Below are 72089 nucleotides of genomic sequence, written 5' to 3' on the forward strand. Positions count from 1 at the left end.
ATGGTTGAATGAATTGAGTATCATAAATCTGAATTTATATATGTTACATATACTTATACCATGGAGAGTAATGAATTCACACATAATAAGTATATGTGGTAAATTTATTGAAAGTTAGCAAATGCAGTATTGGTCACTTGAACAATTCATGGAAGAATATTGAAGGAAGAGAAATTTCACATATAAATGTACTATCTTGGGCATCTTTTGTAATTGTGAGAACTCATTAAAATATGACCTGCTAAAAAGTTGATGTTGGACAAGGAAGACAACTTAATGGGTTATGTTTTCTTATATCTGAGTAGAAGTTATATTGTCTTGTATCATCCAACATGTTGAGCTTGCCTTTCCCTCTCATGCTAACCAAATTCTTTGCATCAAGTAGAAATACTACTTGTGCTTCCAAACATCCCTTAAACCAGTTTTGCCATGAGAGTCCACCATACCTACCTTTGGATTGAGTAAGATCCTTCAAGTGAGTTGTCATCGGTGCAAGCAATAAAAATTGCTCTCTAAATATGTATGATCTATTAGTGTGAAGAAAATAAGCTTTATACGAGCTTGTGATATGGAAGAAATAAAAGCGACAGACTGCATAATAAAGGTCTTTATCACAAGCAGCAATATAAAGTGACGTTCTTTTGCATTAAGATTTTGTGCATCCAACCATAAAAGCACATGACAACCTCTGCTTCCCTATGCGAAGGGCCAATCTTTTACTTTTATCTTCTACCCTTATACAAGAGTCTTGGTGATCATCACCTTTCCTTTTTACACTTGTTCCTTTGGCAAGCACTTTGTGTTGGAGCGATCCGGATATATATATCCACTTGGATATAGGTTTTCATAAAGTATTATTGTTGACATTGCCCTTGAGGTAAAAGGTTGGGAGGCAAAACTATAAGCCCCTATCTTTCTCTGTGTCCGATTAAAACTTTGAAACCATAAATATCACGTGAGTGTTAGCAATTGTGAAAGATTAAATGATAGTTGAGTATGTGGAGTTTGCTAAATCAAAGCTCTTACATAGACCCTTCCTGAAAATAAGATGAATTGCAATTGTTTGATGTCTAAGATCATGGTTTGTTAGTTTTCAAGAAAGCTTATGATCAATACTTTATCATGTGAATAGTTTGTTACTTGATCATGAGGAGTTCTATAAGTTGAGCTACTGCTATGATATATAATGATGCTAGTAAAGGTGATTGAATTATCATTGATCAAACTTGTGCACTTGCTAGCATTCACACTTCAGAAATTATTTCTTTTATCATTTACCTACTCGAGGACGAGCAGGAATTAAGCTTGGGGATGCTGATACGTCTCCAACGTATCTATAATTTATGAAGTATTTTTACATGATTTTGGTATGATTTGATTAGAACTAACCTGGACTGACGCTGTTTTCAGCAGAACTACCGTGGTGTTGTTTTGCGTAGAAACAAAAGTTCTTGGAATGCGCTGAAAATCAACGGAGAATAATTTTAGAAAATATAAAAAATATTGGAATGAAAAGCTACCGGAGGGGAGTCCCGAGGCCACCACAAGGGTGGAGGGCGCCCCCTATCTCGTAGACTCCCCGTGGGCCCCCTTGACGTGAAACCGATGCCAACCCTTCCTATAAATCCTAAAAAAACCAGAACAGAAGGGAGATCGGAAGTTCCGCCTCAGCAAGCCTCCAGAACCATGAGAGATCAATCTAGGCCTTCTCCGGCACCCTGCCGAAGGGGGCCATCATCACCAGAGGCCATGGAGGAGGATCTCAGAGGGGCCATCATCGCCCTGAAGGCCAAGGACCATAGGAAGAACATCTCCCCAACCAGGGGGAGGCCATGGAGGAAGAAGCACAAGGGGGAGAACCTCTCCTCCTCTCCCTCGATGGCGCCGGAGTGCCATCGGGAGGGGAATCATCGCCGCAGTGATCGTCTTCATCAACATCACCTTCATCATCATCATCCTCATCTCTTTTCAGCGGTCCACTCTCCTGCACCCTGCTGTAATCACCTACTTGAACATGGTGCTTTATGCCACATATTATGATCCAATGATGTGTTGCCATCCTATGATGTTTTGAGTACATTTCCTTTGCCTTTGGGTTGATTGATGATCTAGATTTGTTTGAGTTGCATGTTTTATTATTGGTGTTGTCCTATGGTGCCCTCTGTGTCGCGCAAGCATGAGGGATTCCCGGTGTAGGGTGTTGCAATACGTTCATGATTCGCTTATAGTGGGTTGCTTGAGTGACAGAAGCATAAACCCGAGTAAGGGGGTTATTGCGTATGAGATAAAGGGGATTTGATGCTTTAATGCTATGGTTGGGTTTTTACCTTAATGATCTTTAGTAGTTGCGGATGCTTGCTAGAGTTCCAATCACTGTAAGGTGTTGCAATACATTCATGATTCGCTTACAGTGGGTTGCTTGAGTGACAGAAGCATAAACCCGAGTAAGGGGGTTGTTGCGTATGGGATAAAGGGGACTTGATGCTTTAATGCTATGGTTGGGTTTAACCTTAATGATCTTTAGTAGTTGCGGATGCTTGCTAGAGTTCCAATCATAAGTGCATATGATCCAAGTAGAGAAAGTATGTTAGCTTATGCCTCTCCCTCATATGAAATTGCAATGACGACTACCGATCTTGTTAACAATTGCCTAGGACAATTCCGCACACCGACCCATCATTATTCCACACTCGCTATTTATAATACTTAAGTAATATATTCTAACTTTATGATAACATCACCTACTTTTATATTTTAGCTCTCCTATATCATGCAAAGTTATCCTCTTCATACATACAACATAGTTTTATTTCTCGTTTCTAGTTGGAAGCAAATGTTCAGTGTACGTAGAGTCGTATTACTGGAAGATAGGTCTCGAGAGAATATTAATCTAACCTTTAGCTCCTTGTGGGTTCGACACTCCATGCTTATGACTTCCACCCTTTGGAAATTGCTATGATGGTTCCCTGCACTTGGGGATTATCAAATGTTTATTTAAGTGGGAGTTCATTAGTAATTTGATTAACTAAACTTAATTTATCATGAACTTAGTCCTCATAGTATTTGTAAATCTATGTTGTAGATTAGAAGCTCGTGATGTAGCTCCCCTATTTTTTTGATATGTTCCTAGAGAAAAATAAGTTGAAAGATAGTAACAATGATGCGGACTGGGTCCATGATCTGAGAATTATCCTCATTGCTGCACAGAAGAATTATGTCCTAGATGCACCTCTAGGTGACAGACCTATTGCAGGAGCAATGCAGATGTTATGAATGTTTAGCAAGCTCAGTATGATGACTACTTGATAGTTTAGTGTGCCATGCTTTACAGCTTAGAATCGGGGCTCCAAAGACATTTTGAAGGCCATGGAACATATAAGATGTTCCAAGAGCTGAAATTGGTATTTCAGGCTCCTGCCCGTGTTGAGAGGTATGAGACCTTAGACAAGTACTTTGCCTACAAGATGGGGGAGAGTAGCTCAGCCAGTGAGCACGTGCTCAGAATGTCTGGGTACTACAATCGCTTGAATAAAGTGGGAGTTAATCTTCCGGATAAGATAGTGATTGCACTACTGCAGGATGCTGCTAACGCGACACTATGATCAGAGACCCTTCGATGAAATTGTGTGCGATGCAATAATCGCAAATGGTGTTGTAAAAAACCCGTCAAAAATGTGCAAAACATTTGCAATGATGGATCCATCAAACACGGTTCAGATTTTTGTTGCGTGTGCGATTCAGGGCATAGGGTTCAGTTCAATTAACTATTTGCGATGATGCGGAACAAAAGAAACGGGCTGCCAGATGAAGGCGTGTGTGATGTAGAGCATACGGTTCACTCAGATGAACTATTTGTGATGAGGTGGAACAACAGAATCGGGCAGCCAGATGAAGGTGTGTGTGATATACGGTATACAGTTCACTCGAATGAACTGTTTGCGTTGAGCCAAGAGAACATAAACGGTTCAACTTAACAAGATGTGTGTGATACGCGGCAAACAAGTCTCTAATCAGAAATATGTGGGAAGACTGATAACAACACAGATGATTTCTGTTAACAAGGCGTGTGTGTTGTGAGCAAACGATTGCTGGTATACAATTGTCAGTGATTGATGAAATCATCACCGAGGGGTTCCCTTGTTTAGTCCATGTGCGATGTGATTTGCTCTGTCTACAGAGCATCAACATATATACTTCAAAAGACGGCATTGCACAACCAAATTAAGCATACAATTACACAAGTGACTACACACATAACATTCTCACACACCAAAGTAAGCAATTGCATGCATACTAAACTAGGAGAAATGAGGATCTAATCATCTACTTCTTGTTGCGATGATGCTTGCCATTTCTCTGCTTCCGGCTAGATCCCTGGCTGTTTTGGGGAAGGACGCACTTCCTCATGTCAATGATCCGCATGTACATGTTGTAGCACGTGTATGCCTCCTTGGCCGCTTACACGACGTGAGCTTTGTCAAGTTTCTCCATCCAGGTCGAGTGCCAGGCACGCTTGTCGTTGTTGCAGGAATCCTTCATGTCTCTGTAGTAGGGGTCGATGATGGGCTCGGCAAGGTGAACCAGTGAGTCCTTCTCATGCTCCTTGCTGCCCCAGATCTTGTATTGGCCCTAGATGTAGACAAGATTCTGGCAGGCGATGCCCAAATTCTTGAGCACCTTGACATCGTTGGTGATGTCCACCAAAGCGAACATGTAGTGGGGGCTGTTGACAAACCTGGCGAAATGCTCGCAAGGCCTTGTGGCCAGGTAGTAGTGGCAGACGAGGATGTGGTGGCGCACGCACATATGGGCAACGATGACCTTGGGACGAGACTCGGCACGAGCTCAGGTGTGCTCGAGGTCGAACCCAACCACCTTGTACTTCTCGTCGGCAAGCAACAGCTCCATGATGCGGATGGAGTGCTCCACCCAGACATGGTTGTTGGTGTACACTACCAAGAGCTCCGTGAACCTTTGGTGGGTGTCCACCATGGCATGCATGGTGAACTGCTGCTCGTCGTCGTTAGCCGCTTGGAGCACCATTGGAGCTGTGCAGGATACTCTCTAAGAATTTGTTGTGGTGGGTGTACTTCTTGCAACGGTGGGGCGCGATCGAAAGGTTGAGGAAGCACAAGGGTGAAATAGCCGTTGTAACAAATGGGGGCCAGCCAGACTGTAATCATCACATCTTGTCATGACGTTCATAGCGGAGGATTCCAGTGCACGCTTCACAACACTGCACCACAGTGAGGATTCCAGTGCACGCTTGACAACACCGCACCGCAGTTTGACCATGCGTGGTCTCAAAGAGGTGCCAAATGTATCGTCGGTAAGCCTGTTCCCGCGCCACCGTGCAGTTTACCACGCAAGCTTCCCGCTCGGCTTGTTTTGCCATGCATCGGCTAGAAGAGGGACAAATCATGGGCATTTATTGGCAAAAAGCTTTGTAAAAATGAAGTGTGTGGAATGACTTTGGTTGTAAGTTTACCCGTGGGTGATGAGGTCAAAGTTACACAGAAGGGTGATGAAGGACACTCGAATTTTGTGCTCTACAGGGCACATGGTGGAAGAAATGCAATAATGTCCAAGATCGCAGTCAAGTTAGCTATACAGATCGTGTGCTGTGAGATTGACAAGGTAAACAGATTCGAGAATGGTTAATAAAATCAAATCTAAGACCATAAGGTCAAAATAGTGCTACCAATATACGAGTCTCATACGATGCCATTTCAATGATTGTACCACAAAGGCTCAAAATATTACAAGGTTCAAATTCCAGAGTTATATGGCTCAAATTCGAAGATTACAAGGTTCAAACTGATATTAGAAATGAAATTCAGCTCATCAGCTGCAAACGCTCGCGCTGACCCGCTGAACATGGATATTAGAGAGGTTCAAACTAATATTACCACTTCTAAGTCTGGTTTCGAAACCTCACAACTTTTGCAAAGGGGTCGGCCACTGAGAAGTCATGTATGGGGTTGACACGATGAGTTCCGATTACTCTGTCATCTGAAGTTCCAAAATGAAATTCAACATTTTTGGAGCCTATTCCATTCCGCCGCAGGCGCCGGTGCTGATCAACAAACCATTCATTTTTCTGAAATAAATGTAGGGCAAACCTCATTACCTTCAGCACCCTTGCTCTGACAACAAAGAACTTGGCGAATATAATCTCCGGTAAGGTCCCTTGGTAGGAGTTCAAAGTAATTTCTGAGAGATGCAGATCCAGGCATTCGACGTGATTGTTATATTGTATTACATTATCCACCACGAGGCCTAATCTTATCTGCAAAAGAAGAAAATATGTTAGTGTCTAGATGCAGTTTTGAACACTACTACATGCCTATTTGGTTTGCGGGATTTGTAAAATGCACTAACAGGCCATCTTCGATCTGACATGATTAACATGGGCATTAACATGCCATCTTCGATCTTCACAAGATGTTGGAGTGGATGAAAAGTTCCCTAAGAAAACTAGTAGAGATGAATCCAAAGGAGAAATGCATATGGATTGTAACCATATGGATCAAGCATGTCATTGTAAACTTGGAAAAGGAGACATGTATGTACTAAAATCCTCCAAAAGAATCCTTCAGAAATCATAGTACATTGTCATTGTAAACTTGGAAAAAGGTGTCACAAATTGAACTCCCTTATGGTTAACATTTAACAGGAAAGGAACATCACCTCGATATATAGCTTCTCCAAGCACGGAAAGCATCTTAGGAAAGCGACAACTTGCTCCAGGTTGGGGCCGATAGATTCTAGTGCCAAGACCTTCACTGTGCATAGTTTTGCGGTCAGGTTTATCGGAATCATTTTCTGAATGACATACAAACAAATATCTTCAAAATTAGAAATAATGTTAATTTATAGAAGGAGAGGTAGAAGATGGTTGTTGTACCTGGATGGGTGTGGATCCAATAACAAGTTCGGAGTATTTGTCAGACGAGTAGCCCAGCACTGTCAATTTCGGTGCAGAAATGACATTGATTCTTGTTGGACCTACTTTATCAAGTACACGTAATCTCTCAAGTGCAGGTGTGTCCTCACTGACCATACCGTGGTACACATCTTGTGATGTCTTCCTGCCAAACTAGCAACACACATAAATAGTCCGGAGAGTCATGGAGGTGATGTGGAATGTACACCGGGTTTGGACATGGACACAAATTTTCACCCATGGTTTTTTCATGGGCGGGCAAACACTATCTTCGTGGATATGGATATGGATTTAGTATTGTTCAACCCGGTCCAAACCCGACCCATTGCCATCCTTACTCGGTATCGATGGATCTAGAGGTGAAGGACTCGGATCCACTGCCCGCCATTGCCGGAGACGGATGAACAATGCCGGAGACGAGCTTCGGTGACAGAGGGGTGTGGAGTGAATGGCTAGGGTTTGGTCTGGCAAACGGACGGGAAGAAATATATGTGGGGCCAGGTGGGCAGCATGGGCCGGGTGCGACGTGGCGGGCGCGCTCGGGTGCCCCCATATCCATCCCATATTTGGGCTGGATATGAGGGGTGTCGGTCAGCCCGGACGTTTGAGGCCCATTTGAGAGGGTCGTTGTGACGCCCCGAGACCAACGCCCCAGAAGACTTCCAGCTATTCCATGTTTCTCATTGTCGCCGTGTGTTTTGTTTTGTTTGTTGCATTCATCATTGCATCATGTCATCATGCAACCCTTTTTAAACCTCAGCTAAATAAATTGCATAGATCGTTGATCTATTTAAATTGAGGGAATTCACATGGTGATTTCTCTTTATAACATATCCTCCCAATATTTTGGGAGCTACTATTAAATATTCCATTAACTTTGGAATCACGATAACACAGTTACATTTTAATTTTCATGCCTTCCCTACTTCAAGTTTGGTCCCCAAACTTTGTCGATAATTCTTTTGTCTCACATCCAAGCTCCACCAAAAATCTGAACATTTTTGGACCTTCCAAACTCCCACTTCCTATTTAAACTCTTTTGAATGTAATTCAAATGAGGTTGTATTCAAACCCTTTTCAACACGTGTCTTTGCAATTTTTCTAGATCAAGACCATTTCGGTGAGCCCAGGAAAATTAACTCCATTCCCAAATTGCTTCTCTAACATCTTATTTTCTCTCCTTTTCTTTCCTTCTATTTTTTCCATCTGTTTTTGGAAGAGAGAGCAACCCACCAACTCTAGCCCGCAGCACAGACCGGCCCAATTCCCCTTAAGCCCACTTAAACCACTGTTAACCCTAGCCCCGACCTATCCCAGCCCCCACGCATCTCTCTCCCTCGTCGCCTCCCTCGTCGCCGTGACCCCTAGTTTGATCCCCTCCTCTCGTCGATCCCCATCTTCCTCCTCGCAGTGCCGCCATCTGTCCCTCTCCGTCGCGAGCCCCCTCGACCCCTTCCTCCTGATCCCGCGCAACCCCCTCGCCGGCCAACTCCACCCTCGCCAGCCAGCCACCAGCGAGGCCCCTCACCAGCACCCGCCTCCCTTCCTCTCGTGACACAGCACTCGGCCTCCTCCCCGAGCTCCTGCTCCCTTCGTTCATGGCGCTGCTGCCTCGCCCGAGCCCTCTGCTCGACCAGGAGCTCGTCAACTCCGGCGCATCTGCATCATCCAGCTGAATGCCCGTCTCCCTCGCCGCGTTCATTCCTCTGCCAAGGACTCTGTCTGCTGTATAGTTCGGCTCCGGCCATCTTCCCTGCCTTCCCTATGCCGATGACCCCCTGCATCACCTCCTGTCCCCACCTCGTTCATATCCACCAAGGTCAGTTTGGCCTTGCTTGTTGTTTTGCTCGGTCGCATCAGCCGCAGCCGCCTCCATGTTTTGTTCCTTGCGGGCAGAAGACCCATGCCCTTCGACCGCAGCATGCCTTCTTTGGGTTGTCTCTGCAAGGCCCCTTTTCAAATCACTGCCAAGGCCAAGACCATCTCCGGGCACGAAGCCTATAGTCCGAGGACTGTCGCGTCCGGGTTACTCGCCAAGTACACCTTTGTCAAGACCGTTGCCTGAACCAGCACCCTTCGCGTGGATTGCGTCAAAGTACCAGTACTCTCGACCGTCGAGGAAATCGGATTTGGCAAGTTTCTCTTCAAAACATGAACCACCACTTCCACGACGACGTGTGTACCGACCTCGAAGACCCCGTGGGCGTCAAGTTCCTTGCCGCGACCCTGAACATCTACGAAACATGAACGACTGCTTCCTCTTCGACTCGTGAAGCACTACTTCCACTACCATCACGAGAACGTCTACTTCGCTCAACGAACTCGAACCGCTCTGAAAACGCACGCTTCAAAGGTATAACCGCCGAGATGATCTTTCAAGAATGAATGCATGTTGTATGAGATGCTCATGTTCGAACCGTGTCTGAGTTGTCTTTGCACGTTCCTCCTCGGTTGCCATGCCGCCGACATGTGGGAACCCAGTAACCGGGATCACCCCACCATCTTTTGCATGTTCCGCACATCCACATCTTCGTTTGCACCGGTTGCTCAACGAGTTATCGGAACCGGAATGTTGCCATGGCATCGTTTCTGTTTTCGTCACCGTGGCACCCAATTCTTTCCGCCATGGTGACCAAGTGCTCCTTATCATCTTCATGTCCACATTTTCATAAAAATTGCATAAAACTTGTACATATCATCTGCATCATGATAACAACATTTAAAATGTTTAAAATTGTTGTTTGCATTAAATTCAAAATATGCATATGGGGGTTTTCCGAAATTGTTGTTTGTGTTCCGGCCTCATTTAAACTTGCCTAAGCATGTAGTTTTATTATGCTTCACCTCTTGCCATGTTTACAACATTTAATATTGTTGGGTACATAAACGAGAGAGAACTAAATAATTGAATGTGGCATTCCGTCAATATGCAACTCGTTGCATATTGAGCTCCACTTAAATTGTAGGGTTGTTTGTTTCACTCTGCCATGCTATGCACATTTAAACCGGACATGCATCATACTTATTTGTGCATCATGTCATGTTTATGCTTGTGTGTTTACCTTGTTGTTTGCTTCTTTCCGGTTGTGCTTCTTCTCGATAGGTCATGATTTGTTGCGATCGTGAGGATTCGTTCATCTACGCTTGGTTCGCCTTCGTCCGTTCGTCTTCGTCATGGACTCGTTCTTCTTCCTAGCGGGATTTCAGGCAAGATGACCGTCACTTTGGATCTCACTACTATCATTGCTATGCTAGTTGCTTTGTTCTATCGCTATGTTGCGCTACCTACCACTTGTTTATCAAGCCTCCCAAAGTGCCATGTCAGCCTCTAACCTTTTCACCTTCCTAGCAAACCGTTGTTTGGCTATGTTACCGCTTTTGCTTAGCCCCTCTTATATCATTGTTAGTTGCAGGTGAAGTTGAAGATTGCTCCATGTTGGAACATGATTATTTTGGGATATCACAATATCTCTTATTTAATTAATGCATCTATATACTTGGTAAAGGGTGGAAGGCTCGGCCTTATGCCTGGTTTTTTTGTTCCACTCTTGCCGCCCTAGTTTCCCTCATATCGTTGTTATGTTCCTTGATTTTGCGTCCCTAACATTGTGTGGGTTTATGGGCCCCTCTTGACAGTTCGCTTTGAATAAAACTCTTCCAGCAAGGCCCAACATTGGTTTTAACAATTTCCATAACAATACTTAACTAAATAATTAATTGGCATAGGGCATCCTGAACCCGAGGATTTTTTTTCTACATAGCAGGGAGGGGCCAGCGCTGATGGTGTTGGTCCCAAATAGGCAGACTACGGGGCCACCACGGGGAAACCCGAGGATCTGGTTTTACTCGTAGGCTGACCTATCCGGACGTGGCTTGAGACGAGATACGCGTGGCTACTATCAGGGTGTCGACACGCCGAGAGGCTTTGCTAGATTAGATTTACCATTGTCAAAATGTCTTGTGCACCGGGACCCCGAGTCTGATTGGATGTCCCGCGATGGAGGATTGTCTCTGTGGATCATGAGCTTATAATGGGCTAAGTTGGGACACCCCTGCAGGGTTTAAACTTTCGAAAGCCGTGCTCGCGGTTATATGGTAGATGGGAATTTGTTAATATCCGGTTGTAGAGAACTTGACACCAGATTCAAACTAAAATAAACAACCGCGTGTGTAACCGTGATGGTCTCTTTTCGAGTGGGTCGAGAAGAGAACACGGTGGGGTTATGTTTGAACGTAAGTAGTTCAAGATCACTTCTTGATCATTACTAGTTTGCGAATGTTTGCGTAGCTTCTCATCTTATTCTTATACTTGTGAGTTAGCCACCATATCATGCTTAGTCGCTTGCTGCAGCCTCACCACTTATCCATTCCTTACCCATTAAGCTTTGCTAGTCTTAATACCCATGGTAGTGGGATTGCTAGTCTCAAGCTCACAGATTACTACAACAACAATTGCAGGTAGAGGTAATGCGATGATCATGACGCGTGAGTGATGCTTGCTTGCTTTGAGTTCTTCTTCTACTTCGTCGATCAGGGGATAGGTTCCAGGTCGGTAGCCTGGGTTAGCATGGTGGATGTCAGTTGAGTTTCTGTTTGTGTTTCATCCGTAGTCGGATGTTGCTCTCATGTATGTTGTTGTATTCATGTGGCATTGTATGCCTTTTGTATGTATCCCCAACTATTATGTAATGGTACGATGTAATGATATCCACCTTGCAAAAGCGTCTCCAATATGCGCTTCTATCCCTGGTGGGACCTTCGAGTCCCTTTAGGATAGGGTCGCATATTGGGCGTGACAAGTTGGTAACAGAGCCTCGACCGACCCTAGGAGCCTCCTTGATTGATCGTGTAGTTTGGCCGATGTTGAGTCTAGAAGAAAACTGTTTTGAGTCTTAGGATTATATATATCAGAGAGTTGGATTCTGTTTACTCCTCAGGCCCCTTCGTCACTCTGGTGAGGACTCCTGACGTAGATGTTTTGACTTTACTCTCCTCATTTTCACTAAAAAATTTAGGATCACGCGGGTATCTTGGGATCGTTCCGATATTGTTGTGACGAGAACATTGTTCTTGGTGCCTCCTGAAATTTAGGGGTTGTGGCAGTGTCCGGGGGAGTTGAGCTCCGAGGTGTTGTCGTCACAATTTTATCGTTGCAGTTCCGGTATACCTGAGCTTGCCGACATCGAAAATCTCTTATATGCAGTTAGTGGTGAGATAACCTCGACGCCACCCAGTACTAGGGAGGGAGTTCGGGAGTATTGCCACAGCTCGTATATCGGATGCTTTTCGAAGGTCGAGGTACACAATTTCCGGAGTTTTCTTGGTTATGTGTCGACGGATGGATACAGTTGGAGCGTAGGGCTTGTTAGTTGTGTGATATATATTGTGCCTCCCTATATCCCCAACACCAGATTGCATAACCAGAGAATTTCGGGAGTTCATAGGTGGGAATTCAAGTATCTCCTAGGATATCTTTCTGACAGATGCATGATGTGAGATTGGGGTCCAACGTCTAGCGATTCGCTTTTCACGGTCGATTTACAGTGGTCGCGAGGCGTCTTAAAGAATCCTTGGCTATGCTGATTCGGGGATGTCTCGTTTGTCATTCATGATGTCCGTTGTACGTCGTGCCCGTGGGGCCTCATCACGAACACTTTGGGCGAAATCTCTATCATATGTTTGTTTTCGGCTTATTCTGCAAGCCAAATCCTTTGTTTTTGTTTTGAGTTGTGGTATTCGAGTTGCTTCAATGCCAAATGTTGATTCCATATACCTTTTCTAAGCAGTGTTCTCATATTTCTATGTGAATAACAATCCTTCTTGATCATTGAGATTGTCATCCCAATTCTATTTCCAACCGGTGCGCTTCTATTTGAGATGATCACATCATTCTCCCCATCCGCAAGATCAATTCTAAGTTTGCTCAATGGTGTTTGTTCCATCTGTCCCAAGTTGCCTTTGTTTTTACCTCCCTTCCACCCTTTTCTTCAAGGACTCATATATCCTTAATCAAGTATCCATTTTATTGAGTGAAGTCTCTTCATTCTTTTCCTTTAATGTTTTTACCCGATGTTTCTTATGAAGATGCTAAGGGAGCTTCAAGTTTGTCATTCTTCGCTCGTTTTCTTCTACAGTGGATTAATTTCAAGCTCTCGGTGTTCATCATATCTCTTTCCTCCTTTCAAAATGCTTTCTCATGCCGGTGGACTTCTTAGTCGTTCACCTTTGTCTATTCATGTCCGGAGTGCTGAATATAACTTAGAAGATTCATGTTTCCATTCTTAATCCGTTCAAGCTATTTGGAGATTATTATCTCATTCAAGTCATTTAATTCAACTGGTGCAATCTCTCTTCAAAATTGTTTCAACGGTGTTTCTTTTGAGTGGGCCTTAACCCACGGGTCTTTTCCCAGGATCTTACTTGACTCTTCTAAATATTTTTCCGGAGCTATTCTCAAAATCTATTCAAAGTTTGAGTAAGCATAGATTCCATCAGTCATATGCCTTCTCCAAGATCACATTCAAATTCTTTTCACCTTTGAATCAACCACTCTATTCTTCATTGTTCCGGAGTGTCTCAACAATTTTGGTGGTTCATCATCGTCATTTTCAGCTTTGAAGACCGAAGAAGAGTTTCTCTAAATCTCGGCCCGTTCTCTTGAAGATTCATGGTTCTAGCTTTATGCCATCCTCTCATAATTGTTTTCGATTGTGAGAATTCTTCTCACCCATCCGGAGCAATTCAGGAGTCTTTTCAGTTTGATTCTCCGGATCCCATCATCTCAGAATTATTCATTCTCATATTTCATCTCTCGTTCTCCAAATCTTACCGGTGCATCGCTTAATTATGCTCTAGTCAGCTCGTGATCTCTTCTTTCTCTTATATCTAAATTTCCCCAAGGATCTTTCTTTGTTTTCTAGTTCTTCCCGGTGATTCGTCCCTTTGCTACGTTCATTTTCAATTCCTACCGGTGGTTCGCTGAAGAACTTATTCAAACTTGCCTATATCTCTCTTAATCCTTTCAACGAGAATAAGTAGCATGCCTATCCATTGCCTGTCATCAATTTAAGATGGCGAAGGGTAAGCATGACATAATCCTTATTCTTGTTTTCCCTCGAGATGATTTAATTCCTTCCTCTAGAGTTCATTCGTGGTATCAATTCTCGATTCAAGTTGCTCACCTTTCTTTTCCAGAGTTCCAAGTTTTCTTGGATGTATCATCACGAAGCTCTATCTAAATCATTGCAAGGCTTCAATCTTGTTCGCTTCAACCTTCAATTATTTTATGTTATCATTTCCTGTCCGGAGTTCTTCATGGAGGCTCGACATGGTGGTTCATCAAGGATTTAATTCATTCTTGAAGTGTTCTTCAAGATTCTTGTTGGAGGAGTTCAAGCATCCTTCATCGTGCATTCCGAAGTGCAATTCCTTCTATCTTATCTTTTGAGATGGTGTTATGTCATCCTTGACAATTTCTCTTCATGTTTCATGATTCACAAGTTGTCAAGAATGAGATAATTTAAAACCATCATTTTCTCTTCGATCATGAGTTGTTTCAACCCATCATAATTTCTTCGTTGGAGTATCTTCATATAGATTTCACCTAAAAGCCTTCCATTGGGAATGTTGCTATTTGTGGTGCTTATCAATGATCCAAGTTATCTCTTTATCATCTTGGTGGAAGAAGTGTTCATCTCTTCGTCGATCTAAAGCAAGCAATTGTTTCCTTTAGTGGTCGGTCATCACCTCATAATGTTGAGATGTTTCCATAAGCCCACTACAAACTTATTCTTTTCGTTGTTGGTCTTCCAACAACTCTGCTCTAACCTTTTTGCAAGGATGCTTTCCAAATTCAGTTGTGGTAGGAGTTGTCATTTCCTTCTCTGTTCCCTTTATCCCAACGATCTAGCTTCTATTCTTTTGTTTCGGAGTCATTGTGATGCTGCGCTCTTCAGCCATCACCTCATTTTGTCAAGATCATGTTATTTTCTTGCTTATCCATTTAACCGGAGTGTTGTGTTCTCATTCAAGTTCTTTCAGCTTATCAAGTTTTGCCTCTCTTTTCAATCGGAGTGTTGTCTGAAATCCTTCTTACCCCTTGTGCCATTCTTTCAATAGTTCCGGAGGCAGTGTGTTGTTGATTTCATCAAGTATCATTCCATCTTGTCACGTTCTTGTTCAATTCCTTCGCTTTTCAGTCGGAGTGTTGTCTGAATTCTTTTGTTCTTATTCCTTCTATATCTCGTTGTAACCGGAGTGGGTTCAAAGTCTATATTGTTCCTTGAGCTCTTTGTTCTCGTCGTATTCCTTGTTGCTCTTGTCGAACGGAGTGTTGGCAGTCTCGTTCATCTCTGTTGTGTTCTTTCTTTCAAGTTTTCAACCCTTCAAGGTTCATTGGTTTCACTCGTTTGTCAAAGAAGCAACTTTGTTTTACCTTTTCCTCTTCAGTTTCTCCCCGGTGCCATCCTTAGATCTCGGGTCGAGATCTCTTGTAAGTGGAGGAGAGTTGTGACGCCCCGAGACCGACGCTCCAGAAGACTTCCAGCTATTCCATGTTTCTCGTTGTCGTCGTGTGTTTTGTTTTGTTTGTTGCATCCATCATTGCATCATGTCATCATACAGCCCTTTTTAAACCTCAGCTAAATAAATTTCATATATCGTTGATCTATTTAAATTGAGGGAATTCACATGGTGATTTCTCTTCATAACATATCCTCCCAATATTTTGGGAGCTACTATTAAATATTCCATTAACTTTGGAATCACGATAACACACTTACATTTTAAATCTCATGCCTTCCCTACTTCAAGTTTGGTCCCCAAACTTTGTCGATAATTATTTTGTCTCACATCCACGCTCCACCAAAAATCTGAACATTTTTTGACCTTCCAAACTCCCACTTCCTATTTAAACTATTTTGAATGTAATTCAAATGAGGTTGTATTCAAACCCTTCAACACGTATCTTTGCAATTTTTCTGGATCAAGACCATTTCCGTGAGCCCAGGAAAATTAACTCCATTCCCAAATTGCCTCTCTAACATCTTGTTTTCTCTCCTTTTCTTTCCTTCTATTTTCCCCTTCTGTTTTTGGAAGAGAGAGCAACCCACCAACTCTAGCCCGCAGCCCAGACTGGCCCAATTCCCCTTAAGCCCACCTAAACCACTGTTAACCCTAGCCCCGACCAATCCCAGCCCCCACGCATCTCTCTCCCCCGTCACCTCCCTCGCGCCGCCACCCCTAGTTCGATCCCCTCCTCTCGTCGATCCCCATCTTCCTCCTCGTAGCGGTGCCATCTCTCCGTCCCGCTGCTTCGACCCGATCCCCTCGTCCTTCTCCTTCGTCGCGAGCCGCCTCGACCCCTTCCTCCTGATCCCGCGCAACCCCCTCGTCGGCCAACTCCAGCCTCGCCAGCTGGCCACCAGCGAGGCCCCTCACCAGCGCCCGCCTCCCTTCCTCTCGTGACACAGCGCTTGGCCTCCTCCCTGAGCTCCTGCTCCCTTCGTTCATGGCGATGCTACCTCTTGACCACTGCGTTGGTTTTCCCCGAAGAGGAGAGGATGATGCAGTAAAGTAGCTAAGTATTTCCCTCGGTTTTTGAGAACCAAGGTATCAATCCATTAGGAGACCATGCACAAGTCCCTCGTACCTACACAAAACGATAGCTACTCGCAACCAACGCGATTAGGGGTTGGCAATCCCTTCACGGTTACTTACGAGGGTGATATCTGATAGAGATGATAAATAATATTTTTGGTATTTTTGATATATAGATGCAAAGTGAAAAGTAAAAGGCAAAGTAAAAACAAAGCAAATAATAAAGTGATAGAGATTGATATGATGAGAATAGACCCGGGGGCCATAAGTTTCACTAGTGGCTTCTCTCAAGAGCATAAGTATTCTATGGTGGGTGAACAAATTACTGTTGAGCAATTGACAGAATTGAGCATAATTATGAGTATATCTAGGTATGATCATGTATATAGGCATCACGTCCGAGACAAGTAGATCGAAACGATTCTGCATCTACTACTATTACTCCACTCATCGACCGCTATCCAGCATGCATCTAGAGTATTAAGTTAAAACAGAGTAACGCCTTAAGCAAGATGACATGATGTAGAGGGATAAATTCATGCAATATGATTAAAAAAACATCTTTTTATCCTCGATGGCAACAATACAATACGTGCCTTGCTGCCCCTACTGTCACTGGGAAAGGACACCGCAAGATTGAACCCAAAGCTAAACACTTGTCCCATTGCAAGAACTACCAATCTAGTTGGCCAAACCAAACGTTAATTCGAAGAGACTTGCAAAGATAACTCAATCATACATAAAAGAATTCAGAGAAGATTCAAATATTATTCATAGATAACCTGGATCATAAACCCACAATTCATCGGTCTCAACAAACACACCGCAAAAAAGAAGATTACATCGAATAGATCTCTACAAGAGAGGGGGAGAACATTGTATTGAGATCCAAAAAGAGAGAAGAAGCCATCTAGCTACTAGCAATGGACCCGAAGGTCTGAAGTAAACTACTCACACTTCATCGGAGAGGCTATGGTGTTGATGTAGAAGCCCTCCGTGGTAGATGCCCCCTCCGGCGGAGCTCCGGAACAGGCCCCAAGATGGGATCTTGTGGATACAGAAAGTTGCGGCGGTGGAATTAGGTTTTTGGCTCCGTATTTGATCTATCGGGGGTACGTAGGTATATGTAGGTGGAAGGAGTACGTCGGTGGAGCAATAGGGGGCCCACGAGGTAGGGGGCGCGCCCTAGGGGGGCGCCCCCCACCCTCGTGACCTCCTCGGTTACTTCTTGGAGTAGGGTCCAAGTCTCCTGGATCACGTTCGGTGAGAAAATCACGTTCTCGAAGGTTTCATTCCGTTTGGACTCCGTTTGATATTCCATTTCTTCGAAACACTGAAATAGGCAAAAACAACAATTCTGGGCTGGGCCTCCGGTTAATAGGTTAGTCCCAAAAATAATACAAAAGTGGAAAATAAAGCCCAATATAGTCCAAAATAGTAGATAAAGTAGCATGGAGCAATCAAAAATTATAGATACATTGGAGACGTATCAAGCATCCCCAAGCTTAATTCCTGCTCGTCCTCGAGTAGGTAAATGATAAAAAAGAATTTTTGATGCGGAGTGATACTTTGGCATAATTTCAATGTAAATCTTCTTAATTGTGGCATGAATATTCAGATCCGAAAGATTCAAGACAAAATTTCATATTGACATAAAAGTAATAATACTTCAAGCATACTAATCAAAGCAATCATGTCTTCTCAAAATAACATGGCTAAAGAAAGTTATCCCTGCAAAATCATATAGTCTGGCTGTTGCTCTATCTTCATCACACAAAGTATTTAATCATGCACAACCCCGATGACAAGCCAAGCAATTGTTTCATACTTTAGCAATCTCAAACTCTTTCAGCTTTCACGCAATACATGAGCGTGAGCCATGGACATAGCACTATAGGTGGAATAGAATGGTGGTTGTGGAGAAGACAAAAAGGAGAAGATAGTCTCACATCAACTAGGCGTATAAACGAGCTATGGAGATGCCCATCAATAGATATCAATGTGAGTGAGTAGGGATTGCCATGCAACGGATGCACTAGAGCTATAAGTATATGAAAGCTCAACAAAATAAACTAAGTGGGTGTGCATCCAACTTGCTTGCTCACGAAGACCTAGGGCACTTTTGAGGAAGCCCATCGTTGGAATATACAAGCCAAGTTCTATAATGAAAAATTTCCACTAGTATATGAAAGTGACAACATATGAGACTCTCTTATTATGAAGATGATGGTGCTACTTTGAAGCACAAGTGTGGTAAAAGGATAGTAGCATTGTCCCTTCTCTCTTTTCTCTCATTTTTTTGTTTGGGCCTTTTCTCTTTTTTATGGCCTTCTTTTTTTCGTCCGGAGTCTCATCCCGACTTATGGGGGAATCATAGTCTCCATCATCCTTTCCTCACTGGGACAATGCTCTAATAATGATGATCATCACACTTTTATTTTTCTTACAACTCAACAATTACAACTCGATACTTAGAACAAAATATGACTCTATATGAATGCCTCCGGCGGTGTATCGGGATGTGCAATGAATCAAGAGTGACATGTATGAAAATTATGAAGGTGGCCTTGCCACAAATTCAATGTCAACTACATGTTCATGCAAAAAGCAATATGACAATGATGGAGCGTGTCATAATAAACGGAACGGTGGAAAGTTGCATGGCAATATATCTCGGAATGGCTATGGAAATGCCATAATAGGTAGGTATGGTGGCTGTTTTAAGTAATGTATATGGTGGGTGTATGATACTGGTGAAAAGTGCGCGGTATTAGAGAGGCTAGCAAAGGCGGAAAGGTGAGAGTACGTATAATCCATGGACTCAACATTAATCATAAGAACTCATGCACTTGTTGCAAAAATTTAGAAGTCATCAAAAACCAAAGCACTACGCGCATGCTCCTAGGGGGATAGATTGGCAGGAAAAGACCATCGCTCGTCCCCGACCGCCACTCATAAGGAAGACAATCAATAAATAAAATTGTGCTCCAACTTCATCACAAAGCGGTTCACCATACGTGCATGCTACGGGAATCACAAACTTCAACACAAGCATTCTTTAAATTCATAATCACCCAACTAGCATTACTTTGATATTATCACCTTCACATCTCAAAACAATTATCAAGCATCAAACTTATCTGAGTATTCAACGCACTCAAAAGAAAGTTTCACATATCTTGAATACCAAGTATATTATCATTAAGCAAATTACCATGCTAATAACGACTCTCAAAATGATCTAAGTGAAGCATGAGAGATCAATAGTTGCTTTAAAACAAATCCACCACCGTGCTCTAAAAGATCTAAGTGAAGTACTAGAGCAAAAATTATCACGCTCAAAAGATATAAGTGAAGCACTATGAGCAAAACTATCAAGCTCAAAAGATATAAGTGAAGCACATAGAGTATTCTAGCAAATTCCAATTCATGTATGGCTCTCTCAAAAGGTGTGTACAGCAAGGATGATTGTGGTAAACTAACAAGCAAAGACACAAATGATACAAGACGCTCCAAGCAAAACACATAACATGTGGTGAATAAAAATATAGCTCCAAGTAAATTACCGATGGAAGTAGAAGAAAGAGGGGATGCCTTCCGGGGCATCCCCAAGCTTTGACTTTTTGGTGTCCTTGGATTATCTTGGGGGTGCCATGGGCATCCCCAAGCTTAGGCTCTTGCCACTCCTTGTTCCATAATCCATCAAAAGAATTCACCCAAAACTTGAAAACTTCACAACACAAAACTCAATAGAAATCTCGTGAGCTCCGTTAGTGAAAGAAAACAAAAGACTACTTCAAGGTACTGTAATGAACTCATTATTTATTTATATTGGTGTTAAACCTACTGTATTCCAACTTCTCTATGGATTATAAACTATTTTACTAGCCATAGATTCATCAAAATAAGCAAACAACACACGCAAAACAGAATCTGTCAAAAACAGAACAGTCTGTAGCAATCTGTAACTAACGCAAACTTATGGAACTCTAAAAATTCTACCAAAATAGGAAGTCCTGGAAAATTTATCTATTGAACATAAGCAAAAAGAATCAACGCAAAATCACGTTCCTGTGATTTAACAAAATTATATTCGTGCGTGCAAAGTTTCTGTTTTTCAGCAGAATCAAATCAACTATCATCGTAGGTTATCCTATAGGTTCTACTTGGCACAAACACTAATTAAAACATAAAACCACATCCAAACAGAGGCTATATGTATTATTTATTCATAAACAGAAACAAAAACAAAAAATAAAAATAAAATTGGGTTGCCTCCCAACAAGCGCTATCGTTTAACGCCCCTAGCTAGGCATAAAAGCAAGGATAGATCTAGGTTTTGCCATCTTTGGTAGGCAATCCATAAGTGGCTCTCATGATAGATTCATATGGTAATTTTATTTTCTTTCTAGGGAAGTGTTCCATGCCCTTCTTTATGGAAAATTGGAATCTAATATTCCCTTCCTTCATATCAATAATTGCAATAATCGTTCTAAGGAACGGTCCACCAAGAATAATGGGACATGAAGGATTGCAATCTATATCGAGAACGATAAAATCTACGGGCACATAATTCCTATTTGCAACAATAATTACATCATTAATTCTTCCCATAGGCTTTTTAATAGTAGAATCCGCAAGATGCAAGTTTAGAGAGCAATCATCAAAGTCACGGAAATCTAGCAAATCACACAAAGTTTTGGGAATAGTAGAAACACTAGCACCCAAATCGCACAAAGCATGAAACTCATAATCTTTAATTTTAATTTTAATAGTAGGTTCCCACTCATCATAGAGTTTTCTAGGGATAGAAACTTTCAACTCAAGTTTTTCTTCATAAGATTGCATCAAGGCATCAACAATGTGTTCGGTAAAGGCCTTATTTTGATATAAGCATGAGGAGAATCTAGCACGGATTGCAACAAGGAAATACAACCAATCAAAGAGCAATTTTCATAATTAAATTCCTTGAGATCCAAAATAGTGGGTTTAGCAACATCTAGGTTTTTATTTCTTTCAATCCCACTTTCATCAATTTCATCATCAAGATCTAGAAACTCCGAATTCTTAGAACACCTTCTAGGTAAAGGAAGATCATATTCAGTTTCATCAAGATTCATATTGCAAAACAAAGATTTAATAGGGGACACATCAATAACTTTTAGATCTTCATCTTGATTTTCATAGGAATTGGAAGAACACGCTTTAATAAAGGCATCTTTGGAAGCACGCATCCTAGCGGTTCTTTCCTTGCACTCATCAATGGAAATTCTCATAGCTTTGAGGGACTCATTGATACCGTGCTTAGGAGGAATAGATCTATGCTTTAAAGAATCAATTTCAAGAGAAATTCTATCAACGTTCCTAGCGAAATCATCAACTTTAAGCAATTTCTCTTCAAGCAAAGCATTAAAATTCTTTTGTGAATTCATAAACTCTTTAACACTACTCTCAAATTCAGAGGGCATCTTATTAAAATTTCCATAAGAGTTGTTGTAGGAATTTCCATAATTATTAGAAGGATTACTAGGATAAGGCTTAGGATTAAAATTCCCTCTATGCGCGTTGTTTCCAAAACTATTCCTACCAACAAAATTCACATCCATAGATTCATTATTATTCTCAATCAAAGTAGACAAAGGCATATCATTGGGATCAAGAGAAGTATTTTTAGTAGCAAACATCTTCATAAGTTCATCCATCTTTTCACTCAAAACATTGATTTCTTCTATAGCATGCACTTTTTTACTAGAAGATCTTTCGGTGTGCCATTGAGAATAATTGGCCATAATATTATCAAGCAATTTTGTAGCATCTCCTAACGTAATTTCCATAAACGTGCCTCCCGCGGCCGAATCTAAAAGATTTCTAGAAGCAAAATTCAATCCGGCATAAAATTTTGTATGATCATCCATAAATTCAAACCATGAGTAGGGCAATTGCGAAGCATCAATTTCATTCTTTCCCAAGATTGGGCAACATGCTCATGATCAAGTTGTTTAAAATTCATAATATCGTTCCTAAGAGTGATGATCTTAGCGGGAGGAAAATACTTAGAGATAAAAGCATCTTTGCACTTGTTCCAAGAATCAATACTATTTTTAGGCAAAGACGAAAACCAAATTTTAGCACGATATCTAAGAGAAAACGGAAATAACTTCAATTTGACAATATTGTTATCCGTATCTTTCTTCTTTTGCATATCACACAAATCAACAAAATTGTTTAGATGAGTAGCGGCATCTTCACTAGGAAGGCCGGCGAATTGATCTTTCATAACAAGATTCAGCAAAGCGGTATTGATTTCACAAGACTCATCATTATTAAGAGGAGCAATCGGAGTACTAAGGAAATCATTATTATTGGTATTCGAGAAGTCACACAATTTGGTATTATCTTGTGCCATGGCAACAAGTAATTCAACACACAAGCAAACAAAAAGGCAAAGGGGAAAAGGCAAATGGGAAAGAGAGGAGGAGATTGGGAAAGAGAGGGTGAATAAAACGGCAAGGGTGAAGTGGGGGAGAGGAAAACGAGAGGCAAATAATGTAATGCGAGAGATAGGGATTGTGATGGGTACTTGGTATGGTTGACTTGCTTGCATGAGCCTCCTCGGCAACGGCGCCAGAAATTCTTCTTGCTACCTCTTGAGCACTGCGTTGGTTTTCCCCGAAGAGGAGAGGATGATGCAGTAAAGTAGCGTAAGTATTTCCCTCAGTTTTTGAGAACCAAGGTATCAATCCAGTAGGAGACCACGCACAAGTCCCTCGTACCTACACAAAACGATAGCTACTCGCAACCAACGCGATTAGGGGTTGTCAATGCCTTCACGGTCACTTACGAGGGTGAGATCTGATAGAGATGATAAATAATATTTTTGGTATTTTTGATATATAGATGCAAAGTGAAAAGTAAAAGGCAAAGTAAAAACAAAGAAAATAATAAAGTGATAGAGATTGATACGATGAGAATAGACCCGGGGGCCATAGGTTTCACTAGTGGCTTCTCTCAAGAGCATAAGTATTCTACGGTGGGTGAACAAATTACTGTTGAGCAATTGACAGAATTGAGCATAATTATGAGTATATCTAGGTATGATCATGTATATAGGCATCACGTCCGAGACAAGTAGATCGAAACGATTCTGCATCTACTACTATTACTCCACTCATCGACCGCTATCCAACATGCATCTAGAGTATTAAGTTAAAACAGAGTAACGCCTTAAGCAAGATGACATGATGTAGAGGGATAAATTCATGCAATATGATAAAAACCCCATCTTGTTATCCTCGATGGCAACAGTACAATACGTGCCTTGCTTCCCCTGCTGTCACTGGGAAAGGACACCGCAAGATTGAACCCAAAGCTAAACACTTCTCCCATTGCAAGAACTACCAATCTAGTTGGCCAAACCAAACGGATAATTCGAAGAGACTTGCAAATATAACTCAATCATACATAAAAGAATTCAAAGAAGATTCAAATATTATTCATAGATAATCTGGATCATAAACCCACAATTCATCGGTCTCAACAAACACACCGCAAAAAGAAGATTACATCGAATAGATCTCCACAAGAGAGGGGGAGAACATTGTATTGAGATCCAAAAAGAGAGAAGAAGCCATCTAGCTACTAGCTATGGACCCGAAGGTCTGAAGTAAACTACTCACACTTCATCGGAGAGGCTATGGTGTTGATGTAGAAGCCCTCCGTGGTAGATGCCCCCTCCGGCGGAGCTCCGGAACAGGCCCCAAGATAGGATCTCGTGGATACAGAAAGTTGCGGCGGTGGAATTAGGTTTTTGGCTCCGTATTTGATCTGTCGGGGGTACGTATATATATATAGGAGGAAGGAGTACATCGGTGGAGCAACAGGGGGCCCACGAGGTAGGGGGCGCGCCCTAGGGGGGGCGCCCCCACCCTCATGACCTCCTCGGTTACTTCTTGGAGTAGGGTCCAAGTCTCCTGGATCACGTTCGGTGAGAAAATCACGTTCCCGAAGGTTTCATTCCGTTTGGACTCTGTTTGATATTCCGTTTCTGCAAAACACTAAAATAGGCAAAAAACAGCAATTCTGGGCTGGGCCTCCGGTTAATAGGTTAGTCCCAAAAATAATATAAAAGTGGAAAATAAAGCCCAATATAGTCCAAAACAGTAGATAAAGTAGCATGGAGCAATCAAAAATTATAGATACGTTGGAGACGTATCAGGCGCCGTTGCCTTGCCCGAGCCCTCTGCTCGACCAGGAGCTCGTCAACTCCGGCGCCTCTGCATCTTCCAGCCGAATGCCCGTCTCCCTCACCGCGTTCGCTCCTCCGCCATGGACTCTGTCCGCTGTATAGTTCGGCTCGGCCATCTTCCCCGCCTTTCCTATGCCGATGACCCCCCGCATCACCTCCTGGCCCCACCTCATTCATATCCACCATGGTCACTTTGGCCTTGCTCGTTGTTTTGCTCGGTCGCATTAGCCGCAGCCGCCTCCATGTTTTGTTCCTTGCGGGCACAAGACCAATGGCCCTTCGACCGCAGCATGCCTTCGTTGGGTTGTCTCCACAAGGCCCCTTTTCGAATCACTGCCAAGGCCAAGACCATTTCCGGGCACGAAGCCTCAAGTCCGAGGACTATCGCGTCCGGGTTACTCGCCAAGTACACCTTCGTCAAGACCGTTGCCCGAACCAGCACCCTTCGCGTGGATTGCGTCAAGTACCAGTACTCTCGACCGTTGAGGAAATCGGATTCGTCAAGTTTCTCTTCAAAACGTGAACCACCACTTCCACGACGATGTGTGTACCACTACCGTCGACCTAGAAGACCCCATGGACGTAAAGTTCCTTGCCGCGACCCCGAACATCTACGGAACATGAACGACTACTTCCTATTCGACTCGTGAACCACTACTTCCACTGCCGTCGCGAGAACGTCTACTTCCCTCAATGAACTCGAACCGCTCCGAAAAAGCACGCTTCAAAGGTATAACCTCTGAGACGACCTTCCGAGAATGAATGCATGTTGTATGAGATGCTCATGTTTGAACCGTGTCCGAGTTGTCTTTGCACATTCCTCCTCGGTTGCCATGCCGCCGACACGTGGGAACCCGGTAACCGGGATCACCCCACCATCTTTTGCATGTTCCGCACATCCACATCTTCGTTTGCACCGGTCGCTCAACGAGTTATCGGAACCGGAATGTTGCATGGCATCGTTTCTGTTTTCGTCACCGTGGCACCCAATTCTTTCCGCCATGGTGACCAAGTGCTCCTTATCATCTTCATGTCCACATTTTCATAAAAAATGCATAAAACTTGTATATATCATCCGCATCATGATAACAACATTTAAAATGTTTAAAATTGTTGTTTGCATTAAATTCAAAATATGCATATGGGGGTTTTCTGGAATTGTTGTTTGTGTTCCGGCCTCATTTAAACTTGCCTAAGCATGTAGTTTTATTATGCTTCACCTCTTGCCATGTTTACAACATTTAATATTGTTGGGGTACATAAACAAGAGAGAAATAAATAATTGAATGTGGCGTTCCGTCAATATGCAACTCGTTGCATATTGAGCTCCACTTAAGTTGTAGGGTTGTTTGTTTCACTTTGCCATGCTATGCACATTTAAACCGGACATGCATCATACTTATTTGTGCATCATGTCATGTTTATGCTTGTGTGTTTACCTTGTTGTTTGCTTCTTTCCGGTTGTGCTTCTTCTCGATAGTTCATGTTTCGTTGCGATCGTGAGGATTCGTTCGTCTACGCTTGGTTCGCCTTCGCCCGTTCGTCTTCGTCATGGACTCGTTCTTCTTTCTAGTGGGATTTCAGGCAAGATGACCGTCACTTTGGATATCACTACTATCGCTATGCTAGTTGCTTCGTTCTATCGCTATGTTGCGCTACCTACCACTTGTTTATCAATCCTCCCAAATTGTCATGTCAGCATCTAACATTTTCACCCTTCCTAGCAAACCGTTGGTTGGCTATGTTACCGCTTTTGCTCAGCCCCTCTTATATCATTGTTAGTTGCAGGTGAAGTTGAAGATTCCTCCATGTTGGAACATGATTATTTTGGGATATCACAATATCTCTTATTTAATTAATGCATCTATATACTTGGTAAAGGGTGGAAGGCTCGGCCTTATGCCTGGTGTTTTTGTTCTACTCTTGCCGTCCTAGTTTCTGTCATACCGGTGTTATGTTTCTTGATTTTGCGTCCCTAACATTGTGTGGGTTTATGGGCCCCTCTTGACAGTTCGCTTTGAATAAAACTCTTCCAGCAAGGCCGAACATTAGTTTTAACATTTGCCATAACAATACTTAACTAAATAATTAATTGGCATAGGGCGTCATGAACCCGAGGATTTTTTTTCTACATAGCAGGGAGGGGCCAGCGCTGATGGTGTTGGTTCCAAACAGGTAGACTGCGGGGCCACCACGGGGCAACTCAAGGATCTGATTTTACTCGCAGGCTGACCTATCCAGACGTGGCCTGAGACGAGATATGCGCGGCCACTATCAGGGTGTCGACACGCCGGGAGGCTTTGCTGGATTAGTTTTACCATTGTCGAAATGTCTTGTGCACCGGGACCCTGAGTCTGATCGGATGTCCCGCGATGGAGGATTGTCTCCGCGGATCGTGAGCTTATAATGGGCTAAGTTGGGACACCCCTGCAGGGTTTAAACTTTCGAAAGCCGTGCCCGCGGTTATGTGGCAGATGGGAATTTGTTAATATGGGTTGTAGAGAACTTGACACCAGATTCAAACTAAAATACCCAACCGCATGTGTAACCGTGATGGTCTCTTTTCGAGTGGGTCGAGAAAAGAACACGGTGGGGTTATGTTTGAACGTAAGTAGTTCAGGATCACTTCTTGATCATTACTAGTTAGCGAACGTTTGCGTAGCTTCTCATCTTATTCTTGTACTCGTGAGTTAGTCACCATATCATGCTTAGTCGCTTGCTGCAGCCTCACCACTTATCCATTCCTTACCCATTAAGCTTTGCTAGTCTTGATACCCATGGTAGTGGGATTGCTGAGTCCTCGTGACTCATAGATTACTACAACAACAGTTGCAGGTACAGGTAATGCGATGATCATGACGCGAGAGCGATGCTTGATTGCTTTGAGTTCTTCTTCTGCTTCGTCGATCAGGGGATAGGTTCCAGGTCGGCAGCCTGGGTTAGCAGGGTGGATGTCGGTTGAGTTTCTGTTTGTGTTTCATCCGTAGTCGGATGTTGCTCTCATGTATGTTGCTTTATTCATGTGGCATTGTATGCATTTTGTGTGTATCCCCAACTATTATGCAATGGTACGATGTAATGATATCCACCTTGCAAAAGCGTCTCCAATATGCGTTTCTATCTTTGGTGGGACCTTCGAGTTTCTTTAGGATAAGGTCGCATATTGGGCATGACAGTTGTCTGAGTCGAATTTGGGTTTGGGTGCCTGTCTGTAGATGCTCTAATCTAATCGAATTTAAGACATTGTTGTACTAGACTTAATTTGCATGCTATGTATGAATGATTTGTGCTATTTTCTATCCGAACTCTGATGAATAAAAGCCGGTTTGTATGAGTTTCATCTTGTTAGTTCAAATGCAAATTGAGATGTATGCGGCCAGAATTTGATAGTGGTCTCTTGTATTCGTGTCTGCGGCCTGGTCTCAAAATTTGTGAGTCGTAGTTGAAGATGTCCTAACAGAGCGGGCGAACCAGGCAATGCGGAAAATTCCAAGAACAACTTGTTGCGCACCGACGATGACTTGATTGCCGTGATCAGTTTTGAGGTTCAACGATGATCACCTGAAAGAGGGCCTACTCGTTTATAATGGTTATGATGTAGTACTAATGTTTGGCTTTGTGACCACTCAGCTGATTTTGATAATGTGCGTTCTATCTATTTATAATGCGCAGCATGTTTTATTTGATTATTTTTACGTGTAATTAGAATTTTCCTTTCTTTACATGTACATGTTATTTTCCGAAATGACTTGAATGAATATCTTTGCTCCAAAAACTTGCAGTTCTCATTGTGAATCCTTCATGACCTAAACGATTCACTTTTCTCCCATGAATAGTTTGAATTTTAATTGAAGAATTGTGATTGGCCTGCAAAAAAAAGAACCTGTTCTTGAGAAAATGATTTTTTCATTGAAGAGAAGCAAATAAAACACTCGTAATAAAATTGGTTTTAGGTATCTAGGCCCAACCCATTGGTCACCAGCGAGCCTCTTGACTCCAGCTGTGTTAATATCTTCGTATTACCTGTGGTCTCCCTGCGGACGTCCACCCTCAAAGAGACTTCATCCGCTGCCCCAATTTTGTTAGGTCCAGGTGTTTTTCTTCTAATACGCAAAGCTCTAAAAATATTGACATATATTTTTATTTTTACCGATAAAAAGATACAAAAAGTCGACAGAGCGAAACGACCGGAAAAAGAAGTGGAGTTAAAAACGGAAATTCAATTCGCCTCCCAGGCCAAAAAGATGTCAAAAAAATCAAGACAAAATTTTATGTGTTCGTAGTCACATCCAGACGCTACCTGCAAATTTTGAGCACAACGGTCAAGCATTTTGGCCTTTGCAAAAAAAACAATTGAACCCCAAATGTCACCCACATTTTGTTTTCTTACCAACAAAACACTGCTTCTCCGATTCGCATGAAAATTGTCATGCATGCTTGCGACACTAACACGAGCATCCACAAAATTTCAGAATTTTTTGAAAACATTTTTTTTATTATTTTTCGTGTTACTGTTCACTCGAGACCATGTGCTCCCCGGAGCCAAAAATGCCCCTCCCAATTGAAAGCCGTATGGTGGTAACTGGGATTCATTTGATCAAAACTTGAGATACTGTGTCTGTGCCAAAAAAATGGGACCACTTTTCCTTTGTCAAAACGCAAACATGAACTTAAAGCATCCAATATAACACATTCACGTCTCATTTATGCTATGAAAATTAACAAGAGATATCTGCAAGAATAATGAGCGAGTGTAGTATGAATCCTTGCAGCTCAAATAGACCTAACTTGAATTCTATGAATATCTAGCTAATGGCAACTAAAACAGGAAAACTACGTGATGCATTGTATCTGGATTTCCAGGGTAAGCAGAGATTTGAGAGCATTATTAAAGTATGCACGCGATTTGAACTAATACACACATAATGGAAAGAGCTGGGAAATTAGATACTTGCAGAATTTTGTACCAGCCTGGCTAACTCTGAGGATGGAGTGCCGTCAGGGTACACTCAAGGACTTCTGTTGGGACTCTCCATCTTCTCTTCACTACTATTAATCATAATCATAATCATAATCATAATTACTACTATTAAACAATCAAACAAAAACTTTCTTACATGCATCCGCAAAACGTCCACAGCCACGTCACCCAAATCACCACCACAGGATGAAGCCCGCACAACCCCATCTAACAGCCATCATTAATTTATTCGAGATCTGGTGTGCGCTTAGCAGTTTACATAGACTGACCGTACTCCACCAGATGAAAATATGAAACTCCCCGTCCCACCTCTGCAGCCCCTCAAATCACGTTAATCTAACCATCTAACCAACTCGCAAAAAAGGAAACTCAACCTAATTGTGTCCCTCGCCCCTCTCCCTGCCTTTCATCGCCAGCCCTGCACTGCATCGACGCCTCCCTGCACGGCGACCTTGATCCCTGCATCGGATCGTCGCCGCCCTGCCCTGCATCGACGCCTCCCTGCCAGGCTCCCTCGTCGCCCTGATCAGCACCGTCGAGTGGGCGGCCGCCCCTCCTTCACCTACAATCAAATATTCACAGATCGGCCAGGCTTAATCACTACTATTAAACAATCAAACAAAAACTTTCTTACATGCACCCGCAAAACGTCCACAGCCACGTCACCCAAATCACCACCACAGGATGAAGCCCGCACAACCCCATCTAACAGCCATCATTAATTTATTCGAGATCTGGTGTGCGCTTAGCAGTTTACATAGACTGACCGTACTCCACCAGATGAAAATATGAAACTCCCCGTCCCACCTCTGCAGCCCCTCAAATCACGTTAATCTAACCATCTAACCAACTCGCAAAAAAGGAAACTCAACCTAATTGTGTCCCTCGCCCCTCTCCCTGCCTTTCATCGCCAGCCCTGCACTGCATCGACGCCTCCCTGCACGGCGACCTTGATCCCTGCATCGGATCGTCGCCGCCCTGCCCTGCATCGGATCGTCGCCGCCCTGCACTGCATCGACGCCTCCCTGCCAGGCTCCCTCGTCGCCCTGATCAGCACCGTCGAGTGGGCGGCCGCCCCTCCTTCACCTACAATCAAATATTCACAGATCGGCCAGGCTACAACAAGACTATTATGCAGCAATCTGCTCGAGTTTTGAAGCTGCAGGCAGCCCCATCAGATCGGCCAGGTATGATTTCCGCGGCCAATGGAAACCCAACTAACAAGATACAACCTCACCTTCTCTTTTTTACCAGCAAAAAGACTCAATTTTTTTTCTACTATCCGTCCGCGAGATCGCCACTGCCCAGGAGCCTGCCCCGGCACACGAGCCGCCACGCCCACCCTGAACTTCCCCTGAACCAGCCGGCCACACACAGCTGTAATTCTTCCCTGCACTTCTTCAGGTTAGACTTCCTTTGACATGTTGCAACATTACTCAGGATTAGAATTTTGAGAACAGAGTTTCTAAAAAATAAACAGTTGCACAACAGAATGCTATAAGCCGTGTATTTTACATCTCTAATTAATGGTTTTCTATGTTGAAAAATGGTGAATGCTGGGCCTAACATCCAAATTTCTAGGGTTAAGATACCCCAACTCAGCAGAATACGTGATCCATATTGCACAAACGAAGATGCTGGTTAGTTCTCTTCGAAGTTTCTTTTGGATACGTGATCCAGATTGCCGGCCGTTTTTTACTCTTTTTCTGTTCTCTTCGAAGTTTATTTTGGAAAAATACCTCTAGATCTGATTCAAAGAGGAAAAAAAATATGAATATCCTGGTTTTTTCCCTTAAGTTTCCTATAGCTGAAGTGCAACCACGCACTAACCAATTTCCCCTGTGTCATTTGTCGCGAGGCCAGCGAGTCGCATTCAGAGGACTAGAGCAGACACCAGTGACCAGTGCCAAGTGCCAGTGTTGGTTGGTGCTTTCCCTCGTGCGTGTAGGTCCCACACAACTTGGTTTGTACTCCTTATGTCTCAAAACTGTCAAAAATGCCTTATATTTTGAGACAGAGGGAGTATTTATTATGGCTTCTCTTTGCTCCCAGTTCCAATTAGGGCCCGAAATCTCTCTCGGGTTTAAGATATAAACTTCGCTCTTTTCCCCTTCGAGGTAAAAAAAGAGTTAATTTTCTTCTTCTGTGCTTGATGGTTAGTTAGTGTATGTTTCTTCGCTTGGGGTTCGGTCCAATTTCCGTTTAGTCCAATTGATGACCCCCCCCCCCCCCCCATGGAGAGATGAGTCCTTGATTGAGCTAGCTAGATATGAGCACTTGGAAAAAAAGAAAGAGAGATCTCTTCTCTTGTAATTTCTATTCCTGTTCCTTAAGTTATTACAAGTACACTTGTAACTTCTATTTTTATTTACCTTTCTATTTGTGGAGACACGTCTGTTGCAAGTTTTGATTCGCTGAAAAAGACAGTTAGTGACGAACTTCTCCTTTGAGCAGGGAGGAGTTATCCTAAGGTAGGTAAAGAAGAAAATGTCTGACACTGAAGCTGGCTAGCGAGCCACTGGTTCTGACACTGCAACGCTGATCCCAAACACAAACAGTGGAAGCTTAGAAGGTTCAAGCAACAATAGGCCACAAAGACCACCTGGTTCAGAGACAACACGAGGTTGTCGAGATCACGCTCGATGTACAACGTGATTCAGTGTCGGTCCAAGGCATCAGGCCAGTGCCTGCGGAAGCTGTGTGGCTGACACGAGGAAGAGATACGACAGAAGTAAGAGTACCGCTGCAGTGGCACTTAAGGGCTTGCAGTTTGTGACTGCCAAAGTTGCCGCTGATGGTGCGGCTGCTGTGGAGAAATCATTCAATCACCTACACGTTGATGGTGTCCTGCTCCGTTCCAGGTTTGGGAAATGCATTGGTAGGTAACTTGAACAGTTTCAGTGAGTATTCCTTGGATATAATTTGTAGTATAGTTCAAGTAGTGATTACTTTTGATTGTGTGTGCAGGGATGAGGGATGGAAGGGCCCGACGAGTTTGCAGTGCAGATGTTCGATTCACTGGCAAGGAAGAGAGGGACAGTGAAGTGCTGACCAAGGCGGAGCTGAAAGAGCTCTGGGAGCAACTCAGTCACCAGGGTTTCGACAATCGTCACCAAACATGCATCGACATGTTAGTAGTTCACTCCTGCTAAATGTTTTTTCATGGTTTCCTTCACTCTTGATATATAGGTGCACTTTGTTCAGGGTTGACAAAATGCTGACGGAAGAATCACATCCGAGGATGTTAAGGAGGACAGTCACAAGAACCCAAACTGAAAATATAGTCTTAGTGTGTAAATGTGAAGCATATATTCCGCTATTAATTAAGCTAATGATGACATGCTTTCACAGATTATCGCCCTTAGTGCATCAGCAAACAAACTTTCCAAGATCAAGGAGCGAGCGGATTAGTACACAGTGCTCATCATGGAAGAATTTGACCCTAACAATTTGGGCTACATAGAGGTATGTGTATGTCCAAGAGAAGCCTCGCCATCTCGACGGACGATGTCTCACCAGTAAGTAATAACTTGTACCATCGACCATGTATCCACTAAAAGTATCGATTTAGATATACTGTATTTGTGTTTCATTTATACAGTATTAAAGAATGCACTGGATAGAAAAATATGAACGGAAGTCAACGGAAAAGCATCGGATACCAACCCGCGTAGTGACTGCGTAGTCCCTCTTGCCTTCCACAAGCCGGCGCGCCGGTAGCGGTCAGCCTGCGTGGTCTTCCTTGGCACGGAGATGGCGAGGCCGGCGACGTCGTCGGTGAGGAAGTTGGGGGTGTTGGTGACGCGGATCCGGTGCTCCCGGCACTTGGGAGGTCAACGCGGTCGGTCCCCACAGAGAAGGACGGCGGCGCATCGATGCGGCATCGGCGTTGCCAACGACGGCACCGATGGCGGAGGCGTTGGCGCGAAGGAACTCGGCGCGCCCGTCGGGAGGGGATTCCCTGGAGCGGAAGAGGCGGAAGCGAAGGTCGAGTTCCTGCTCCAGGTAAGCGTTCCTCCGGAGCAGCAGCTGCAGCACGCCCGGGGTCGCCTTCGCCAACCGCCGGGAGCACCGAGGACGGCAGCGGCTGGCTGTTGTGTGGTAGGTGGTGGCGCTCCGCGCCGGCGCCGGCCTTTTGCTAGCGTTTTATTTTTCTTTTGCTTTTCCAAGAGCGGTGGGGAGACAGTGGAAGGATAAGATTTGGTGATGTGTGAGGTGCAAGAGGGAGGCACGAGGCAAAGAGCGTCGGGCATGTCCAGTTCTTTCTCTTTTTTCTTTCTTTCTTTATCGATGGCTCTTTAATCAAGTAATAATTAAGTAATACTAATATATAGCGTCGGGCGTTGTTCATTCTTTTTTCTAATTATCATCACTAGACTTTTTGTCATTTGATTCATATTAGCATCGGACTTTTTTTAATTCCTTTTTTATCGGGCGTGTTAGGTTCGGCTGTATGGTGCGATTTTTTTTATACTGTCACAATGGTTTAAATAAATATTTAGTCATTATTATTTTGATAGTTTTATAAAAAGAATTAAAAGATAATAGTTTTATAAAACTATTAACACTGTTGTCATACAAGTTATCTTGTGGTCTTCTGGATGTTAAATTTATGAAGTACTTCACGAGGAGATATTTTGTCCAACAATCCTGAGTGGTATATTTTGCATCCTGTCATCATACTAATTTTTTTTGGTGAATAATCGTCGTACTAACTATTTTATGGTGTGTGTATTTTGGATCCGACACCCCCAATCAGGTATATTTTGTATCGTATCATAATACTAATTATTTTATGGTGTGTCATTATTTTGGATCCTTCAACACCGCTTATATTGTTGGGAATGAGGCATTTAAATGATTCGGTAAAAAATGATTAAAAAGGGAAATAAGCATCAAATACAGAATGTTTTCATTATAGATTAAGATACGTGCGTTGCACGTACAAGATTACTAGTGATAGTAGAAAACAAGGAAAAAAATCCCATCCTACAAAACTAAACCACGATCATTATAAAGATGCATACAAGGATAGATCTAATCATTACCAACTCTGAGTTGCAACGAAAGAAAAGTTGATGAAGATTTTTCTTGAAGTCCCTCAAACCGCCCCATGAACAGTTCCCTCGAACGAAGATCATTTACAATCTCTCTACGGATTGCACGCGTACGACACCAGTGATCCGACAGCGCTACACCATCCAGATCTTGATGATGCCGGAGTAGAAGAGGAGGGAGGAGTAGCCCTTCGGGAGGGATCAATCTATGGTGGAGAATGAGAGGGGGGCGATCCTTTAAGCAGAAAGTTGTGTGCAAAAGAGGGGGCGCCCCCTCAAGTATATATAGGCGCCTTGGGAGGGGGTTGCCTTGGAGGAGGGGCTCCCTCCTAGGGGGTGAGAACCAAAGGGGTTGCCCCCCCCCCCCCCCCCCCCCAAAAAAAAAAACTAGCCGCACCAAGCCTAGGGGTGCCGCCCTCCTAATGGGCCTCATAGCTCCATTTAACCACCACCTACAGGCCTTGCCTATTGTGGCTGGCCCAGGGCGCCCCTACACCTCTGGGACGTTCCGAAAATTACGGAACCCTCCCACACATATATTTATGCCCCCGGGAACTTTTCTGGTCTTTCGGTTTTATCCGATTTTCCTTCAAACTCTTGTGTTCTCTTCTAAACGCTTCTGATTCTCTCTCATTATTATTTCCACCATCTCCGAGACCTTTTGGTGATATTTCCTAAAGCTCCTAACTCATCTTGTACTTATAAGAGATTAAAGGTTCTTAAGCGTGTGACTCTGTAGGTTTGGTGAAATATAGAGATGACCGAAACACATTTTTTAACCCAAAAGAACATGTTTTCAGGGGTTTTTCTCACTTTTCCTTTCTTTGTTTACTAGTTTTATTTACATTTCTGAGATGGGAAAAATATATTTAAATTTAAAATACGTTCATTAGGTGTTAAAAAATGTTCATATAGTATTTTAAAAAATGCTGATAGCAATTAAAAATGTTTGTGAGAATTTAAAAAAATCATGTGTTTACAAAAATGTACTTGACATTTAAAAATGTTTATACAATGTAAAAAGAGTTTGTGTAAAAAGCATTTAGTACCATTCAAAAAAGTGTGCGCTGCATTTAAAAAGATGTTCATGAGTTTTAAAAATATGTTTATGGCATTTTAGAAAATGTTTATACAATGTAAATAATGTTTGCGCAGTTAAAAAAGTATTTTTTGTATTACTCACAAAAATGTTTCAACATGTATTTGAATTTTTTTTAACATGTGTTCAAAAACGTGTGTTTCAAAAAATGTTTTAGATGTGCACAAAAATTGAAAATGTGTTTGAAAAAAAGACATCAAAACATATGTTTGAAAAGTATATTAATCATGTATTTGAAAAATATTAAACGTGTAAAAAATGTTCGTGATGTATACAAAAAATGTACAATGTGTATGCAAAATGCAGACATGTGTTGAAAGAGGAAGATAAACTAAAGAAATCCAAAGAAAAAAGGAAAAATTATAAAAAGAAGCAAAACCGGAGAGAACCGATGCAAACTGAAAACCACAATGAGAAACCACACACGGAGAGAGAAAAAACTCACGCACAGCTACAATACTGGGCCGGCCCAGTAGCCCCGCGCCAGAGGCGGGCTGGAACAAGTGAAACAATAGCTCCCGCACAGTCAAGTAGCCCGTGGAATTCACATGGCCCATGTAGCTGGGTCAAATCTGTGGTTGGGCCTCCTCTTGTTTATGGGCCTTGATGGGCCGTTTTCAAGTACCAGGGCCATGATATAGGGCTTGGGCAGTTACCACAGAAATTTTACGGTGTCTCATCTCTAAAAGTACTTGCAAAGCACATTGATAACTTACATTTCGGACGGTCCGGCATGCACCTTAGTCGCCTCCAAGATTTCAACAAACTCGAGTCTACAAATGTTTTAGGACTGCCCAAACCAAGGAGTTTCAAAGGTGGGAATGTATCTTGTGCACGGGGCAATTGGTGCTACCGGTGCACCGGTCCCCGGTTGCACATTGTAAAATGTTCAAAAAAATATATAAAAAAGTTAGTGCATTGACACAACATTAATGTATGTCGTCACAAAATTTCAAATCGAAATTCATAACATTGCTCGAGATACAAAAATGACAAATTTGACACTGAATAGTACATAACACAAGTTGGGCTTTAGTTTTGGCCCATTAGCACACTGATGTCAAATTTGTCATTTTTGTATCTCGAGCAATGTTTCGAATTTTGATGTGAATTTTTGTGACAACTTACAATGATGTTGCGTCAATGCATTAATTTTTTTTCTAGATTTTTTTTGAACTTTTTTAATGTGCAACAGGGTTCGGTGCACCGGTAGCACCTGCACTAGATACGTTCCCTTGAAAGGTGAGGTCAGGACTCAGGAACCGAGAAATCTCTCAAGGTTCCTACCTCAGCACAAACTCTCCACTAAGACAGTCCAACATCACTGCTAGGCGATCAACGCTGTTGAATCAAATCAATATGAGAACGCACAAAAAGTTACAGGTTTAAGGACCTCCACTGCTTTACATGAAGACTTTTTTCTTGAACTTTTACATAAATAATTGCTATGAGCAATCTCACTATGACGTCAGTGAAGTAAAATGTACGCTTTCATTATTCATATCGCACATACCTTGAGCAAAACTATCAGTGCTGACAGAAAGGTTGGCCCATGAGGAACCTGCAACAAAAAAGTCAACATTTAGAATAAGAGATAGGGAAGATAAACTGACGTACAATTCATTTAAGTCGATTATCGAAGGGTGTATTCACGACTTACAATGCATAATCAAGGAGCTATGTGATAATGCTTCAGGTGATTCTTCAGTTATTTAACTAGCTTGCTTTAGTAGCAGAGAACATTATATAGAATCCATTTCTGACAAATGTAAAATTAACCAGCCCACATGCACTACAAAGATCTTCAAGCTCCAGCTCTGATAAGAAGGTATTATTGCCTGTGATTTGATCAATGTACTGCAAGATTGTTCAAAGAAATAAGTTTATGGCGGAACAGAGTTGAGCAAAGTGAATCTGTAAATAGCAGTATCAGATTCTCTGAAGCTAAATCTCCCTTCTACCAATATGGAAGTGGCAAACTATTAAACGATCAATTCTAAATACCTGCCATGGTTCGTGGTTGTGAAAATAATAAGCTGTGATGGCCATATAAAGAGAACTATTTGTGGGTTACTAGGGAGTCGGGAACTCAGGATTACCGGGCGTCCAATCCTCAGTAATGGGATTACTGGTGGAAGAACATCTGCTATGAAAGTAGAACCAACAAAAACACCCCCAGGGCGGAGGACTCGACTGATTTCTGCAACCTACAAAAATGCCAAAATATTTTAGAATTTTTATCCTTTTGGCCTATGTAGAGCGGTAGCAAATAGCATATTACTGCAAAGTTATGGATACATAAATTATGGCTAAAGAAGCTTGTTGATGCAAACTTACTTACATATACACAATAACGTAAGCTACAAATTTTTAGGAAAGTGAAACATTGTTCTTCATTAAGTTCATGAGGCAGAGCTTAATATACTTTTCCAGAAAGCACCTGAAAAAGGTTTCTTGCATCTTGCTTCTTACTTATATTGATTCCCTGTGTGTGTGTGATAGTGGACATGTGCATATCCCCATCATGATCATAGTGCTATGCCCGTTTTCCATTATCTTTAGAACTGAAGCACGGAAACTAGCATATGTTCATGTGTATTTTGATTCCACAGTAGAATGTGGAGCAACCAAAATGGCATGGCACTATAAAAAATACATAATCAAGGAACAACTGAGGCACAAAAGCACGTTGACCTCTTTGAATATTAAGAGACACTTAAGGAAGAAGAGTTTGCAGAAATAAATTTGAATATCCAGTAGGACCCTTACAGCACAAGCTGGGGATGGCCAACAATGAATTGCAGCACCTGCATGCAGAGCATCAATTGAGCCACTCACAAAAGGGAGTCTGGATATATCAGCTCTCACCAATACTAATCGTCTGAAACAACAGAAAAAAAATATTGGAGTGCTGCATTCAACATTAGAAAAAATAATCACAGGAAAAAGCTATAAAGGAGACGAATGACAGCTCAGACCATTGATCATGTGCGACAAAGGAGTTGCAGAAAGAAAGAAAACTTGAACATCAGGAGAACTGTAAACCATACTCGTCTGAAATGTTTTCCTGCTTGATGAATTCCTTGCATTGCTTCAACATATTCTCTGAGAAATCTAGTGCCACAACAAGGCAATATAGTTCGCTTTTAACAAATAATCTTGAAAATAACCCACTTCCACAGCTTGCATCAATTATAATCCCTCCACTTTTTGGCTTCAAATAATCCTTAGCCATCTCAAACTGTAGTTGTATTGTAATGTTTTTAGAAAGTTGAGTAAATATAATTGCAGGCACAAATGATACATAATGCCTAAATATGCATAAGCAAATACTACCTCCGTACGGGTTTATTAGGCCCCCTCTTATTTTGGGGCAAAGTTTGACCAACAAATTTAACTAATAAAATTTAAACTATATACCATAAAAATTATACCTTCGGAAAGTTCTTTCAAATACAAATCCAACAGTCAACTTTTTGTAACATATATACTATATTTTATTAGTTATATGAATGGTCATTGACTCAAAATACTAGGGAGCTTAATAAACCCGGACGGAGGTAGTAGGATCTGACTAGAGCACAGACTTAGGGACAAGCTAATTACTAATAAACTAGTCCGCAACTTGTTGTAAGGGTCTATGACCATATTTCTCACAATATTTATTTGGTTGGAGCTTGCTAACCTGTAACCACACAAGATTATATAGTAACAGACTGCTCTGTAGGTACGATTTTTCTCTCTCATAGAGTAAGAAAAGTTGGCAGTTAGATAATTTATACAGTATATAATGATGATTGTGATTGATTATTTCATCAAATGATAGTCGAGCGACGTGACCTCTTTCTCTAAGCCTGGGAAACCACCCCACATGAAATTTTGGCGCCATCCTCTCTCATAAAGAAATGATACCAGTTGAGTCCTGTTCAAATAATCGTTCGTAAGGAATAGTCTGAATAATACTAATTAAAAAATTGTCTCAGCTCCCCAGCATTACTAACAAGTTGCAACCCCATATTGAATCATTCCCAATGGTCCAAGAAAGACACCTTTCATCACACAACGTCGCGCTGGTCCAACATGTTCAAGGTTTCATGGTCACCGAGTTTTCTTGCAGTGCATGTTATACAGCCCTAAATTCTAAGACGTGCTTTCTGAGGTTAATTGGTCTATAATTGTTAATTCCTTGTTACTCTGAAAGAACTGAGACAGAATGCTTAACTAAATTATGACCATGGCATAATTCAAAAAGATGGCCATATCTGTCAGCCTCTTTTTTATTTATTTAAGCAATGTTTTTCAAGCAACGTGCCAGCCATTTATATTGCCCTGTGTCCATCTACCATCATGAACTTGTCTAATTTTGAAAGAATTAACACATTTTACCTGAAAAGCTCAGTTGCAGCAGGCATGGTCTCCGAGTACTCAGTAGAACCAACTGCCACAGTCAGATCCCAGTAATCATCCTTAGAGTACAATTTCTTGCAAGTAGAACATTCAAGGCTAGAATCGGATTTGGATGGCCTGAAAAGGAACCGACGAACAATCGCTCAATAGCACCCTGGAATGCGGCTAGCACACAAATGAAAAGACCACTTACGCTGACTGATGATCTATCGAGCTTACGAGCGGGTAATAGCAGATTGGGCAGGCGAGTTTGCTCAGCTCCGCTTCCACCAAAGATTCCTGCACAAGGAACTAAGAAAGGCCGGCCTGCAACTTGCTCGATGGAATGCGCCAACGGGGCGAATACTCACCGCAGCGGCCTCGTCGGAGTCGGGCGCCCCGGTGGTGGAGGAGGGGGAGGCGCTGGCATGCAGGGCAGAGCGCGGGGGCACCTTCCCGGAGGCGGAGGCGGACGCGGCGACTCCTGATGCGCCTCGTGCAGGCGCCGCAAGGCAGGGGGCAAGACGGCGCCTGCCAAAGCCGGGCGGCGCAACGATGGTGGCAGCGGAGATGACCGCGCTTCGGGTTGCCGCCATCGTGGAGTCCAGGTGCGGATGCGTGGGAGTGTGCGGCGTGCCGTGCTCTCACGGCGGCAACTGTGCGTTCTCAGTGTGTGTACGTGATTCGTAAGCATATCGAGTGAATCTGGGCAGTTGGCCGGTGGGCGCCCAGTGACCACCGGAAGAGGCAACCAATTTTTAAACGAAGAACAATGTCACGTGCGTTTGCAATGAAATATAAATATTTTAATACGTTAGCTCGTAATTTACCTGTTCATAATATATATACTCCCTCCGTCTGAAAATACTTGTCAGAGAAATTGATAAAAATGGATGTATCTAGAACTAAAATACATCTAGATACATCCATTTCTCCGACGAGTATTTTTGGACGGAGGGAGTAATTGTGTAGATAAATATTCATCAAATTTTATCTGTGATTTACCTTATATTTTGATCAGAAGTGATTTACCTGCCTATAGTAGGCGATTGTGTAAATAAATGTTTATCAAATTATGTTCGTGATTTGCCTTATATTTTGATCAGAAGATTGATAAGTAAAGGTTCATAAGTAAATTAGGTGATTGGTTATTATACAGTGAAGGTTGGATGAAGGGATGGTGAAAAGAAAGGTAAAACGAGAACCTTACGTTCTTTTTAAGTAGTACAGAAGTAGAGATATGTATGTGGTGCACCAAAGTTTTTCTGCAAAACGATCGAACTGTTTTGACATTGTCCACTTTGAATCCGACGCGCGTCGTCAGTGTTGGGTAGTTCCATCCTGTCGACGGGTTGGTTTGCACGCGAGCGTTTGCAGGAAGTCGATGACGTGTGGGCCATAGCAAACGGGTGTGCGAAGTGTCGCCCACCCCACTCTCACCCTTACCCCACCCACCCCCACACATTCAAGCTGCCCGAGAATTGGTAGACGCGCCTCTTCACTCACAATTCTCTCACTGCTTCCCTCCCCCTGCTCTGAATCGGTGGTGCTCAGCGGATTTTGTTCCCGGTTGATTCAAGGCGATTGTCGGCGAGTTCTCTCGGTGAGACCCATTTCATCTCCTCTGCATCTGCCCCCAATCTGTCGCTCATTACCTGTGTTAACCTAGTCGTTGTCAATGGTTTTTCATTGGATTGGCCGTGCCATATTTGTTTGCACAACTGAGGGAGGCATCCCATGGCGCTGAATTGGTGTTGGTTTTACTGTTTGTTACCCCCTATTTCGCAACGGCCGTTTACTTTGTGATTTTGCCATCACGATTTCATGGGTTGCAGGAGGGTTAGTTGCGGGCATTGTGACCAATCCCCTATATCCTATGTTTCCATGTTGATTCTAGGGTTTGTCGAGTATTTATTTGGTTTGATTCGTTAGTTGACGTGGAATCCCCCAGTAAAACAATGTTTTGAATCCAAAAGAACATCTGTAATCCCCTACTGTTCACTACATTTTGGTAGTTAATTGGTAGATCATCTTGATGGGGAATGAAGCATGGAAAAGAATACTAGGAACACCCAAGATCTATCTATGGGGATGCATAGCAACGAGAGGGAGAGGTGTCTACATACCCTTGTATACCGAAACGTTAATGATCTAGAGATTGTGGTTGGCGTAGTCATACTCGCGTCGCGATTCAATCTCATCCAAGCACCACACGTGACTGACACGATGGCGTGGTGGTGGTGATGGTGACAGTGGAATTTCGGTAGGGCTTCGCCAAGCGCTCACGGAATGTGGAGGAAACTACGGGAGGGGGACGGGTAAGCGTGGAAGGGTTTGCTGCCCCATGCGCCTCTCCCCTATATATAGGGGTGAGGGAGGGGCATGCCAGCCCTAGCCCCCCTCCCAAGGCAGGGGCGGCGGCCAAGGGGGGAGGAGTACTCTCCAAGCCAAGTGGAGGCTCTCTCCCTCAGTGTTTCCCCTCCCCAGGCGCATGGGGCTTGTAAGGACCGGTGCCTGTCGGTGTCAAAACCGGCGGATCTCGGGTAGGGGGTCCCTGTGGGAGTACTACTATCACGGGCTGCCTCGCACGGTCTTCTCGTTCATCAGATGGGCAGACGGCTTTCCTTAATGGGGAGTTGGATCTAGGATCGATGGGGAACAAGGGACGATGAACACGGTATTTACTCAGGTTCGGGCCCTCTCGAAGAGGTACAACCCTACGTCCTGCTTGATTGTATTCGATGTATGGTATGGTTACAGAGTAGATCTACCTCGAGATCAAGCAAGCTAAACCCTAAGGTGATGAGGTGATGAATGTAGCTCTAGCCCTGAAGCTCTAAACCCTCTGGTTTATATAGACACCAGTAGGGTTAGGGTTACATGCGATCAGTTACAATGAAGGAAAGATCACGCTAATCTTGACTTGGAGGACACACCACGACTCCGAAGATCTCCTGTCCGGTCACGGGTCTGCACTCTAGCTTGGCCCCATAGTAGCCCATCAGTCCGACCCATAAGTAATGGGTCAACGGCCCGAGGACCCCTTAGTCCAAGACTCCCTCAGTAGCCCCCAAACTAGATTCCAATGCCAGGCTTGTATCTGGCGTCCACACACATCATGGTCTTCGGCTTGTGAGGCGACTTCTTCATTTTGTCCTGTGCGTATTCGGAGTTTGAGTGGTGTTTGGAATCTGAAGCGTCTACTTTACTTAGCCTCGAAGGCCAAAGTGTCCGAGTGTGAATAGTGCCCATGCCTGACAACTTTTAGCGAAGGGTCGTGACCGGTCATAACGCCGAACGGCTGGCGGGTCTTGATGCATGACTCGAGGCCACCCCTCCACTGACACGTCTCATCCAAACAGAGATCGTGCCCCGTTTTTCATGGGATATGATCATTGACTTTGATTCCCCCACCCGCGCATAACGTCATGAGTATATCGAGAAGTGGAGAAGCCCACGGCATGAAAAGGGGAACACTTGGCTTCTCCGTAGCCTATAAAGAAGGGAGCTGCTATAGTTATCATCTCATGCCTTCTTTCACCTCCCGCTGTTGCCTCTCCAATCTCTAGAGCTCCAGCGCCCCGCTTTATCTGTATGCAACGAATCCCTTCCCCGTTCTTCCCAGCCACGTTCATGGCCGGATCCGGGGCTAATGGCAAGTGGGAGGCCTCCATCGTCACCAACGATGACATCAAGGGGCTGAAATGGGCCAGCTACCTATCGGGCGATGTCGCTCACCGAGCCCCCGAGAAGGGCCAGGTCATCCCCACGCCCAAGCTGGGTGAAAGGGCAGTATCCCTTTCCCATTCTATCTGGGGGTTGGGATTCCCGCTACACCCATTTGTGCGGGGATTAATGTTCTTCTATGGGCTAGACTTCCACGATCTAGCCCCCAATTCCCTCCTCCATATTTCCACCTTCATCATCGTTTGCAAGGCTCTTCTGCGGGTCCAGCCGCACTTCGACCTATGGCTAAAGATCTTCAATGTCAAGCCGAAGGTGGTCGATGGCGCACACGCGGACTGTGGTGGAGCGATGATCAACAAGCTCACCTGAGTCCAATGGCCGGACGGGACGTTCATTGACACCGTCAAGGTGTGGCAAAAGGAATGGTTTTACATAACCGAACCATGGGAGGCGGCCTGGGCAGCGACCCCCTGAGTTTAGATCTGGAACCCCTCCCTCCCCCCAAGGATGACCTCGTGGACCAAAAAAGGTCTCGATTGGGAATCTGCTGACGAGGTGAAGGCGTTGCAGAAGCGCGTGTCCAGCGTGATGGAGACTGGGGCCAAACCGACCAACATAGTTCAGATAATGCTCCGTCGCTGTCTCCTACCTTGCCAGCAGAGGGCGAGTCTGATGTGGGCTTATAAACCCGAAGACCCGGCCACCGTGCAGCACCTCTTTGTCACCACCCATGAAAAGGTGTGGAGTCTGTTGTTCAAGCCTCAGAAGGAGTGGTCGGGCGAGAAGGAAGACATCGGTCTTGATACCACATACCCTCTGAAGAAGGTAAGTAATTCTTTGCACGTCGTGTATTCGGGCGATCATAATGTACAAAGTTTGGTCTAAGCCCCACTTTGTTGCTTTAACAGGGCTGGCTTGAGAAGGCCAAGAAGATCAGTTGTTCGGCTCCACTGCCCAAAGAGCCGCAATCTGCTCAGCTTGGGGAGTTACTGGTCGAGGCGCCATATAGGGCACCAGAAAAGGAGAAAAAGAAAAAGGGGCCGCTGGAGGCCCGTGGAGGTCTCCACTTGAGGGAACATCCAGCCACCAAGGCCGACAATGCAGCAGCCCCGTCTGCCCAAGACGGGGAGGAAGACGAAGACGAGGAGGAAAGCGCCTCCTCGCACTCCAAGAAGAGGGCGGCGTCCGAAGATGTCGAGGAGGAACAACCCCCTCGAGCCCCGAAGAGGCAGTGCAGGCCCAAGGTCGTCCTGTCTGATAGCTCGGACTCCAATGAGGAGTCCACAACATCCAAAGAGGCCCGGAGAAGGACTGCGGGGTCAAGCCCCCTGCCGCCAGTTAGGAACTTCGACGCTCCATGTTTTATTTTCGCTAATCCCTTAACGACGAAAACTGATTTGTGTGATATCACAGCCCACTGCGTGGTCACCCCGTCGAGCAAACCTCAGATGGGACATCTCCACCCACCAAATTAGCGACAGGGGTCCGCGTCGCGCTCTGCATCTTCCCAGATCCACGAAGAGGTCGGGGAAGTCATGTCTCAAAGGGCCCTGAACACGGGAGAGGAGGGCGATGCCACCATGGACGAGGCTAATGCCTTGGTCACCGAAGACCAGGAGGATGTGTCCCTCCTGGCTAATGAGGAGGTGCAGAGTGTTGGGACATCATTTGCCCAACTAGACAAAGAAACTTATCCATCATGGAAGCTTTTGTAGACCTGAGAAATAAATTACAACAACCTTTCTTCATGGAGATCATAATCATAGCATCCTAGGCCATCTGGATAGTTAGGAATGACAAAATCTTTCAAAACATCCTTCCAGGCATCAACAAATGGAAAGCTATCTTCCTTTTTGAAGGAAATATGCCCTAGAGGCAATAATAAAGTTGTTATTTTATATTTCCTTATTCATGATAAAGGTTTATTATTCATGATAGAATTTTATTGCGTAAACCTTAGTACATGTGTGACTACATAAACAAACAACATGTCCCTATAGTGAGCCTCTACTAGACTAGCTCGTTGATCAAAGATGGTTAAGGCTTCCTAACCATGGACATGAGTTGTCATTTGATAACGAGATCACATCATTAGCAGAATGATGTAAACAATTCGAGGAAATTGTACGCAAGCAAGGAAGGCACCGGAAGAATCAAGGTGTTGGTTTTGAACGAAAGTTCAACGCCAATGGAGTTGAGTGGGAAGAAGATCAATACCCCAAGACAAAGTTTGTTCCTCAACAAGAGAAGGATGATCCTACTTCCTTCAAGGGGACACAAGCTCAAGATGATCTTCCACCACAAGATCACAAGAACAAAGGCAAGGACAAGCTTCAAGAGGAGATTTATACATTTGAAGAAGCACCTAAAGCCTCGTTCAAGTGGGTCCCCAAGACTACGTCAAGTTCTACTTCATCAAGTACAACTACAACTCCAAGGATTCCCATCAAGATGATGTGGATCCCGAAGAAGAAGAACTAGAAAGTTCTTGAGGGTGACTCCGCCAACATTCTTCACTCATATCATTTTGGCAAGAACAAGTGCAATCAACCTTCACATCTTTGCACCAGTTCAAGGAGTCACAAACCCTCATGTTGGTAAGGCAAGGGACAAGGTAACCTAATGTTTTCATAGACATCATCTTGTGTGTGCATCACTCTATGTCTATGGATATTCTTGTTTGTTCCTTGTGGGACTAACCCATGTAGGTAAGTTGAAAGTGCAACTCACTCCAAAGGATTGCTCCAAATGATCTACATCAACACTGAGCATCTACATCTTCAACACCTACATGAAGTCATCATCGACAAAACCCAAGGTTAGTTCATCCCTCTAAGGGGGGATCTCACATCTATGGGGAGCTTAGCTCAAAGAATTGAGTCAAAGCAACTCTAATGGTGTGAACACATTAATGCATTATGTGAAAGTGGTAACCCCACTTGAGCTTAAACGATGAGTATGACCTATGATCAAATGTTCTCATTTGACTCCTAAGCCAATATACTCATATATAGATGACCTAGTCATCGCCAATTGTTTGATAGATGATAGAATTGGTTGTGCATGCTTTGCCACATATTTCAATTGCCATCTTATTGTGTGAGCATGTTGGTGCATATTTTACTCATTCAAGGACATCCACTTGTTGTTTTGATTGTTTGGTTCATTTCTTTGTGCCAAGTGGATGGACAAGAATGCCTAAGAACCTTCTTTAGCTATCTATGCTTTTCTCGTCTCAAACTCTATTCATGCTACATCACAAAATTTGATCAAGTCAGATTCGAACCACTCTGCGTGAGGAGCACTCGGAGTCCCCGATTCGTCATAGACTTAAACTTCCAAAACCTCTTAGTGATTCTCGGTCTGACCGATCCTTCCATTTCGTCCCTACCGAGATCATCAAGTTGATCTGAGTTTTCAATCTCGGTGCAACCGATTTGAACTTTTCGGTCTCACCGATTTGCTGCAACTGAACACAGTTATGCATCTCGGTGCCACCGAGTTGTTCCACTCGGTCACACCGACAAGGGCGGGCTATATATAGCCACGGGAATTTTTTTGGAAATTTCTCCGAAACCCTTCGCCCGCGCAACAGCTCGCTCTGCCATCGTGGTCTCCGGATCGTTTCCTCGTCGCCAGCAGCCTCCTGTCGCCGGTCTTCGCCGCCGTCAACGGATTTCGTCCCCGCCGTTGCCGCCGTAGCAAGTCCACCGCCAAGTTAGGGTATGGACTTGATCTTTGTGCTATCCATGTCTGATTCCTAGCACATTGCTTTCATATTGATTCTTGCCACGATTGAAACTCTTCTATCCAACCAAAGTAGATCATAGATTAGATGTGATTCAAATTTTTAGGGTTAGGTTTCCGCCGAAACCATCTCGGACCCACCAAGTTGAAAAACTCGGTCTCACCGATTTGGCTTATGCCATTGCACTAGTGACTCTCGGTCTGATCGATAATTACTAATCAGTGCAACCGATTTGAGAATTCTGTGAAACCCTAGCAGTCTCGGTACCACCGAACTGAAACTTGGTCTAACCGAGATCATCAGTTTAGGTTCCAAAACTGCTTCGGTATCACCGAGTTTGAAAATCGGTGGATCCGAAATGCTTTCTGTGGAAAACTAAAACTGAACTTTTGAGTCATTCTTTTGCAAAAACCTCTGCATTTTGTGATGCTCATCTTTTCTATCTCATCTATAACTCTTCACAGGGTCAGCAGTCAGCTTTTGCAGTATGTCTGATCAAAGTGACAGCCAGAACAGGTCAGAAGAGCAGATGGACTTGAGTGAGGGCACTAGTCCCTCAACTTTAGATGAAGGGAGCAGAAGTACTCCAAGCAACTTGCCTAAGGCTGCAACTAGGCAAAGGAGGAAAAGAACTTCAGATTCAGAGGATGAAGACTACAAGGCTGAGGAAGATGAGGCTACCTCCAAGAAAGTGGTGCTCAAGAAGGAATATGGCTCAGCAAAGGATATAAAGCCAGTCATGAAGATTAAAAGGCCTGCAAGAAGGCAACCTATGCCCAAGGCCAGAGCATCAACTCAACTGCCTGAAAACCCTGATCCCAAAGAGCCAGCTGAAGAAAGCAAGAAGAGGAAGGAAAGGGTCAAGAAGACCATGGCCAGAGTTGTTGGGCAACCTTCCATGATGGAAGAGGAAGAGCTTGCTGCACCAGCACCAAAGGCACCTAAGCTTATGGGTGATGCAATCAGATCAGGGGCTGCAACATCTAAGCCCAAGGAAGCACCCAAAGCTGCCCCCAAGGCCAAGTCTGCACCAAAGAGGAATACCAGGAGTATTCCGGCTGCTGAGAAGAACAAGGCCCCAGTGCCCAATGTTGCTGAGGAGGAAGATGAAGAAGGACAGGTTCTAAGAAAACTCAAGCCCAAGATACCAGACCACAATGATGCCCATCCTGTGGCTGAGGATATGAGAATCAGGAAGGATTCAGGGCTGAGACTGTGGAGAATGGCAGATCCATATGCCACAAGGAGAAGAACTACTGTTGATTACAGGTTCCATACAAAGGAACGGCAGGACTTCTATGAGACAATCTTGTTGGACAAGAAGCCCATAGTCTGTGACATGAGGTGGGTTGACTGGAAATACATCAAGGAGAATGAACAACACTATCCTGGAGTGCAAGACAGCTTTGTTGGTTATGGAGTTGCAGATTTTGTTGGGCAAAAGCTCACAAATTGGAATGATGAACTTATCATGCAATTCTACTCCACAGCACATTTTTACCCAGATGGGAGAATTGTTTGGATGTCTGAAGGTACAAGGTACCAATCCACTGTTGAAGAATGGGCAAGTCTGATCAATGCCCCAAAGGAAAATGATGATGATCTAGACATTTATGCAAAGAAGAAGATGGGACACAATTCCATGGCTCACATGTACAAGGAGATCCCAGACAAAGCCCTAGAGACTTTCTCTTTTGGATCAATCCACTTTCTGCTGTCAGGGCTGGCTACTATCAATTGGATTCTGAGGCACACTCTGTTGCCCAAGTCAGGTGACCATAACATGATCAGAGGGCATGCCATCAACATGATACATTTATTTCATGTGCCACAAAAATTCAAAGTCATGAGCCTTATAGTTGAAACTATCAAGAGGACTGCAGCAGATCAGAAGAGGAGCTGTGGATATGCACCTCAGATTCAGGAATTGATCAACTCAAAGATGGGAACTGGCAAATATCAGTTGGATAAGGAACACTTTCCACTTTATCCAGACTTTGAGGACAATGAGGTTGTCATGAATGAAGATGATCCATCATTAGTTCAAGCTCAGGAGAAGAAAGAAAAGGCAAGGAAGGAGAAGGCTGCCAAGATACCAACTCAAGAGGAGGCATCTGAATATTTCTTGAAAACCAAACAAGAGCAGCTTGGTTACTTGATAGCATCATCTCTGAGGATTGAGAAGGGGTTGGCCACCCTAACTCAAAACCAGGAGAGCCTGGAAAGAATCATGGAACAAAAATTCTATGATCTAGATGTCAAGGTAACTGAGATTCAGTCAGTTGTGGAGCAGCTGCAGGATGACATGCAGGAGAGGAAGGGCAAGACAACCACCAATGTGTTTGCCAGAGTGCCCAGATCCCAGAGGTCAGTTGCAGTGCCAGTGACAGACACTAGAGCAACAACTTCAGCACCAGCTACTGCCCCTTCAGCTCCAGTGCAACCAGCTTCAGCATCAACTCCAGCACCCTCTACATCAACTGAAGCCTTCGTCCAAGGAGTCATCACGACACCACCACCAGAAGATCAAGCCTGAGAGTCGATCTAGCACTATGCATTTTCTATGAACTTTTTGGTAACTTATTGCCAAAGGGGGAGAAAAATGTATAGATCATAGGCTTCGAGAGAGAGAGAGAGAGAGAGAGTTGCTTTTGTTCTCTCTTGCTTTTGGTGTGTTTATCTTTGTTTGCTTTTTGGTTGAGATACTATGCTTGTGAGACATTGATGATCATGTGTTTGATCATAAGCTACACTTATGCATGCTTGATATTATCTTATCTATCATATGTGATCACTCACTATGCTTGGTGATGAGTGCATGTATTCATTATTTATTATTTTGAGCGCTCCACCAAGATGTATGTGACATGGAAGAGTAACCCATGAGCCTAATTCTTTGTGCATTTGCAGTCCAAAGCAAATCTAAAATTATGCACAAATTTAGGGGGAGCTCTTGCTTATCACATACTTCTCAAAGCGACGATGTTATTTAAATTTTATTATCATTTGTCGAATCTTTGATCTATATGTTGTCATCAATTACCAAAAAGGGGGAGATTGAAAGTGCAACTATCCCTAGGTGGTTTTGGTAATTCATAACAACATATAGCTCATTGAGCTAATGCTATTCCAAGACTATTATTTCAGGAAAGCTCAATGAATGGCATGGCATGGATGATGAAAGTGTATCCCTCAAAATACTAAGGACAAAGGATTGGCTCAAGCTCAAAAGCTCAAGACTCTTCATTTTACATTTTAGTGATCCAAGATCACATTGAGTCTATAGGAAAAGCCAATACTATCAAGAAGGGATGAGGTGTTGCTTAATGAGCCTCTTGCTTCATGTGCTTAGTGATATGCTCCAAAACCCTCAACTACTTTCCCACATCCACAAATGACCTAAACCTAAAGCCAAAATCGGTCACACCGATTCTTTCAATCCGGCGCCACCGATTCCAAAAGTCATAGCCACTGCCACAAACCCTAAGCAAATTGGTCTTACCGATAGGGATCTCGGTCTCACCGAGATGGGATTGTAATCTCTCTATTTCCCTTCGTAACGTTTCGGTCTAACCGAAGTGAGCGATCGGTCCCACCGAGATTGCAATGTAAACTCTCTGTTTTCTTTTTTGTAACATTTCGGTCTCACCGAAAAGAGCAAATCGGTCCCACCGAGTTTACCTGACCAACTCTCTGGAAAGCTTATTACCAAAATCGGTCTCACCGAGTTTGTGTAATCGGTCTTACCGAGATTACGTTATGCCCTAACCCTAACCGAATCGGTCCTACCGAGTTGCATTTCGGTCCCACCGAAAACCCTAACGGTCACAATATTTGCTAAATCGGTCTGACCAAGTTTAACAATTCGGTCCCACCGAGTTTGGTAGATTGTGTGTAACGGTTAGATTTTGTGTGGAGGCTATATATACCCCTCCACCTCCTCTTCATTCGTGGAGAGAGCCATCAGACTAAACCTACACTTCCAACTTACCATTTCTAAGAGAGAACCACCTACTCATGTGTTGAGGCCAAGATATTCCATTCCTACCAAATGAATCTTGATCTCTAGCCTTCCCCAAGTTGCTTTCCACTTAAACCCTCTTTCCACCAGATCCAAATCCTATGAGAGAGAGTTGAGTGTTGGGGAGACTATCATTTTAAGCACAAGAGCAAGGAGTTCATCATCAACGCACCATTTTTTACTTCTTGGAGAGTGGTGTCTCCTAGATTGGCTAGGTGTCACTTGGGAGCCTCCGACAAGATTGTGGAGTTGAACCAAGGAGTTTGTAAGGGCAAGGAGATCGCCTACTTCGTGAAGATCTACCGCTAGTGAGGCAAGTCCTTCGTGGGCGACGGCCATGGTGGGATAGACAAGGTTGCTACTTCATGGACCCTTCGTGGGTGGAGCCCTCCGTGGACTCACGCAGCCGTTACCCTTCGTGGGTTGAAGTCTCCATCAACGTGGATGTACGATAGCACCACCTATCGGAACCACGCCAAAAACATCCGTGTCTCCAATTGCGTTTGAATCCTCCAAACCTTTCCCTTTACTTTCTTGCAAGTTGCATGCTTTAATTTCCGCTGCCTATACACACTTTGCATGCTTGCTTGTATTGTGTGATGATTGCTTGACTTGTCCTAGAATAGCTAAAATCTGCCAAACTATAAAATTGGGAAAAGGTTAAGTTTTTATTGGTCAAGTAGTCTAATCACCCCCCTCTAGACATACTTCAGGTCCTACAGTCTTTTCCTTTGAGGTTTTGTTATGTCGGATTGTATCTTTGGATGTGAGAGCACTTGATGCATGTCTTGTGATAGGATATCTGTGGTGACAATGGATGTTCTGTTGATCCACTGGACGTATGTTTTGGTTATCAACTTGCAGATTCCCGTGGTGACATTGGGGTAATCTATGCATTGGGGTTGATGCACTATTTCATATTCCGTTCTCCAGTAGAAATCTCGGGATGCTCTTGAAGTTCTTTGTGTTGGATTGAATATTATGAATCTGAAGTTGTTTGATGCATATCGTATAATTGACCCACGGATACTTGTGGTGACATTGGAGTATCTAGGTGACATTAGGGTTGATTGATGTGTGTTATATGGTGTTATTTTACTACAAACTCTAGGGTTGTTTGTGACATTATAGGAATAGCTCAATGATTGATCGGAAAGAATAACTTTGAGGTGCTTTCGTACCCTACAAGAAATTTCATCTTATGTTCTCCGCGATAGGAACTTTGGAGTGACTTTTGTCGCACGTTGAGGGATTGCCATATGATCTAATTATGTTATCATTGTTGAGAGAACTTGCACTAGTGAAAGTATGAACCCTAGGCCTTGTTTCCAAGCATTGCAATACCATTTTTGCTCACTTTTGTTACTTGCTACCTTGCTGTTTTTATATTTTCAGATTACAAAAACCTATATCTACCATCCATATTGCACTTGTATCACCATCTCTTCACCGAACTAGTGCACCTATACAATTTACCATTGTATTGGGTGTGTTGGGGACACAAGAGACTCTTTGTTATTTGGGTGCAGGGTTGTTTGAGAGAGACCATCTTCATCCTACGCCTCCCACGGATTGATAAACCTTAGGTCATCCACTTGAGGGAAATTTGCTACTGTCCTGCAAAACTCTGCGCTTGGAGGCCCAACACGAGTCTACAAGAAGAAGGTTGCGTAGTAGACATCAAGCTCTTTTCTGGCGCCGTTGCCGGGGAGGTGAGTGCTTGAAGGTATATCTTTAGATCTTGCAATCGAATATTTTAGTTTCTTGTTTTATCACTAGTTTAGTCTATAAAAAAAACTACAAAAAATGGAATTGAGGTTGCCTCATATGCTTCATCTTTTTAATGTCTTTCGTGAAAATGATGGAAAGAAAATTGTGCTCAAGTGTTAGAAAGAAGTCTATAAAATGTTTGGCATAAAATCTTTATATGATGAGCATGATTGCAATGTTGTTAGTATGAATTCTTTGAATATCCATGATGCTAATGATATGCAAAACTACAAGATTGGGGATGCTATGTTTGATGAATATGATATTTTTAGTCCCCCAAGTTTGGATGAGCAAATTTATTATGATGATAGCATGCCTCCTATTTATGATGATTATGTTGATGAAAGTGGGTTTGGAAGAGTGTCAACTTTAGGAAGTAATGATCCCACTATTTTGGAGGGTGTTGAATCTTATTGTGATAATTATGAAAGTGGATTGGAGAGGTCATGACTTTTTTTGTGATGAATCCACTATTTCGGAAGAGGTTCCAATTGGTTATGAGAACAAAGTTGCTATCTATGATGATTATTGTGATGACATGTATGCTATAAAGAATAATGATAACCATGAAAATTGTCATCATTATTTTAGTTTTTAATTGGATTATGCCTCACATGATAGTTATTTTGTGAGTTTGCTCCCACTATTATGAAGGAGAATAAATTTGCTTATGTGAAGAGTAGTAAATTTCTATGCATGTAGATCATGAAAAGAATGCTTTATGTGGTGGTTATATTGTTGAATTCATTCATGATGGTACTGAAAATTATTATGAGGGAGGAATATATGCTTGTTGGAATTGCAATAATATCAAGTTTCCTCTCTATGTGTTGAAAATCTTGAAGTTATGCTTGTTTTGCCTTCCTATGCTAGTTGATTCTTGCTCCCATAAATTGTTTGCTCACAAAATCCCCATGCATACGAAGTGGGTTAGACTTAAATGTGCTAGTCATATGCTTCACGATGCTCCTGTTATGTTTCAATTCTTATCTTTCATGCGAGCATCATCGAAATCATCATGCGTAGCTAGAAATGCATTAAAGAAAAGTGCTTGTTGGGAGACAACCCAATATTTATCCCTACTGTTTTGTGTGTTCACATGATTATGCTACTGTAGTAATCATGTTTTATAGCTTTTGTTTCAATAAAGTGCTAAGTAAAGCCTTTGGGATAGTGTGGATGATAGTTGACTTGATTCTGTGCAAAAACAGAAACTTTTGCTCTCATCCCAGGAATTTTGAAAATTCACTGGACGTGATTTTGATATGAATTTTGTACACAAGATTTATATAAAATTTCCTAGATTTTCCTAATTTTTCAGAATTTTTGGAGTTACAGAAGTATGGAAAGTTTCCAGATTACTACAGACTGTTCTGTTTTTTATAGATTCTATTTTCTATGTGTTGTTTGTTTATTTTGATGAATCTATGAGTTGTATCAGAGGGTATGAACCATGGAGAAGTTGGAATACAATAGATACAACACCATTATAAATTTAGAATGAGTTCACAACAGTACCTAAGTGGTGATTTATTTTCTTATACTAACGGAGCTCATAAGATTTTCTGTTGAGTTTTGTGTTGTGAATTTTTCAAGTTTTGGGTAAAGATTTGATGGACTATGGAATAAGGAGTGGCAAGAGCCTAAGCTTGGGGATGCCCAAGGCACCCAAGGTAATATTCAAGGACAACCAAGAGCCTAAGCTTGGGGATGCCCCGGATGGTATCCCCTCTTTCGTCTTCGTTCATCGGTAACTTTACTTGGAGCTATATTTTTATTCACCACTTGATATGTGTTTTGCTTGGAGCGTCATTTTACTTTATTTAGTATTTGCTTGTTGTTTGAATAAAGTACTTAAGATCTAAATTTTCTGTATGTTATAGATTCTTCACATAGTTACATAATTATTCGACTACTCATTGATCTTCACTTATCTCTTTTGGAGTAGTTTGCCATTTGCTCTAGTGATTCACTTATATCTTTTTAGAGCACGGCGGTGGTTTTATTTTGAAGAAATTGTTGAACTCTCATGCTTCACTTATATTATTTTAAGAGTCTTAAACAGCATGGTAATTTTCTTAGGTTGTGAATTTAGTCCTAATATGATGGGCATCCAAGAGGGGTATAATAAAACCTTTCATATAAAGAGCATTGAATACTACGATTGTTTTGAGATATGAGGATGGTGATATTAGAGTCATGCTAGTGAGTAATTGTGGATTGTAGAAATACTTGTGTTAAAGTTTGTGATTCTCATAGCATGCACGTATGGTGAACTGTTATGTAACGAAGTCGGAGCATGATTTATTTATTGGTTGTCTTCCTTATGAGTGGCGGTCGGGGACGAGCGATGGTATTTTCCTACCAATCTATCCCCCTAGGAGCATGCGCGCAGTGTTGGTGTCGAAACCGGCAGATCTCGGGTAGGGGGTCCCAAACTGTGCGTCTAAGGCTAATGGTAACAGGAGGCGGGGGATACAATGTTTACCTAGGTTCGGGCCCTCTCGATGGAGGTAATACCCTACTTCCTGCTTGATTAATCTTGATGATATGAGTATTACAAGAGCTGATCTACCACGAGATCGTAGAGGCTAAACCCTAGAAGCTAGCCTATGATTATGATTGTTGTTGTCCTACGGACTAAACTCTCCGGTTTATATAGACACCGGAGGGGGCTAGGGTTACATAGAGTTGGTTACAGAGAAGGAAATCTACATATCTGAATTGCCAAGCTTGCCTTCCACACAAAGGAGAGTCCCACCCGGAAACGGGACAAAGTCTTCATCTTGTATCTTCATAGTCCAACAGTCCGGCACAAGGACATAGTCCAGCTGTCCGAGGACCCCCTAATCCAGGACTCCCTTAGTAGCCCCTGAACCAGGCTTCAATGATGACGAGTCCGGCGCGCAGATTGTCTTCGGCATTGCAAGGCGGGTTCCTTCTCCGAATACTCCAAGGTAGATTTTGAACACATGAATCGTGTCCGGCTCTGCAAAACAAATTCCGCGTACCACCGTAGAGAGCACAATATTCCACAAATCTAATCTCCTGACAAATTTTCATAGCATGACATCACGTCACGGCCCGGTCATTATACGAATCGTTTTTCTCAACCTGCTACTGCACGTCTTGCGAGGCAGTTTTATTGGCACGTCTTGTCGAAGCAGAGATCGTATTCCCCTTATTATGGGATTCTCATCAATACGGGCGTGGGTAATCCAACCGTGCCGTTAATATGACTCCTCAGTTTAGGCAAGTTCCAAACGGCCACGTGGAGGACGCTTGATATTCACCCTCTTTATAAAGAGGTCAAGACATGTCCTTTTCTTTCCACGCCTGGTCCTTCCCTTCCCCTACCTCGAGTTCCAACACCCAAGGTTCAGTCTAAGCGCTCTGGACCTTCAACCATGTCCGGATCCAACCTTCAAGGCCGGTGGATGGCCTCTTCTGTCATAGAGGAGGACATCAAGAAGCTTAGGGAGGCTAGGTATCTGACCGCCGAAATCCTTCACAGGCTACCTGCTCAAGGGCAGGTTATCTCCACTCCCGAACCCAACGAGAGTGTCGTATTCATCTCCCACTTCCTCCGAGGGCTAGGCTTTAGTCTTGATGCCTTCGTTAGAGGGCTCAGGTTCTATTACGGGCTACATTTCATGATCTAGCTCCAGATTCCTTCCTTCACATTTCGTCGTTTATCGTCGTGTGTGAGGCCTTCCTCCGCATTACCCCACACTTCGGCTTATGGCTCAAGACCTAAAATGTGAAGCCGAAGATGATTGACGGGCGACACGCAGAGTGCGGAGGTGCTATAATAAGCAAAGGTGCCGACGCCTTATGGCCAAAGGGTTCCTTCCCTGAGGTGTCCGACCTATGGCAACGGGAGTGATATCACAGCACCCCGAGGTACAAAGTGGGAAGCCGCCCTAGCCTTCCGCTCTGCCCCTCCGCCCCAACTGGCATCATCGGTCAACAACGGGCTAGACTGGGGACCAGTCAATGATGTGCTGACATTGCAAAGCCGCATCCGGGATCTCGTCAAGAGGGATATCAGTCTCGTCAAAGTAATTCAAGTAATGTTAGTTCGTCGGGTCCTGCCATGCCAACATCCATCTCTCCGTATGTGGGAGTTCAACCCGGAAGGGCCGCAAACCATTCAACACTTCTTTGGCGTGACGCTCGAAGGGATGTATCGATTATTCTTCGGATCACGAATAAAGTGTCCGGACACCATCGAGGATGCGGGTCTCAACTGCAACCGTCCAGATACCCAAGTAAGTAACTCCACGACCGAACATGATATCATTACATTTGTCACAACATTATTCTGAAAATCACCCTCGGCCAGGACTAGATAAGAAAGGCGGAGAGGATCAGGTGTTCGGCCCCTCTTCCAGAAGGCTCGCCGGATCCTGTTCTAACCAGGATGCTTGCTCGCGCACCTTATCAAGTGCCATCAGGGGAGGACGAGGGGAGGAATATGGAAGCCAAAAGTGGGCTTCATACATTACGCATCCTAACCCGGGGAATTAGTGCCTCCGTGTTGGAGGATGATCGGGGAGGTGAATCTAGAATCCCCTCTCCCCACGGGAAGAAAAGGACCGGCCCTGAAGACTTGGAAACGGAGGTTTCCAAACAAGGGAAGAAACCTTCACCAGGGGGCCCTGCCCCGGAGGGCATCCTTACCGCACAACGCCCACAAGGGGGCCATCCTCAACCGAGCCGTAAGTGAACAAAGGCACTTAATAAGCATGCCCTGCTCTTTTCCTGAGAATAACAACCGAGATGTACGTTTTGCAGTCTGGCTCATAGCCCTTCTCAATAATGTTCGTCCTCGGGGGATCTGCTTCCGGAGATGATGGAGAGCGAAACGCCTCCTCCTTCTTCCCCACCTCATGAGGCGGACGACCCTGAGGTGTCGTCCCGGAGGATTTCTCCTGATCCGCAAAGGCCAGAAGGTAACTCTTCGGCCGCCCGAAGTCCGGAGTTCTTGGCTCCTAAGGAGACCAACAGAAAAAGCCCGGGATTGTCCGGTGTACAACCGGACACATTGATAGGTCTTCTGGAGCAAGCGGCTATCTCAGAGGCACATCGTACCTTAATGGGTATGGTGGTTGAGAGGATTTCATCTGCAAAAGGCGGGTTGAATGAACCTTTTACGAGCTTGCTAAGAGGTTTTGAGGTACGCAAAGTGATATATATATATATATATTTTTGACTGTACCACACACACAAGGTGTACTTTGTATAGATAGTAGCCCCTAAGACTCTGGTTGCCGTCCAGACGAGGCGAGCAGAGGATCATAGTCTCAGGTAATGATAGCGCTGCTTTTGTGCGCATGCGACTGCAGATCCAGCGGTTGACCGGACTGCTGAATTTGCTGAATTGTGGCGGCAACTTGACGTGGCGGATGCGGACATCACGCTTGTGAACAAGCGGCTTGACGAGGCACAGGGTATGTATATTCGGGTGGTCTGCAAATATTAAGAAGAACATGATGCTAGTATTTATAGTATGCTTTGACTGTAGATGGAGCTGCCGCCGTGGAGACCCTTCGGGCCGAACTTGCCCGAGCCAAGGAGCAAGCCAGGAGAAGTGATGCGGTTGCCCTGAAGGCAGCCGAAGAATTGAAAGACAAACAGGCTGCTCATCGCCAAAGTGAGGATAAAATAGCCAACATGGCTATTGAGGTACAAATTGCTGCCAGTCGATATGATCTTCTCGAAAGGGAAAACGAAACGAAAACGGTTGACCTAGAGAAGGCCTTGCAAGCAGCAAAGGAAACTCGCTCTGAAATCAGAGCGGCGCGGGAGGAGCTTCGGCAAGCCAGTGATATCACGGTTGGGAAGCCCTTTTTATTGCGAACGAAGTTCGGCGATCCAAAATATGCCACTCTTGATCAATTGTGGAGTTCTGCAGATGCATACTTGGATTTAGCAAAGAGTGCTGCTGATGAGACGGAGTATTTCAAAGATCGGAAAGATCATGAAGTGGAAAGATTGTTCTGGTCGCAGTTTAGTGCTCCAAAGCGTCCGCTGCTGTTGAATGAGCAAATGGCCGAGTGGGCCGATCTCCATAGGTTGTCCGGACTTGCCATGAAGGCTGTCGTGGATCATCTATGGCCGAAGGAACCGAGCCCAGGTAGTTATTTTGGTTTGGTGTAACAATTTCTTCGTGTTGTGCCGTATATCGATGCTGTCAAGAGGTCAGCGTGCATAGAGGGTGTGCGGATGGCTCTTGCCCATGTTAAGACATATTGGGCGAAGATGGAGGCCACTGATATTGCAACTAGGGGTCCGCCCGGGGGTCAGGACTCACCCGAGCACTATTTTGAAGAAGTCCTGGAAGGTGCCCGTTTAATAGAGGCTCAGTGCTCAAAGTATACCATGTTCTAGTGACATGTATCTTGATTGTAAAAACAATGCTTTTGATAATAAAGGCTATATTTATACTTTTGCCCGTAAAGTATTGTAGTGCCTCCTATGCGGCCGTTTATGTATATATGTATATAACCTAAAAGTTTGCAGTCGTCGGCTTCAGCCCCCACGCATATAATGCGGGGGTGTTCGGCAAAGCGCGTAATCATACTTGATCCAACGTCTTGGTCCGTGACGGTGTCCTGGACTAGGGGGTACTCACCACGTCGTCCCCCAATCGGTTAGATTGGGCCGAGGACCCCCAGGGCCGCATACTCATGGGCCAGTCCGGACAGGTGCCGCATACAAGGAAGATTCCACAAGACTTGGTGATCAAGACAAGGACTCCTCCCCCACCGGCGTATTCGGCTAGGACTCTTGTTATCCTAGGCCTCTGGTGCATTATATAAACCAGGGCTAGGCTAGTCGACAGAGGGACAATAATCAACAATCATACCATAGGCTAGCTTCTAGGGTTTAGCCTCCTTGATCTCGTGGTAGATCTACTCTTGTAACACACATCATCAATATTAATCAAGTAGGACGTAGGGTTTTACCTCCATCAAGAGGGCCCGAACCTGGGTAAAACATCGTGTCCCTTGTCTCCTATTACCATCCGCCTAGACGCACAGTTCGGGACCCCCTACCCTAGATCCGCCGGTTTTGACACCAACATTGGTGCTTTCATTGAGAGTTCCGCTGTGTGTTCGGCAAAGGGTCGATGGCTCGCCTGCAGATCAACTGCGACTTCGGCATCTTCGTCACCAGCTCGACTGGTCATCTTGGTTCGACCAAGGACTGCGCCCTACCTCCGATCGTCATGTTCGGATGAGGGCCTTCATCAACATCAACTCCGATCTCTGTCAAGATCATGGAGGAATCATCCAGGGAGCCCGGGGGCTCAACGTCAACATTGCCCTCGGGCGACCGTGCTGTTTTTCTGGACAGCAAACTTGCATCCGCCGTCACCGCCTCGTCGAGCGTCGCTTTGACGATTGCTTCGGTGGAATTGTGCGGAATTGACTCTACAACAACCATAGAAAATTTCGTCAAGTTCCGATGGAGGAATCTCTGGCAATCTCCGATATACCGGAGCCACATTGAATCTGGACGAGAATCCGGACGAGTTTAGGGCATGGTGTCCAGATTCTAGCACGGACTTCCTTTGGAAGATCCAACCGTTGATCGGCTGCGGAATTCCTATATCTACCACCCCTCAGAATTTTAGCTCGATCCGACCGTCCAAATTCCGGGAACCTTCCGATTAATGCATCACTTTTCGGATCTGTTTTCTGCGCGAAAACGAATCCGACCCGAGTTCGTCTTTTTTATGAACGGGATTTCGGACATCCTTTTTGAAGGGAGTTTTGTATGGGCTATTGTGTTTTGTTCCCGAACACATCCCACTAACTCTAAGATCTTTTGAACATGATCTTCAACATCATGCTGGTGTCAAACCAGTCCGGCAGTATTACTCCACGGCTGCCGACCTGCGCTAGACACGTCGTCACTTTGTTGAGCCGAGCTCAACTTCTTCGGATCATCATCTCGGCAAGCCGAGCAAGAGTCCGGCATTGCGAAGGATAAATCATCACCAACATCGCCGCCCCACGGATTACACGGAGCGGGCATACCGGCATCGCCGCACGGTCGCTTCATCAAGCCGGCATTGACCACGTCACGACCTGCATCAGTAGGGCCGCACTATTGCTTCTTCAAGCTGGTGTCCATCACGCCGACCTACTTCGACATCTCGGCTGGACCGAGGGCTTCGCCATCTCTTCATCAACCTACTCCGGACACTTCGGCGTCACTAGCCGACCAGGCATGGAGCGCTGATCGAGTCCCAATTTTAGGAATCACCTTTCTTCGGATTGCTACAACAAATAAACCAGGTGCTATTAATCCTAGTATTTCTTTTTGCTTGTTTGGGTTAAATTTTTCCCAAGGAATTATTACTCTGGTTAGTCCAGCATATGTACACAGGTCTATCAAATGGTGGCCGCATTATCGACGGTCGCATGATGGTTCGGTCAGTTTCTGTACACAGTCCGGCGAACGCCGCATCCGGAACTCGGACCGACCTGTGAATCCAGGCTTTGCCACACCTTTATTGCATTACGCCGACGACCTGCATCGACATCGACTTCGGCGCCAGGCCATATTTCTTTTATTACTCACTTTGCATAAATTATTTATTATGCAACATTTTTTTAATTCCTATTATTACTATTATCCCCGGTCTGCACTACTTTTTGTGCACAAGAAAATGATCCAGCCAGACTATATCCTTTGACGTCACCTCCGCTGGACGGGGGGCTTCGTCAACACTTCATTACCCCATGCCGGGGACTTCGGTATCACTCTGCCGTCCTGCATTGACCGTTCTATGTCACCACTTCGGAGTGCTGAGCTCCTTGCTCCGCCACCTCGGGACCGGCTTGGGGGATGGAACCTTGTCCCGCATCAAGCTCGGACCACGCCGTCAATACCGAACACATTAACCAGCTAAGTTGCCTTCATGCTCAAAGTTTTAAATTTTTGACTTGTGTTCGGCTCGACCAAGCATTATACTTTTTTGGAAAAAAGTTGCTTGTAAAATTTTTTCCTTGTCCAAACTCTGTTCGCACACACTTGACGCGCTACCCGCACTCATTATACCCGGGGGCTTCTTTAACAGAAGCTTATTAATACGGGCTTTATGCCCAACACATGTGTCACACTTCTGCATGTACCTTTTATTCACCATTATATGCATCGATATGACTTAAGTTTTGGCCAAGCTGGGTTGCCTGGCTCCTGTGCTTACCCCTACGTTCCCGGTTGTTTGGCTAGGTGGTAAAGGGAGCACCTCTGTGATTGTTACTGCCGGGTCAGCCGGATGTGTACCTCAGACTGGGTGAAGCTGAAAGCTAGCGTTCTTAAGGGAATACTCGGTCGATGAACTAAAAGATGATTTCTTACCTATTTATTTACCTGCCCCCAGATGTTTTTCTGCTCTTTTCGCAGTCTGGACATGCACTTTAGGGCATGCCTCCCAGGGAAAGGAACCCCTAACGGAACTATTCTCCCTGGAAGATGTTTCTTACTAACCATGTAATATAACATAACTAGTTGGGCACTTGTCTGATAAAGCACTAATGACCCCTACGCCTGGTCTCCACGCATGCCCCGGTTTTTATAACCGCGAGGGTATTCGGACACACTCCGGACTATTGGGTCCAGAGGTTGAAGCGAAAAGGTCCGCTACGACAAATGATCTACAATCCGGCTAGAAGGCATTCTACATGTCACCTTACATTTTATAGTCAACTTTTACCCAAGTCGCTTGGGGGATCTTATGTTTATTTGAGCCGTTTCATACTAAGTGTTTTTCTTCTTAGTCGTTGCAAAGTTAAAGCACGGCAGAAGCACCTTTTTTTCTAAAGTCCAATTTTCGGATTGGCACCGAACACTTGATCTTGTTCGGACGTCATGTTTTTACTGACGTTTTTTGGTTTTCCAAGCTTTTGTTACTTTTAACTATTTGTGTGTTTTCAGCACAAGTCTCGCAGTGCAACGCCGGACACCTTTAGAGATTCGGCAAAAACATTCTCGGATATTTCTATATATGCATCAGTTTCGAATTGTGTCTTCGGTCAATAGTTGGGTTGCCCGGATCCCGCGCTTGCCTCCTACATTCCGCTTTGTTCGGCTAGGTGTGCAAAGGGAGAACCACTGCGATTGTGCTTGCAGCTCGCATGGTCAAGCACCTCAGTGGAGAAAGCCGAAAACTGACTGTCACAATAGGTGTAAACTGGTCAGCGATCCGATGACTATATTAAATGACGGGCCATTCATAAAATTGGCCAAAGTGTTTACGGCTTGACCTCAACTGTCGCTGAACACTACCAGGGGCTATTAACTGGCCTCCCAGACTAAATCCTCGATCTTTTGCTCTTACATCGGAGCCGAGGTTTCATGATCATGCTTAGCATGACAACCCAAAGAAAGGAACCGATAGCGGGACTATTTTCTTTGGAAGACATTTCTTCTGTTAAACAGTAATATAACATATCTCTCTGTGTACCTTTGTTTATAAAACCGTATGGCCAGATTTTCTTGTTTGTCGTAAATCTTTGCCCTCATAAAGGCTTTATAAAGTAGGACAAACACTCCTCGGCTATTGGCCGAGGAGGTGGAAGCCGATGGTTGGTTAACAAAGTTTTGTACAATGCGGATCCGAGCATTAATGACGTAAAGTACTTGGATACATAGAGTCATTACACATACTTTGTGATTTTACTATGGATATCGATCCTTAATTCGGCCTCCCGTGCCCGCATTAAGGCTCGGGGGCTACTGGGCTTCGGGCTTATTATTTACAAATATTAAAGGGGCACATCGATCCCCTGATATGGTGTTGCCACCCGACCAGTGTCTCGGGGGCTACTGCATTGCTTGTTCTATGCAGAAAATTTTAAGTGCAATACAGTTTCCGAGGAGATTTTGATCCTTAGGTTGGTCGGTCGCACCCAACCTGAGTCTCGAGGTCTGGGCACGCTGCTTTTTGCGTCCCGAAGTATTCTGCCGAGCTAGGACTTGATCCTCAGGCTGATTTTGCAAATCAACCCGAGTCTCGGCGGTTACTGGGATCAGCGGTCTTATGTCATCCTTCAGGTGCATCTCGGGTTTTAGACCGATATACACCTTGAGGGCTACTGGCTATATATCTCATCAGAGAATAAATTGCATCAATAAAAAATATTGACCAAAAATCAGCCCACGTTCGGGGTGGTGCACCACATCGGAAGCAATTCGGAATATAGTTCGGATGCAAGTGGCTGGCTCCTTAGAGGGCATTTCCGGCATTAAGCTCAGCTAAACTCCTTCAAACTTATTTGAACCAGGGTGATTTACGACACCTCGGATACAGTCCGGCGTTGGAGCTCGGATACATTCCGGCGTTAGAGCTGGGAAGCAGTCCGGCGTTGGAGCTCGGACACATAGTCCGGCGTTGGAGCTCGGATACAGTCCGGCGTTGGAGCTCGGATACATTCCGGTGTTAGAGCTGGGAAGCGGTCTGGTGTTGGTGCTCGGCTGCAAAAGATACCTCGAATGCAGTCCGGCGTTGGAGCTCGGACGCAAGAGGACGCTGCCGCCCGGGAATAACTTCAAACCCGAGGTGTGGCATAAAAATAACAAGGCATTGATAAAGGCCAGAAACTTAAAGGGGCTCCTCGGATACCCAACGTATAAAATCGCCGAATGCATTTCGGCGATCCTCAAGATCGAAGATGAGAAGATTTGTTGAACCAGTTTTCAAGACCGGCAACTGAAGATGAAGAACAGTTCGGAAGAATCGAGGAGCGTCCCTAACTTGAAGACCGGTTCAGGGGGCTACTGACGGTGTCCTAGACTAGGGGGTACTCACCACGTCGTCCCCCAATCGGTTAGATTGGGCCGAGGACCCCCAGGGCCGCATACTCATGGGCCAGTCCGGACAGGTGCCGCATACAAGGAAGATTCCACAAGACTTGGTGATCAAGACAAGGACTCCTCCCCCACCGGCGTATTTGGCTAGGACTCTTGTTATCCTAGGCCTCTGGTGCATTATATAAACCAGGGCCAGGCTAGTCAACAGAGGGACAATAAACAACAATCATACCATAGGCTAGCTTCTAGGGTTTAGCCTCCTTGATCTCGTGGTAGATCTACTCTTGTAACACACATCATCAATATTAATCAAGCAGGACGTAGGGTTTTACCTCCATCAAGAGGGCCCGAACCTGGGTAAAACATCGTGTCCCTTGTCTCCTGTTACCATCCGCCTAGATGCACAGTTTGGGACCCCCTACCCGAGATCCGCCGGTTTTGAGACCGGCAATCCGTTAAGGAGGTGATAGCGCGGCGAACAAGGCAATCGGACTATATAGCTTTAACACTTTCACTTAGCCATAGGAGTTTGATAGTGGGGCTACTATATAGACCATGGTATGTCCGTGCTCATTCGAATATGGTGCATGCACATACTTGACCGGGAAACCGGTCCTTCGTTAATGCGGAGGAATCACGAAGATTCTGCTGGGTCATCAAGTGGTTGACCAGTCTCTCGCTTCATCATGACAGTCAGTTTTCGACTTTCTCTATTGAGGTGCTCATCCAGATGAACCAGGGCACAATCGCAGTAGTTCTCCCGGTGCCACCTTAGCCGATAGAGCGGAACGTAAGGTAGCAAAACACGGGAGCCAGGCAAACCCAACTATTGACCAAAGACATGATTCGAAGCTGATGCATATAAGGCCAAACTCGCGACGCCGAACACTCCCGAAGGTATTCGGACTTTGCAACATATACTGGGCTGAGTACCACCCTCGATAGTGATCCCTGAATTTCCAGGTACGTGCATAAATTTGGCGTGACGAAAGAGCAGCTGTGGTAAGGGCATAAATCCCCAAAAACACATTGATGCTGCCCTTGTAACGTCCATTTTAGATCGGCAAATAATAAGTTTTCCAATAACGCCGGTATCCCTCTTGGTCGTTTTAAGTACCAAGAGGGTGTGAGCCAACAAGAGACAATAAAAAGGTTTACACAGGGTCTTAATCTAAAAAGAAACCTTGGAACGGGTCCCTGCTGCATGTCTGCGCCTTTGTCTCCATTGTGCCATATCCTGGAAAGGTATAGCACGATAGTCATCTGTAAAAACAAAGAAAAACTCAGGTGAAATAATCTTTTGTGACCGTGCGTAACATTGATTAAACTTAATGAACCGTGAAAATTCAATTTCTTGAGTGTAAATAGGATCCAGCCGAACTATGGATTCTTTTCGTGCGGGCAGCCCCTAGCACCACATATGGGGGCATAGCCGTTAGTCAAGATCAGGTTTATCTGGGCTGCTACAAATAGTGATGCGCCGAACACGTCTAGCCGTGTCTGTGGTCTCGATGACCGATTAGTTACTTGGGTTGGAGAGGCCGGTCAGTGGTTCGGCTACTAGAGCCGCCACATATTCTTTCGCATGCAGGGAACGCTCTGTATTTCCGCTAATTGTGATGACGCCACGTGGACCGGGCATCTTAAGTTTAAGATAAGCGTAATGCGGAACTGCATTGAAACGAGCGAAGGTCGTTCCTTCGAGTAGTGCATGGTAGCCGCTTCGGAATGGAGCGATGTCGAAGATTAGTTCTTCACTTCGGAAGTTGCAGGGAGAACCGAATACAACCTCTAATGTTAGAGAGCCCGTACAGCGGGCCTCTACACCTGGTATTACTCCTTTAAAGGTAGTATTGCTTCGGCTAATTCTTGACGGGTCTATCCCCATCTTGCGGATAGTGTCTTGATATATCAGATTAAGACTACTGCCGCCGTCCATGGGGACTCGGGTGAGATGGTATCCATTGATTATTGGGTCGAGCACCAAGGCAGCCGAACCTCCATGTCGGATACTAGTCGGATGATCCCTACGATCGAAGTGATCGGGCAGGCCGACCATGAGTTGAATTTGGGGGCAACGTGTTCTACAGCGTATACGTCTCGGAGTGCGCATTTGTGCTTCCTCTTTGGTATGTGGGTTGCGTAAATCATGTTCAATGTTTTGACCTCTGGTGGAAATTTTTCTGTCCCCCAGTGTTCGACTGCCGAGGTTCGTCCTCGTCTTCACTTGGCGGCTCCCTCCCCTTGTGTTCGGCGTTTATCTTGCCGGCCTGCTTGAAGACCCAGCATTCTCTGTTGGTGTGATTCGCAGGTTTCTCGGGGGTGCCATGAATCTGACATGATCTGTCTAGAATTTTGTTTAGGCTGGACGATCCATCTCTGTTGCCTTTAAATGGCTTTTTCCGTTGACAGGGTTGAGAGCCCCTGAATCCGGCGTTTACCGCCGTGTTGTCTAGGATGTATTCATTATTTTGACGCTTGTTTTTATTGCATCACGGCTTCCCATTTCCGTCCTTGATTTCGGATGTGCCTGGGTCGCTGGTGCCACTGCGGGCCAACCAACTGTCCTCGCCCGCGCAAAAGCGGGTCATAAGGCTTGTTAGGGCTGCCATTGTCCTCGGCTTTTCCTGGCCGATGTGTCTGGCGAGCCATTTGTGCCGGACACTGTGTTTGAAAGCCGCTAAGGCTTCGTCATCCGGGCAGTTGATGATTTGGTTCTTCTTGGTGAGAAATCTGTTCCAAAGCTTATGGGCTGACTCACCGGGTTGTTGGATTATGTGACTTAAATCGTCTGCATCCGGAGGTCGGACATATGTCCCTTTGAAAATTAGCGTTGAAAGCGTCCTCGAGTTCCTCCCAACTTCCGATTGAATTTTCGGGGAGGCTTTTCAACAAGTGCTGAGCTGGTCCTTTCAACTTGAGGGGCAGGTATTTGATGGCATGGAGATCATCTCCGTGAGCCATATGGATGTGAAGAATAAAGTCCTCAATCCAGTCTACAGGGTTTGTCGTTCCGTCATATGCCTCGATATTTACGGGTTTAAATCCCTCTGGAAATTCATGATCCAACACCTCATCGGTGAAGCATAGGGGGTGTGTGGCGCCCCTGTATTTGGATGTGTTGTGGCATGGGTCCGATGGCTGTAGTGTTCAGTGTTGATTCCGAGCTGGTAGTTGATCAGTATAGACAGTTTGGTGGCCGTGATCTTGCGTAGGAACATGTTTCCTAGATCCATAGATGGACCTAGCCATACCAGCTCTTTTGTCCATGTGCTCACGTAGATCGTGTGTTGATTTATGTGCGGCGTCATTAGCCGCTCTGTCTCGGCCACGGGGTGGTCGGTCCGGCAGATCAGCCGTATTGTTTTTCCACGGGATGGGCTCTATAGCCTCGTCGTCGAATTCGGGCAGCAGCTTGTGCTTTGGGTAGCTCTTTGTGTGGCGATCACCACCGTATTTTTTGTCAGTGTTGAGCACTTTGTTCCATCTGTGGTTGAGCGTATCCTACGCAGCCTTAAGCCTTTGCTTCTACTTCTTCAAGCTCCTCGTGGTGGCGATAAGACTTTTGTGGAGGTTCTCTTGTTCCAACTGCTTTTCCGGGATGATGCGTGCATCATCGTCTGGACTGTTCTCCTCTCCGGAGACAGGTTTATAAGTTTTGTCTTCGACATCGCTGTGATCGGACAGCGGCCCCGGACTGTGTTCGCCGTCCCCTGGCTCATCCTGCTCCTTCGCTGGGTCTACGGGGTTTTCGTTATCTTTAGCGTCATCCGGGGTATTATTCTTTCTTGTGCCGGTATCGTTGTTTTTGCTATGGCGGGCTTTAGAGCGGCGCCGCTGACGTTGGCGCTTTGTTTGCTTCTCAAGGGGATTTTCCTCCGTTGCCTTATCGCCATTGTTTTCTTTGGGTGTGTCCACCATATATATATATATATATATATATATATATATATATATATATATATATATATATATCATAGGATGAGGTGGTTGTGCAGCTCCCTTGGGGCAGTAGTTCCCGTTTTTCTCCGACATCATCGTTGTCCATACCATCGATGTCTTCGGAATTGAAATCAAGCATGTTGGTTGAGTCGTCGACAGTGGCTATTAAGTGGGTGGTGGGTGGGTAATGAATTCCTTCGTCATCCACTTCCTACTCAAGTCGGACATAGTTCGGCTGAGAGTCTCTTGACAGGGAGAGAGATTTTAATGAGTTTAGCACGTCGCTCAAGGGCGAGTGCTGAAAGATATCCGCGGAGGTAAACTCCACGATCGGTGCCCAATCAGGTTCGATGGGCACGGATGCACGCGGTTCAGAGCCTATGGCCGGAGACGAGTCTGAGGGTCCGATGATGCAGACCTTGTTGGACGCGAAGTCTGTGTTCGTCTCTATAGCCGCTGAGTGTGCGGCCTCCGTGGCGGGGTCCATCCACCCGTCCTCGGATGGCACGATCTGCTCCAGATTTAGAGCTGGGGCAGCTGCAGGTGCGTTCTCCTGAACACCGTCCGATGGCAGATCTAAGTCATGATCATCATGACTGTATGGCGCACCTGTCATGGGCTCGAATCCGTCGAAGATCAAGTCTCCATGGATGTCGGCAGTGTAGTTCAGGATTCCAAACCTGACCTCATGGCCAGGGGCGTAGCTATCGATCTGCTCCAGATGGCCAAGCGAGTTGGCCCGCAGTGCGAAGCCGGCGAATACGAAGATCTGTCCGAAGAGGAAAACCTCACCCTGGATCACATCACTGTGGATGATTGAAGGAGCCATCAAGACTTACCGTGACGACACAGTGGAACTCTCAATGAAAGCACCAATGACGGTGTCAAAACCGGCGGATCTCGGATAGGGGGTCCCGAACTGTGCGTCTAAGGCTAATGGTAACATGAGTCGGGTGAGGGAGTCCTGGATTAAGGGGTCCTCGGACAGCCGGACTATATACTTTGGCCGGACTATTGGACTATGAAAATACAAGATTGAAGACTTCGTCCCGTGTCTGGGTGGGACTCTCCTTTGCGTGGAAGGCAAGCTTGGCAATTCGGATATGTAGATCTCCTTCTCTATAACCGACTCTGTGTAAACCCTAGCCCCCTCCGGTGTCCATATAAACCGGAGGGTTTAGTCCGTAGGAAAACAACAATCATAATCATAGGCTAGCTTCTAGGGTTTAGCCTCTACGATCTCGTGGTAGATCAACTCTTATAATACTCATATCATCAAGATCAATCAAGCAGGAAGTAGGGTATTACCTCCATCGAGAGGGCCCAAACCTGGGTAAACATCATGCCCCCCGCCTCCTGTTACCATTAGCCTTAGACACACAGTTCGAGACCCCCTACCCGAGATCCGCCGGTTTTGACACCGACATTGGTGCTTTCATTGAGAGTTCCACTGTGCCATCATAATAAGGCTTGATGGCTCCTTCAATCATCTTCAATGACGCGGTCCAGGGGGTGGTTTTCCTCCCCGGACAGATCTTCGTATTCGGCGGCTTCGTACTGCGGGCCAACTCGCTTGGCCATCTGGAGCAGATTGATGGCTACGCCCCTGGCCATCAGGTCAGGTTTGGAAGCTTGAACTATACTGCCGACATCCACGGAGACTTGATCTTCGACGGATTCGAGCCCATGTCAGGTGCGCCAAACAGTCACGACGAGCATGACTTAGATCTGTCATCGGACGGTGTTCGGGAGATCGCCCCTACGGCCGCCCCGACCCTTGATCTGGAGCAGATCACGCCATCTGAGGATGGGTGGATGGAACCCGCCACGGAGGCCGCACACTCATTGGCGCTGGAGCCGAACACAGACTTCGCCTCTAAAGATATCTGTGTCATCGGACCCTCGGACTCGTCTCCGGCCATAGGATCCAAACCGCGTGCGTCCGCTCCTATCGAATCTGATTGGGCACCGGTCATGGAGTTTACCTCCGCGGATATCTTTCAGCACTCGCCCTTGGGTGACGTGCTAAACTCATTAAGGTCTCTCTCCTTGTCAGGAGACTCTTGGCCGAACTATGTCCGGCTCGTGTGGGAAGCGGACGACGAAGAAATTCGTTCCCCACCCACCACTCACTTCATAGCCACCGTCGATGACTTAACCGACACCCTTAACTTCAAATCCGAAGACATCGACGGTATGGGCGACGATGCTGGAGATGAACAGGAACCACCGCCCACGGGGCGCTGGACAGCCACCTCATCATATGATATATACATGGTGGACACCCCAAAAGAAAGCAATGGTGAGGACGCAACGGAGGACAATCGCATCAAGCAGAAACCAAAGCGACGATGTAGGAGCCGCTCTAAATCCCGCCACAGTAAAAACAGCGATAACAGCGCAAGAAAGAATAATACCTCGGTCGACTCCAAAGGAAACGACGACCCCATGGACCCAGCGATGGAGCAGGATTAGCCAGGGGGTGGTGAACATAGTCCGGAGCCGACGTCCGATGACGCCGATCTCGAGGGTAAAATTCATTAACCTGTCTCCGAAGAGGAGAACAGTCTGGACGACGATGCACTCATCATCTCGGAAAAACATTTGGAACAAGAGAACCTCCAAAGAAGGCTTCTTGCCACCGCGAGGAGCTTGAAGAAGCAGAAGCAAAGGCTTAAGGCCACGCAGGATACGCTCAACCGTAGATGGAACAAAGTGCTCGACACTGAAGAAACATACGGTGGTGATCGCCACACAAAGAGCTATCCAAAGCGCAAGCTG

General features: G+C 44.6%; 2 protein-coding genes across 3 annotated transcripts; both read right to left on the reverse strand.

Moving 5' to 3' along the window:
- Window positions 1-29975: 29975 nt before the first annotated feature.
- LOC123139353 (uncharacterized) lies at window positions 29976-37549 on the reverse strand. The gene is made up of 4 exons (XM_044559162.1): window positions 37543-37549; window positions 37413-37486; window positions 33436-33907; window positions 29976-30331 (listed from the first exon to the last, which is right to left on the reverse strand). The coding sequence occupies exons 1-4, from the start codon at window positions 37547-37549 to the stop codon at window positions 30144-30146; spliced, it is 741 nt and encodes a 246-aa protein (XP_044415097.1). The 3' UTR covers window positions 29976-30143.
- On the reverse strand, window positions 37263-41029 carry LOC123134387 (uncharacterized methyltransferase At1g78140, chloroplastic). Of its 2 annotated transcripts, none has more exons than XM_044553651.1 (9): window positions 40683-41029; window positions 40526-40611; window positions 40312-40449; window positions 39766-39847; window positions 38976-39166; window positions 38695-38732; window positions 38025-38132; window positions 37586-37782; window positions 37263-37486 (listed from the first exon to the last, which is right to left on the reverse strand). In XM_044553651.1, exons 1-8 carry the CDS (start codon window positions 40905-40907, stop codon window positions 37775-37777), a joined length of 876 nt encoding a protein of 291 aa, XP_044409586.1. In that variant the 5' UTR covers window positions 40908-41029; the 3' UTR covers window positions 37263-37486; window positions 37586-37774. The 2 variants fall into 2 exon arrangements, with proteins under 2 accessions (XP_044409586.1, XP_044409585.1); XM_044553650.1 differs by having other exon boundaries at window positions 38695-38806.
- Window positions 41030-72089: the final 31060 nt, after the last annotated feature.

The sequence above is a fragment of the Triticum aestivum genome, chromosome 6B (genome assembly GCF_018294505.1).
Source record: "Triticum aestivum cultivar Chinese Spring chromosome 6B, IWGSC CS RefSeq v2.1, whole genome shotgun sequence".
Lineage (NCBI taxonomy): Eukaryota > Viridiplantae > Streptophyta > Magnoliopsida > Poales > Poaceae > Triticum > Triticum aestivum.

Bases quoted from the DNA above. Each gene is read 5' to 3' on its own strand.
- LOC123134387 (XM_044553650.1), bottom strand. From the start codon at position 40,907: ATGGCGGCAACCCGAAGCGCGGTCATCTCCGCTGCCACCATCGTTGCG. The intron at 40,450-40,525 runs GTAAGTGGTCTT...GTTCCTTTTCAG, and splicing joins TCGATAGATCATCAGTCAGC to GCCATCCAAATCCGATTCTA. The intron at 38,133-38,694 runs GTAAGGGTCCTA...GCATTTTTGTAG, and splicing joins GGCCATCCCCAGCTTGTGCT to GTTGCAGAAATCAGTCGAGT.
- LOC123139353 (XM_044559162.1), bottom strand. The intron at 33,908-37,412 runs GTACATTTTACT...ATAAAACGCTAG, and splicing joins GCGATATGAATAATGAAAGC to CAAAAGGCCGGCGCCGGCGC. The intron at 30,332-33,435 runs GTTGGTATCCGA...ATTTGATTGTAG, and splicing joins ACTACGCAGTCACTACGCGG to GTGAAGGAGGGGCGGCCGCC.